This window comes from Diadema setosum, chromosome 21 (genome assembly GCF_964275005.1).
Source record: "Diadema setosum chromosome 21, eeDiaSeto1, whole genome shotgun sequence".
NCBI lineage: Eukaryota > Metazoa > Echinodermata > Echinoidea > Diadematoida > Diadematidae > Diadema > Diadema setosum.
Window position 1 is genome coordinate 26,971,911 of NC_092705.1, and position 72,089 is coordinate 27,043,999.

The 72,089-nt window shown below is 37.3% G+C and overlaps 4 protein-coding genes and 1 pseudogene across 4 annotated transcripts; 2 read left to right on the top strand and 3 right to left on the bottom strand.

Moving 5' to 3' along the window:
- Positions 1-9,071: 9,071 nt before the first annotated feature.
- LOC140244443 (kappa-type opioid receptor-like) lies at positions 9,072-12,216 on the top strand. The gene is made up of 3 exons (XM_072324083.1): positions 9,072-9,413; positions 10,946-11,081; positions 11,591-12,216. The coding sequence occupies exons 1-3, from the start codon at positions 9,072-9,074 to the stop codon at positions 12,214-12,216; spliced, it is 1,104 nt and encodes a 367-aa protein (XP_072180184.1).
- A 3,274-nt stretch (positions 12,217-15,490) lies between these two features.
- Positions 15,491-21,830, bottom strand: LOC140244754 (uncharacterized; annotated as a pseudogene).
- Positions 21,831-36,098: 14,268 nt separating this feature from the next.
- Positions 36,099-42,426, bottom strand: LOC140244308 (trafficking protein particle complex subunit 1-like). The gene is made up of 4 exons (XM_072323949.1): positions 42,302-42,426; positions 41,038-41,108; positions 39,800-39,938; positions 36,099-38,521 (listed from the first exon to the last, which is right to left on the bottom strand). The coding sequence occupies exons 1-4, from the start codon at positions 42,398-42,400 to the stop codon at positions 38,396-38,398; spliced, it is 435 nt and encodes a 144-aa protein (XP_072180050.1). The 5' UTR covers positions 42,401-42,426; the 3' UTR covers positions 36,099-38,395.
- Positions 42,427-53,159: 10,733 nt separating this feature from the next.
- Positions 53,160-54,047, bottom strand: LOC140244444 (solute carrier family 35 member G1-like). The gene has a single exon (XM_072324084.1). It carries the CDS (start codon positions 54,045-54,047, stop codon positions 53,160-53,162), a length of 888 nt encoding a protein of 295 aa, XP_072180185.1.
- A 5,956-nt stretch (positions 54,048-60,003) lies between these two features.
- On the top strand, positions 60,004-61,487 carry LOC140244949 (solute carrier family 35 member G1-like). Its single transcript, XM_072324557.1, has one exon. The coding sequence runs from the start codon at positions 60,378-60,380 to the stop codon at positions 61,485-61,487; it is 1,110 nt and encodes a 369-aa protein (XP_072180658.1). The 5' UTR covers positions 60,004-60,377.
- Positions 61,488-72,089: the final 10,602 nt, after the last annotated feature.

The window sequence follows — 72,089 nt, forward strand, 5'->3', positions numbered from 1 at the left end:
GTTGAACTCGTAATATTTTACTCTTTCTTATCAGACTAACTTATATCTGGACTGGACTTCCCCTTTAAAGGACGGTTAGATACCTGACCACAATCGAGATCCACGTAGAAATTTACATCTTGTGATCCAGAATGCTGTAAAATAGATTGGGACAACTAAAATAACATTGTTTATTGTAGTTATAATAACAACACAAAAAATAAATGGTGTAAGTTCTGATTCATCCAGGTAACGATCAATAAAGGTTCAACATTAAAACAATTCATCTGGACTTACTGTTTTTAGTTCCGAGGACGGTTTCACATCCGATCCTGGACGCTTCAGCAGCTCGTCTCACACACACACACACACACACACACACACACACACACACACACACACACAAAATAGAAACTTACAAGAAATATAATCTTGCAGGTAAATTTCTCCAGTTTCAGTTGGGGGTTACACGAATTCAAAGAAAATTAGTTCTGTAATAAAGGTATCAACAAAATTTTTATCACTTTTGGAGCATGAACAATTCTGTGGCGTCATTTTTTTTTTTTACATTTTTTTTAAACACATTTCTACTTGATAGAGATTTGCAAATGAGTTTTTGTGTTTTAAAAAGGAGTGATAAATCAACTGAGTCAAATGAAACGTAAGCAGGTTTCATGGTGATATTGATATTGTTTTGAGAGGGATTGTGGTCTCATTCTGCTTTCACCTTTTTAGAACTTTACGACCAACAACATCAATAACAGTTATATAATGTACGAGAAAATGAGATCACTTATATTCCGTGCACACTCAATCGATGTAGGTTAATTGTCTGCGGTCGAGCAATCAATTTTGCTTACCTAATTGTCTGAATGTCGTTAGATGCCCAAGGTGGAGACAATAAACTGGAGTCGGTAACTGAATACGGGAATTGAGAAGGAGAGGTTAGGAGAAGTCACGAGCAAACTCTGAGCTTGGCCCTATTTCAACTCTTCAACTCTGTGGCACAGTGGATAAGCCTCCCGACTCCAAATCGGAGGACCCGAGTTCGATTCCCGCCCATAAGTGCTTACGTCCTTGGACAAGATGCTTTTACCCACCATGTCCCTCTCGACCCAGGTGTATAAAGAGGTACCTGACAACACTAGGGTAATAATAATGGCAGGGCCCTCTGGTAGAGCAGTGGCAACACTAGAGAGGCTGCAATACCTTGGATTATCCTTTTAATTAACTGCATTTAAGAATCCGCGATATTTCCACCCACCTATGCACTAATAAAGTAAAATCACGCCATTAAAATGACAAAAAGTTCCCTCAATGGCGATGATGTTAGTACCTCATAGATTTAAAGTTGTTTTCAAGACGAACATATTGTTAAAGTCATCTTGTTGGTTGATAATTCAGCAAATGCAATCTAGCCCACTCGCCTCTTCCGTCAATTTTATGATAAGACTACAGTAAGTTTCTCCAAGTCATCTTGATTTCATGTAAAAATAAAAGGAATTTAAAGAAAATTTGGAAGACTTTATGGTGTGAATACTTATCAACACCACTGCTAATTTGAGTATACAATTACGACTGATATCACACAGGTCCATTAAAATATTGCGGTCTCATTAGGTCCGATTTTGGTGAAACCGCTATGTCATTCTGTTCGTCTGAATCTACATCTATTTTTTTTTTCAATTTTTCAATTCAATTCAATTCAATAGTTTATTTATTTCCATCATCAAAAAGAAAAAAAAGGAAAAAGTTGACATGATCCAAAGTGATACAATTTTTTTTTTAATTTCTCTTACACTCGTCTGATAAAGGTTTTTTTTTTTTTTTGAGATACAATATAAAGTGTATGACGAATGATGTCGTAAAAAAGAAACAATGCACTTTGCCATGGCAACAAAAATAGTAAATAATCACAATGATGGAAAACAGTGTTCCACTAAAAAAGCCAAGCTTGTAAGACGTGGAACACTGGAACAAAACAACAGCACCAATTTGTTATACCAATAAAACATATTCATTTTAAATTCTTCCATATACTGTTGTACATTTTACTCATTGATATAACGATGCTGATACTATGAACAATACACTAGGATTTTTAGAATGCAAACGTATAAACTATGTAACATATCCCATTTGTGGCACAGACACTATGGCGCCAGGTATGCCAGGAAAATTGAACGGAAAGGAAGATATGCAATCGGCCACAAAAAACATAACGACGACAACAACAACAATAACACAAAACACAGAAATAACAGAACTTGAGGAAATGCACTCAAACAGATACTGGACAACGAAGAACGAGGAAAAAGGAGCAGGGAAGAAAAGAGAAGGAAAAGGAGAAGGAAAAGGAGAGGGATGGAAAAGGTCTGTGGACACACTACAAAATCTCAAGGAAAAGTGAAACATAGTGGATTTTTTCATTGAACAGAATTAACTGGTATATTTAGAAAACAAATATTTTTTGAGTTTATACTTAAATGTAATTAACTTCACAGATTCTTTTAGATCATTATCTAAGCTATTCCAAAATCTGGGTCCGGTAGAAACAAATGTATTTTGAGTGTGTACAGTTCTCACTAAGGGAAGATGAAATTCTTTAGATTGTCTCGTGGGATAATTATGTACGTGGCTGTTACAGTGAAATAAAGAATAAAATATTTTGGGTAGATGGTTGCAGTTGTAATTAAACATAAATTGACCAAGTTGAAACAAATACAACAATATTTTCAGAATTTTGTGTTCAAGGAACAGCTTGTCAGTATGTGCACGGATATGAAGGTTAAAAACAATTCTGAGCGCCATCTTTTGCAGAAGAAAAAGTTTATCTAGCAATGCCGAATATGTATTCCCCCAAGCAAGAATTCCGTAATTCAAGTACGGCAATACCAAACTTGAATAAAGCGTAATCAGAGCCGAAGAAGGAAGATAATATTTCAATCTATTCATTACGCCTATGTTACGTGTAATTACATTACAAATATTATTTATGTGACACCTCCATGATAACTTATTATCAACACAAACACCTAAGAATTTAGTAGACGAAGCCTCTTCTAGGGGAGTAGTGTCAAATATAACATTATCTGGTAATCTATCTAAAGAATTACTGAAAAACATATACTTTGTCTTCTCAATATTCAGTGACAATTTATTTGCATAAATCCATTGTGAGACATTCTTCAATTCATAATTCACTGTACTAATTAAAGTATTAGGGTCAGGGTGGGAATAAAATAGATTGGAATCATCGGCGAATAATATGAAAGAGAGTTTATCTGAAGATCTATAAAAATCATTAATGTAAACTATAAATAACAGTGGGCCTAACAGACTTCCTTGCGGAACACCACATTCTATTTTTTCATAGAAGAATCAAAACTGTTCACATGTACATATTGATATCTGTCAGATAAATAACTCGTTAACCATTGCAAGGCTTTTCCGCGAATACCATAATGGGATAACTTAGAGAGAAGTATATCGTGATTAATCGTATCAAAAGCCTTGGAAAAGTCCAGAAAAATGCCTATTGTATGCGAAAATGTATCAAGTGCATGTGTAATCTTTTCCACAAAGGTAAGTAAAGCATGGGTGGTGTTGTGATTTTCTCTGAATCCAAATTGAAAATTCGTAGATATGTTACTCATATTAAAAAATTTTACAGTTCGGATATATACTATTCTTTCCAAAATTTTAGAAATTGAAGTTAATAACGATATTAGTCTGTAATTATTGACATCATTCTTCTCCCCTTTCTTATATATAGGTATAACTTTGGCAGTCTTCATCTGATTTGGTACAAGCCCAGTAATAAGTGATAAATTAATAATATATACTAAAAGATCTATTATTTGAAGAATTATATTTTTCAACAAATAATTATCGATTCCATCACAACCTGGGCTTTTCCCTTCTTTCAAATTATAAGTGATATCAATAACTTCTTCATTATACGTAGGGTCCAAAAATATAGTTTTAGGATTAGGTATATCTAAGAAATCATAAAACACTTTATTAGATGAAGGGATACTTTGTGATAAATTTTTCCCAATCGATGTAAAAAAAATCATTAAAAATTTCGGCCATGCCAGCAGGTACATTGCTTGAGGTATTACCCCATCGTACTTCTGAAATACTAGATACATCATTAGATGTATTCATAACATCTTTTATTGTTTTCCAAGTATTCTTAATATCATTTTTTATATTTCATTATCTGATTGACATAAAATTTTCTCTTTTGTAAACGCAATAAATTAGTAAGCGTGTTTTTATAAGTCACATATTTTTGTCTATTTTTATCCGTAGGGTTACTCCTGTATTTATAAAACAAATTATTTTCTCTATTAATCGATCTTAAAAGTGATTGGGTTATCCACGGGAGTCTTGGAGTTCTTTTGTAACTACTTTTCCTTGTACAAAACGGAATATGTTCATCAATTTTGGAAGTGATAGTTTTCATAAAATAATCATAACACAAATCAAGATCGGTATTGTTGTATACAAAAAACCAATCAATATCTTTTAAACTATATTGCAAATTTATAAGATTATTGGTCGTGATCTTACGACGTCTCTGATGATTATTTTGCCTAGGAGATAGCTTAATTGGCACTTGTGTAAATATAGGATAATGATCAGAGATGTCAGATAAAACAATACCAGACTCAGGAATTGGGAGAATATTACAAAAAAAATATTATCAATCAAAGTGGCAGATCGGTCAGTAACACGGGTCGGCTTAGAAATTAACGGTAATAAAGAAACAGACATTAAGGTTTCTACAAATTCTTGCGAAATATGTTGGGAGTTACATTTCATAAGATCAATGTTAAAATCACCCATTAAATATACATGTTTATTTTTGTAAAAATAGAGTTCTGCATTAAATTTTGTATATACAACAAAAAATCATTCGGATTCGATCCAGGGGGTCTGTAAATAACTCCAATCAATATGTTTTTCCCATTCGGGTTTACCATTTCAACAAAAAGAGATTCAACTACATCAGTCATGACATTCAGTTCTTCGTGGATAGAATATTCAAATTTGTTGGAGATGTATAAACCCATACCACCACCCATTCTTTCTTTTCTATTTCTGTACACGAAATCAAAGCCGGATATAGAAAATAAATGACTTATATTGGGAGTCAAACATGTTTCGGTCAGACCTATAACGGAACAGTTATTATCAGAGTTTTCTAAAAATAATCGCAACTTATCAAAAGTTTTACTTATGCTTCGTATATTCAAATGAGCAAACAAAAAATTATCATCATCACTATTCATAACATATTGTTTATACTGGTTTACAGTCAGATAAACACATGATGAACTTTGCACAGGATCTTGGGGATCAAAATTATATTCAAATTCTTGTGCCGAAGCATTAAGTTTGTTCGATATGTATGCTTCATATAAGGTGGAAGTTTTGTTTTCCTGCGCGGACGTAAAAGAGCGCCCAACTGTATCATAAAATTCATCATCGTTCACAGAGTTGAAAACAAATGTTGGATTAGCCATAAGTATAAAGAAAATCACACCGGAATCGACAAGAGTTCCACTTAGACCTAGACCTGGAGATTGTAGTTATGTGGGAATGTACAGACCTGGAAGAAGAGAAAGAGAAACGCATACACACAAACATGAAACACATACAGGAAACACACACATGAAACATAGACATGAGACACACACAAGACACGGGAAACAACAAGGACGCAGACAAGACATAGCCGATGATATCAAGTTGGGCACACACGTCCGTGGCCTGCGTCTGCTCTGCCAAGACAAAACGAGGCATAAGCAATAATATCAGCATGGATTATTATTTGTCAAAGCTAACTTGAACATGGTGTGGATTTGTGCATCTATCTTTAATACATGCACACATTTCAAGATCTGAGGCAGTGTCAGCCTATTGACAAGACTTCTTGGCTAGGTTTTCTTTTTAACATCTTAAACGAAAATTTAAAAAAATGGAACGAATTGACATTCGGCCGAAAGGTGCTGAGTTTCGTATGCTTGTCATAAGCTTATGACAGCTATCAGCTTAGCGACTTATTATTATCATTATTATTCGAAAAATTGTATAGCGCAGCTACTATAATTATAGATATACTATACTGCGCTTTGACGTAGCAGAGCTCCTAACATTGTTACTGATTAGACACACAAAAGAATAAATAACAAATTAATCAAAGGCTTCGGAAAATGGTAAGTCTTCAACAAAGATTTGAAGACAGCAAGTGATGGAGTCTTCCTCATTTTCTCTGGTATTTTTTTTTCCAAAGTTTTGGAGCAGCACAACTGAAGGCACAATCCCCCAAAGTTACTTTTGTTTTTAAGTGAGTTTGCTTTAGCATTCATTAGCGTTTAGATATGAAAGTGTTGACGTATAAAGCAAAGGGTTGACGTATATCAAAGCAAAGTGATTCAGCAGAAGTTCAGTGCATTGTTTTAAACTGGATGGAGTTGAAATGGGCTTGGTGGGTAAAGATATTACATCTTGAGTCAGAAGACACCATGATACAGGTATGCAACTCATACCTATAGCCCTAACTCGGTGATATAAAATAGAAATGTGACCGTCTTATAAAATCGATGACCTTAAAGGGTGTTCATCCGTGATTGGCTGCTAAAACAACTACAAAAATGCAGGGTCCTTTTTTATCTTTTTATCAAAGTTGTGCATAATTTAACCCTTTTTTTCGACAAGTTTGTTAATTTAGAGATCAGCGGTTGCGATCTCAGGAAATTTTTCATTTGTTTAGTGGGAGACAAATTGAAGAAATTTACACCTTAAATTTTTATTATTGCTGTCTTGTAAAACTGTCCTCGACAAATGGGCCTATGGGTGCTATTGCTGGTTGTTGTTGTTGTTGTTTTTTTTACCAGCTATAATGTTCTCTTGCTTTAGACTATTTCGTGATTGTTAACATTATATTTGTTAACGACGTTGTTGTTTGATATATATAAGATTCAATTTCATTTCATTTTTTATTTATCATAACATTCTGTTTTCTTCTTCTCCACATTGTTTGGGCTACCAACCACGCCCGTAATAAAAAGTCAGACACATTTAAAGTGTTATTGTACATGGCGATTTCTCCTGCTGGTTGATAGTCTCGTGTGGGATTGTAATTGATATTTTGGCTTAGATTACTTGGCTTTGCCGATGTTAACATCGCGTTGAAACAGTATCACTTTACTCTTCACTTATTACCAAGGTAATGGGGCTACAGCGTTCTGAGGTATGACTTCTATACACTGCGTTTGAAAAGAATGACTACTGTGTTTGTAATCTGAATTACTGTACACGATATTTATTTGAGTCTGAATTGTGGGCTCAGTTTGAGTGTAATAAAGCATTTGCTTACTCCTCCTCCTCCTCCTCCTCTTTCTTCTTCTTCTTTTTTTTTTTGTTTGTTGTTGAATCAAATTATACTATAGCTTTCATGAATACAAATTGATGCGTAACATTCATTAAAAAAAATCATAAATGAAGATCACAAACATGACAAATAACAATGAATTGCCCAAGAGTCATAAGCCCATTCTCATGTTCCATTCTACATCCTGCTTGGGGGTTCACATTCCCAGATAATCACAAAGTTGGCACAGCACTTCTTCTCACTTCTATTTTCCATCCCTTTCTGTCCCTTTCTAAATCCCATTTTCAGGGCAACTCTCAATACTATTCCAAACACCATTCCAACAACGCAATTACCAATACTATTCCAAATACCATTCCAAATATGCCACGTTCAGTCACAGCTTAAATACTGTCCTCACTATAACACCAGTAGTATGTTTCTCCAATGAAAATTCTGAATGGTGCATTCTCATATGCATCAGTTTCTGTCCCAACCTCAATGCAATTTTCAATCAGGCTTATTACCGTTTAGAATATATTGTCACTCCAAATGTATATCCCAATTCTAGTTTCATTCATGAACCTACATCAATCTCATTTCCATTCCAAATTCCTAAGTTCAGCCCCATTTCCGTTTAACTTACGGGCTAAAGAGTGTAGACCCTATAGAACAGTCGTTTTACACATTAAATAAACAGCATGAAATCTCAATCCAAAAAGTCAGATTACTCAAATCGCTAAAGAGAAACGTCATCATAAACGTCGTAGATGAATTCCAACATTTCAGATATAATTTGTTATCGCAAATCACCACATATACAAACACATATCTTTACATATTTATGTATGCATACAAACACACACACACACACAAACACAAACACATCTGCTCACACATTTATGTATACACACAAACACACATCCAAAAATTATCAATAATGAATAGCAGGAACCTTGTGTAATTTTTTCCCCTTCCCGGCTTTTGTTTTTGTTTTTATTTTTGTTTTTGTGTTTTTTTTGTGCAACGCTGAAGTGCTTATGTTTACCGAAAAATAAAGCGAAACTTGATCAGGGTCTTTTCAAATATGCCGGTACTTGACGTGTTGTAGACGAGGGAGAAGTGGGAAATTTGACAGTCCTTAACGGCAGGATTGGCCCAGCAGAATGTTCGCAGAAATATATCAAATCCGCAAGGAAGTGAAAAATATCAGTAGGCATTGTTGTTGTTTTTTAATGTTCCTGCACCTATATTGTTGTTTGTGTATGTTTAGTTTTGTTTTGTCTTTTGCAAGGATGTGTTCGTTCTTTTCAGACGTTTCAAGTTTTCTGGATATATCAAATACTCACACTTTTGAGGGTTGCAGGACAATGAGGATCTCCATGCCACGGCTCTTAGAATTGAAACTCGAAGATCAAAATCACGCGCCAACAGGCCACAGTCGAGCTGACAAATTATCTTGCTGATATTTTTTTTTATCTAGACAGTGAGTAGTTCAAGATCATGATATCATGTTGATTATTCATATTTCATCTGCATTTTTATTCATGACTCCAGACAGACTTAGGGAATTGCCTTACAATATCTGATGGTTGCCAGTGTCGCTTTCTTCATGTTGACGAAAAATTACGACTTTAGCTGAAAGAGAAGAAGGAAAGTAGAACAAACGAAAAGAAGAATGGCGGTGCCTTGCCATCATGCGTCAATGATGTATTGCCAAGGGCCGGAAGAGTGGCAGTCGACCGAAGCAAATGGCACAAATGACTCTCCCGTCGTCGGGGTCGACAACGCGGTCGCAAGAGATGTCACCGTAGTCGTCATCTCTTGTTTCATCATCCTCATCGGTCTTGCGGGTAACGCCCTGGTCGTCTACGCCATCGTCACCGTGAAGAGTATGCACACCGTCTGCAACGTTTTCGTGGCGAACCTAGCGATTCGCGACATCGTCTTCCTTGGCACTTTCGGGCTGATCTCGGTCATCGCACACGGAGTACACGGACTCCAGGGAGAGGAAGCTCAAAAGAATGTCGTTGCGGTTTACGCCTTAATGGTAATTACAGCAGTGAGCTTATGATTTATTGACCAACCAGTATATAGATTCCTCTATCATGATCATTATTCTGAAAATTGTTACTTTCATAATGATCGTGTCTATCATCACTTTGGTATAGGATTATCATTTTCAGAAAGAAGCATGAGATGTATGATATTAGACGGACGTTCCAATTCAATTCAATTTAATTCGATTTTATTGTACATCTGGAAATTTGCTTTGTTTGCATATAAATGCAATATAGAACACATCGCCACTTGCACGTAGAATGCATACATACAGAACGCAGTTATAACACATATATATGAAGGTGACTCTTTTCACAATTGTTAATTGATCCTTAGAGGGATGGTATATTAGTATTGACTGAGATGAAGATTCAGCTTTTAGCTTTTGTGAGACACTTAGAAACCACTTTACTACCAAATACTACAGGTGATTCCAAATAGTTATTTAAAGTATACGTGTACAATACTGACAATAGACTGTATGGTAACAAAATTAAGAGATATGTTGCTTTAACGTTATTCGGGAGTAAGAAATAAACAGTGATGTGAATGAATCATGGTAAACTGTATTGTGGAATTGGTATGCTTAAGGCTGACAATAAATAACAACTAGTTTGAATAGACGGCAGTTTCAATATTCTATGCTGTATGATGTTTATTCGGGCTTAGAGATGATGACGTAACGCTGATAATTCTTACGTTGCGATTAGTATTCTGCGTATGTTTTTGTAGAGTTTTCCTTGTGCCCTCAAAGTCATAAACCATTGGTGTGGTTATCGTTGTGCTGTCCCTCGAAATGGCGCCATTTCCGGCGTCAAGTCGTCTGCAACTTGGTTGCCTATTGTAATAGACCTTGCAATACTGCTGGCAACTATGCTGCACAGCGGGAAGTCAATTATACTTCGAGGTCGTGATCGGTAGAAAAGTTTGAGCGACGTCCGACCATGAAAATGCTACACTACTCGATCGCAAGTAATTGTTGAAGCATCTGTGTCTGAAATACTGGTTGGTATTTCAACCTAGCTCATACCTTGAAATCATAACAATATCACTTGGGTGAAAGTCGGACTCAGTAACAGTGCCGCCATGAAATTTCACTAATTTCGCATATTTAGTCATTATGAAATATTCATGGTATTTATCATAATACTGTCATGCTCGTAAAGTGTCCGGCACAATGTAGTTTAAAACGAAATGAGAACAATTAACAATTTTGACAATTTGAGTGGAAGTCTAATCAGGCAATGTCTTGACATACAACTCCTTGTATCTAAGGAGATTTTGTGGTAGATGATTATCTGGTCGTACCTGTAGACATAATTGTTCTCAATATCTCTCTTTCAATGGCATCGTTATCTCTCACAGGTAAATTCTCCTGCGATCATGGGGGACGATTCATGCTTACGATTTTGAAATTGCTCCATTCTGCCATTAATCACTTCTCCATCCATTGCGTTAAAACTGGTGTTTACAGTCGAGATGACGTTTAAAATCTTTCGTTCATATAATTATGTTTCCTAGGTAACGGTAATAGTGGGTGCGGCAACGATCACAGCCCTCGTGCAAAATCGCTATCGCTCCATCAGCCGACCGCTGAATTCGAAGGCACAAAAGAAGATAAAGCCCGCCCTCCTTATTGTAGTCTGCATATGGGTGGGTGAGTCAATTTGTGAAGAATTTCGACCTCAAAGTATTAATTTTATTTCAGAACATGTACTTGTATTTCCTTGTTTTTTAATCACATACCAAAGGAAATTTACTGTGTTCGATTTCGGCTGTAGAAATCCGGCTCTACCTATCTATATCCCTATCTATCTATCCATCAAATTAATATATTATATATATATCCATCAAATTAATATGTTATATTATATATATATATATATATATATATATATATATATATAATAAATCGATCTCTATCTATTTATATCCCTATCTTTCTATTTCCATCAAATTAATATATTATATTATATATATATGTATATGATAAATCGATCTCTATCTATTTATATCCCTATCTTTCTATTTCCATCAAATTAATATATATATACAGTATATAATACATATATATATATATATATATATATATATATGATAAATCGATCTCAATCTATTTATATCCCTATCTTTCTATTCATCTATCTATCTGTCTATCTATCTCAGTATCGCTTTTACTATGCATCGTGCATCCTGTTCTGAACACACCATCCGGAAAACTATCGTGGTTCATCGTCATCGTCGTCCTGTTCCTGGTGGCCTACGCTCTCCCGCTCATCGCCGTCATCGTGTGCTACGTCGCCATCTACTTGGCCGTGCGCCGCGGCCGACAAGTCAGCGGCGAGGGCGAACAAATCGCGCGATGGGATCTGAGGCGGAAACTGCGCATCTTGCGTATGGTGGCCTACGTATGCCTCTCGTGTTCGGTGGCCTGGGGATTCTGGTTCGGCATCAACATCTACGTCGCCTACGAGGTGGTGGCAGAGATGCCGCTCCATAAGATCGACGACTTCCTCTACGATTTCGCAGGCATCTTGGTGTGTGCGTCGAGCGCGATCAACCCGATCATCTACGGCGCCACGAACGCGAGTTTCAATCGCTGCTTCAAGAAGCTGCTCTGCGAGCGATTCGCGCCGCGCACTTTCTACCACACCGCCTCGTCGCCCGACGCGTTGGAAGAGCGGCGGGATAGCTTCTCCAGGAACGGTAGGAAAAGAATCAGGCTCAGCATGATCGAACTGGCCAACTCTGATCGACCAGACGATGGCCAGCGGTCTTCCATCATGATTTAGCATTTAAACAAAAATGATTATAATACTATCCCTCCCCCTCTTTTCTTTCTCTCTCTCTCCCTACGGTATATGACTTTTCTAGCTGCACTCTCCAGGTTCACAATTTTAATTTATTTTGCGTGCTTCACGTAGACATTGTTACGAGTCTTTCCATGTTACCAGAGTTATTATCAAATTTGTATACCTTGTAACCATTATGACGTACAGTACCACTCTTCTTATTTTCCTCTCATTTTTTTTTTCTTCCTTTCTCTCTTCTTCTCTCATATCCCTAACTATGAAATCTGTTGAACGTGCATAATACTTTTTCTTATAATGTTTCTGTATATAATTATGTGTAAGTTATATCTACTGGACGATCCAGTCAAGTTTTTCACAGCTTATGATGATCCACACAAAATATACATGATATATTCCATGTGCAAGCTATGTGCATATTTGTGTGTTATGTATGCATATGCATTTTTGTGAGTAAAATCAAATCAAATCAAATGAAAAAAAAATCATAACTCTCCATAGATCTGCAACAGATCGACAAAACCGGGCTGACATTCTAACAGTGCAGAACAACGTATTTGATTTAATTTCAGACAATATATCGGAAATTTGACAGAACTATAGCTGCTGATCTGAAATTTTGTTGTTGGCGCTATAGCTCGGTTAAGGTTCTGGTTTTTCGGTTAAGCCCAGCGAGACACGTGATAATGAAAGCTAGGCATTTCCGTTGTTACCTACAACTACCAGACCTATGACAGCTGAGCACCGGCACACAACGGCTGACTGAAGGTGCTGTCCCTGGTCAGACTGGTGTAAGTCGACTTTGTGTCTGTGTCTATCGTACAGTGGTCACATTAACAGCTAATACTACAGCGTGAGGTGTCTACAATTGCTATACACCGAAATTAGCTTCATTGCCAACTTATTGTACGCAACTTAGTTCTTATTGTTACTACATGTATTGGCAAGTGAAATCGATATTTGTTACTACATAATTATAGCAAGACAGTTATTTTATTTGTAAGAGACAAAGTCACAATGCATATTGAATAGATTAAGAAGGTATATACACTTATAGACATAATTTAAGTGCATACTATTAGGTATATACATAATATGTATAAATATATACATGTATGTATATACATGTGTATATATATATATATATATATATATATATATATATATATATATATATATATGTATATATATATATATGTATATATATATATATATCATTTGGCACATTGACGAAAGGGTGGTGTATGGATATGTTTGTCCTTTGATAGTGGACATGTAGAAATGTTGCAAAATAAGATCACAAGGATGGTTGATGAATATAAATATTGAGTTCTCTAAACACCCCCTCTAATTGTTGTTTGCCTGCGGCATTTCGATGTTTATAAGCATTACATTTACGATGGCGCTATCACCAGGAAGTCACACCTGGGTGATTGCTCATTGGTGCCTAAACATCAGTCGCCGATTACCCATCGTTTGAGAAAGACGACAGCCCGTCGTCGTCGAAATTGTCACAGGTATACAACTATTGGATGTGTGTAGAAAACTCGATGTTGTTTCCAAAATCTGCAATCAAAATTTAGTTCTGCTTTCACTGCGTCTTCATGAGTAGATAAGGAAAAAAATCCACTTGAAATCATATGAGCAATGCATAACGGCCGTGTAACGTTCTGCTTTTCTTTTTATTACAAAATCGTGTACATTTTAGGTTAGAGTACAGTAAATGTCATACCACCATGTTGTTATGAGTACAAAATACAATGTTCAAATAAGGTAAAATTTCACACAAGATGCTAGTAGCATTTACACAAGGTTAGTGTAGCAACAGTTAGATAAACTTCTCTCTTTTTTCACAGCAAATGCGTATGTGATGTACATGGACAAAAAGAAGCTATACGCTTTGATGATTTTAGCTAATACAAAAATATTTTGGGAGGTTAATATGAAAAGGATTTCGTTGCAAACATATCAGAAGGTCTATAATTGATTCTCAGCACAACGTGCATACTGTTGATTCAAAATACAGACAATGATTATAGTCTGTATAAACATCATCCGGTAACATTGATTAAGATTGATTAACTATTGTTTCATGATAAAGATGGCACACATAGGAACTATACGTATATGAATATTGGCTTGCCATTCACCTAATGGATCAATAATGGCTTTTACCTTGATATAATACAATTTGCAGCTTCTTTTTTTTTTAAATGTACATACTTTGCAGCATTCTCTTCATTAAATAACACAGGTGCAAATTCAATTTAGCAGATTTTTGATTTGTTTACGGTAATGTTTAGCCTGTTCCGGCCGCCTGTACACTTTTTTCTGCACCACTTCCGGGTAGGCAAATTTATTAATAATACCAGTTGATAGTGTCAAGAGAAAATGACTGTGGCTGTGTACGTCCTGTTTTAATAATGACGAATGATAATTTTTTTGATTTTCTTTCACTGTATGGAAAAACACTGTTCTCATTGCATAAATATCAACAGCATATTAGTCCCCGGCAAATGTTACATTTTCAACGCACTCTTTGAGTTTTGTGTGAGATGTGTCTTCGGTGCATGCCGTCAGTTGTTTTATTTTGTTTTGTTTTGCATCTTTCCTATTGCGATATGTTGCTTTTTTATTCATTGCAGACTCCCCCATTAGGGCATTACTTTTCCTGGGTGCACGAAATTTACAGATATAGTGCCAATACTTTCCGGATTGTTAAACTTTATTACGCACTTATTTTGGCTACAGTGTACTGAGTGCATAAGCGGATATCTAACGTACTGTAATTATCAACGATTACCAGAACAAGGCTTGAAACATCTATGAAGCGGAAATGCAACAATGACAACACTGTGTTTTCATACAAATCTTATAAAGGGAGAAAATGACTCCTTCTCGGGATAACTTTCTTTTTCGACACACATTCTTGTCTAACCCAACACAATACTTCTTTTCTAAAGAGTACAATTTTGCAATCTTGAAGTTTCCTTTCGGGTTTGTAGCTTCACATTATGAATGCATGAAACACGCAATGCAGTCGATTTAATCAAAAGAAGAGCCAATTGTCCTACAGCTACTCAATTGTTCGCGTTGTCTGCATTAAGAATCAAGAGATCGGAAAACGTCATATCATTCACGTGTCAGCAAGAGGCTCGCACCATTGTCCTTCTAGTGCTCCAATGTTCATTTGTCTTGTTTAATTTCTTCACGTTGGCGTTTCAGCGGCTCCGGGGGGTTGGGACAGGTTAAAACTTCACCGTCCCTTGTAGACGAGGAAGCCCGTAAACGTGCAGTAGTTGAAGTCATCGGAGTGCAGGCCGTAGAGGGGAGAGGGCCCGAGTCGCAGCCAGACTCGGTCCCCGATCTCCAAGTGTAGCACGAGGCTCTGGCTCTCCATGACGTTACGTTCGGAGGCATCCGTGCTGATGGCTGTGGCGTAGTTGTCATTCTTCATCAGCGCAACACCAATGAAGCGGCTGTCGTACGTCCGCAGTCTGTATACATCGAAGGATGGAAGACGTACAATGAAAAAAAAAATATCATCGTGAAAAACATATTTTGTTTTTATTTTCTTTCAAATAACTCTGTTATCACTGGTGTTAGCACTGATCCTCCACAGGATCCTGTCATTAATTCATTATTCGTTATCTTGTGTATTTATTTCTGAGTGTCCCATATCGTACCAGTTTTGCTTTTCAGTGGACCTCCCATTTCCATTCCCATCTTTATCTCATATGTACTATGCATATGTATATATATATATATATTATATTAAATTATATTGTTACTCATTATCACATGCATTTTGTTAATCTACGTTTTCGTAATTATTACATTGCTGATACATTGTTTATAATTTTCTGTTTATTCGATGGAAATGAAAATAAATTTGAACTTTGAACTTTGAACTATCCTTATCCCCTGGCATTGCCAGTAACTTGTTTGTTGTTGTTGCTGTTGCTGTTGTTGTTGTTGTTGTTGTTGTTGTTGTTGTTGTTGTTGTTGTTGTTGTTGTTGTATTACATCAACCCTCCACATATTTTTTGTTGTTAAAAGTTCAGCGTTTAACAATTAGTACTGAGATATCGTTATTGATTTATTACTTGATTAACCGTCAGATCGAGGAACCAATGACTCCGTAATGGCTATTAACATGTCGGCTTAGCTCATAGATTTGTAAACTTCGAATTGTTATCCTTCCATATTATCTTCATCGTCTTCTTCTTTTTTTTTTCTTCGTTTTCTTCCTCTCCTTCGATTTCTTCTTCTGTACCTTCTCCTTCATTTTCTCTCCTTCCTTCTACTCCTCCTCTTCCTCATCCTTCCCACTGATAAGTTTGTTTGTTTGTCTGTATTTGATTTGTTTATCACCTTGATAGCAAAAAGATATGGTGCAATTTTGATTTGACATGCTCCGCGTCTGACGCGGTAATGATATTTGCGCGCCTTTCCAATTTTACAAAATTTGTTCAAAAGTAAAAACTGCTTGATAGTGATAAAATGGTTTCAGTAACCCTGAGAAGTTTTGACATCATAGTAATTTTAGTTTGCTCGTGTGTAGTTGTGTTTGTTTGTTTGTTTGTTTGTTTGTTTTTATTGTAGCGCAGATCTATTAAATTGAAAATAAACAAGAAGACCAAAAGAAAAGAAAGACGTAATCTTGGTACTCACGTCACTGTGAAGAAGTAGTAGCCGGTGATTCCCGCGACGAACGTATTCGACGTTTCGTTCCAGTGATTGCCCTTGTTGACGAAGACGTAGTCGAACGCGATATGTTTGGCTGCGCTGGAGCCGTGCATCGACCTCCTGATGGCGACTGAGAAGACGGACTTGCGAGCACCTGATCGAAACATAGAAAGGTAATCGTTTTACAATTTATTATTTTTCCCCACTTCTAGCCAAAGCATCACAACAACAACTCCATGACGTGCCATTCTACTTCTAAATAGCACTCCCCAGCACCCGCCTCCATTTCAGAATCAAATATTTTGAACAACACAGCAAAGTTACTTGCTTTGTTTTGGGGCAAAATCGGGATCGCGATATCGATCATGTTGATAGAGACAAAGAGACAAAAAGACAAAGACAAGCAGAGACAAAGAGAGTAAATGTGGGGGGGGGTCATTATCTAACCAATGGAAGTGATTGTTCAGGCAAGTCAGGGTCTCGTCTAAGGGCTTATAATCTGGCGGGATTTTACGTTTTAGCAGTTTTGCAAACTTAATTTGATTCCTGGTAAAGTGCGCATTTTCTGCAATTTTGTATAGTTTTTACTATCCATATTAGGTTTCTTGTCTCCCCCCCCCCCCCCGTACCGCTACCAAAAGTGTGTGTGTGTGTGTGTGTGTGTGTGTGTGTAAGGGGTGGAGACCCTGCAAGCCCTCAAGTGGTGATCTATCACTTGGTCTACTCTCACTTCGTCTAATAGCCATTTCATTAGTCTCAACCCACATGGTCTAATCCTGTTCCGTCTACAACCAGTTCGTCTAATGACCAACTGCCACTCAGCCTCATTACCAGTTGGTCTAATTCCAGATGGCTATGTCCACTTTGTCTAATACCCACAGTTCGTTAGACAAAATGGGAAGAGGTCCAAGGAGACAAAACTGCAGTTAGACCATGTGGTCATTAGACGAAATTATAAGTAGCCAAACTGGGTATTAGACTAAGTGAGAAGTAGACCAAACGGGCATTAGACGAAATTGATAATAGACCAAGTGAGTTTAGCCGTAGTGGTGTTAAACGAACTAGGAAGTACATCATCTGATCGTAGACCAAGTAGCAATAAACCCCCTCAGGTATATCCCCCCCCCCCCCCCCTTTATTCAAGGTTCAGCAGAAAAGATATAGCAGGCAGGCATAAAATGCGATACTGTGATCAAAGGTATCACTCACTTGTCAAGGATCTATCTCCGTAAGCAGCGCCCTCAAGGATCTCCCGATCCCGATCGGAGATGACGTTCGTGGATCCCGCCAGGCGTGATGCCGTGTCCTGCTCCAGCTGAACTGCGGTCAGCGAGTCGACCAGCGCCTCGATGTGGACCAGCTTCTCACGACACTGTTTATAAAACAAAATTGTTATGGATACAATATGTATATTGGCACTTCATTGTTCTGCGTAAGAAGATTGAAATAAAGGAGAGTACCACAAGATGGCATGAACCGACCATACACCTTGTTTGAGAAGCTGGGATATTTGTGGTTATGATGGTCTTGTTTTAGTTTGAATAGTCCAATGTAACCTCCGTAACACCAACAAGAGTCGATGCGTTCAGATTGAAGCGTTTTTTTTTTTTTTTTTTTTTTTTTTTTAAGGATGTATTACGCTTTCGTCGGTAAATCGCGCAACGCATTATAGAGTCTCTGCAATCTAATTATTATTTTGACCTTTATTGATGCCCCCTTTTATTTTTATTTTTATTTTTATTTTTTTTTTATTTTATTTTTTTTTTTTTGGGGGGGGGGTCTGTACATAACCAGATCACTAAATGCTTGAGAAAAATATGCATCATAAATTTGTTCACATTTTTTAATGATTTTTTTCTGTACCCTGTTAAACCCAACCACTCCCCCCCCCTCCCCCCCCCAAAAAAAAAAAAATAATAAATCATCCAGATCATCTGTACTCATTGTCCAGCAGTGACATCCTTCTTTAACACTTGAGCTGAACACGGTCAGAGTTATGTGCCTTGCCATATTCTTTTACTACGTACACTTACTCACAACAGCAGCAGCACATGTTCTTTTTCATGCAACTGTTTTTTGACAAAATTATTTTGACGCAGCACAATGCCGTAGTATCTTTGAGTAATTTCCGCAGCACACTGTCGGGTATCTCGTCTAAAATTTGTTGAAAAGAATATCCTAGCTCTAAAGTCGGCTTAAGAAACTGAAAGTTTAATGTTTGTTGCATAACTTATTGTTTGCGTCATCAGGAATTATGAAATAGGCTCAATGTAAATGCAAATATGCAGGAAAAATATTACGGGACTATATTGCAGTTCTAAACATGAATGAAGATGGTAGGGGAGAATGGAAAAGGAAAGGGGGAGGGAGAGAGAGAGAGAGAGAGAGAGAGGCGGGGGGGGGGGGGGGGAGGGGGCAGAGAAACGTGCCGAAACTGTGTTAACTACCTCCGTAAGGGTGAAAATATCGTCAGACCCCCGGTGAGGCTGCGATCTGCCGTTCCGATGACGCCGTTATCCACACGGGTTTCCAGTCGATTGACCTGACGGCGTAGATCGGAGTTCACTTCCGATAGCTCGGTCAAGGCCCTGCCAAGTGTTTCCGGGTCAACTGTGTCATTAGCTGGCACTGTGATGGGGTTGGGGTTCAAGCCTGGAAGAGAAAAAGAAAGAGATCATATGAGAATGTGTCTTTGAATTTCACGTCTCTTTCACTCGCATGTATGATTGGTGCAAGGAAAATTTTCTTCATAACATTGGATAATTATCTTTGTTTAAGACAGAAATACGTGAACTATCCCGTTTTTCTATAGATGTTTCAAGGAAGAATATATTTTATTCATAATCACGACGACAAAAACATATTACAGATCTAATCATTTTCATGCAGCACTGGCGAATACGAAAGCAATAATTTTGTTACTGATTTTTCAGTATGTTTTTTTTACAGCTTTTATTTCACTTTTCTATGTTTCTATGTTTATGACATTATTGGTTGTGTATATAAGATTTTACAAATCATCCCAACAAAATAGATTAGCTGTTTAAAGATGATTATAATGATGATGATGATGATGATGATGATAATGATAATCATCATCATCCTCAAAATAATCATCAGCATCGTAATAATGATAATGATAATAATAATGACAATATAATAGACAGGAAGTTCTCAGCTGTGGTTCCCATACCAGCCAGGGTAGCCTTTCTGTTGCCTAGGAAGGCATTGAGAGTGTTAATTCGCTCCATCGCGTGCCGAGTGGGATCGAACGACTCCGGGGCCTCCACGAGGAGCGACCCGAAGAATCGCTCGAAGGTGCCCAACATTATCTGCAGTTCGTTGTTCTGTTCACGAAGAGCTCTGTTTGCTTCTGTCAGCTCGGCAATCTGCGTGTTGACCTGTTGCGTCAGTGTTGTTATCTGTCTAGAATTATCATTGAAAACAATCGTTGAAAAAAGAAGAGAAGTAAAGTTTCACAACACCACTGAAAATGCAGGCAATCAACAGGACAAAATTGTAGTGATACAGACGTCAGTTACTTTCAGATTGATTCACAGAGGGGAGAAAGCATGCATTGGTATTAACGCTCATGTAACGTTGCCTTAAAACTTGTCTATCTTTTTTTGGGTGCTGTTCGTTATTCCGAAGGTTCGTTATTCCGAAGGTTCTTTATCCGAAATACACAAATTCCCTATACCTAGAGGTTCGTTAATCCGAAAATGAAAAGGGGTTCGTTAATCCGAACATTTGTGGCGTTATTCCGAAGGTTCGTTATTCCGAAGGTTCGTTAATCCGAAAATGAAATAAGGTTCGCTATTCCGAAGGCTCGTTTATCCGAAAATGAAATAGGGTTCGTTATTCCGAAGTTTCTTAGGGTTCGTTATTCCGAAGTTTCTTAGGGTTCGTTATTCCGAAGCTTCGTTGATCCGAAATGAATCCGTAACGAACCTTCAGAATAACGAGCTTGTTTCATTTTCGGATTAACGAACCTTCGGAATAACGAACCTTATTTCATTTTCGGATTAATGAACCTTCGGAATAACAAACCTTATCACACTTTCGGATTAACGAACCTTCGGAATAACGAATCTTCGGAATAACGAACCTTCGGAATAACGAACTGTAACCTTTTTTTGTTTTTGACGGACTTGATCACCTCTATGAGTGAAATTTGGAATAAGGGTATGACCTTTTTTACAGGGAGAAAGAAAGAAAAATTCTCCCTTCTCCCCGATCGACCACTTTACCGGTCTTCGTCACTGCAGGGCAATGGCGTCAGGAAGTTGAGTTGTGCTATGTAGTGTTTCCTGTCTGTTGACACAATTCTTTCCTCTGTCTCACAGATTATTCGCTGGAATCAAAGCCAATTATCTTTGATATCACCTCATAGCATAATCAATTGCTCCTTTAAACGGATTTGAACTGTGTCCTTCTTGGATTAACATCATTCACTTTTATAAAAGCAAGAGAATATCAACAGAGGGGTGGAGGTTTTCTAATTCACTTTCACAAATATGAGAAAGTGTTATCTTAGATACGAAACTAAAAGCAATATCCTACTTTTTAAACAAACACGTGTAAACAAGGGAATGGGAGAAAATGTCCTACATGTATGTACGGCCGTGTCTTTCGTCTACACTGCTGAGGAATGTCTGATATTTGAGAGATGGAAATAAAGACTTATCACGCTACTGCTACGATGACAATGGGAGTACGAGATCAACTCACTCGGTCATCATACGATCCTTTCTCTCGGCAGTGGTAATCCTCGCCGTCATCATGTTGGTCATCTGTCGGTTCATCGTCCACGACCGCTCCAAATTTGTTACTCGAGCGTGCAGATTTGCTTCGACCGCCAGGGACAGAACCACGAGGAGGAAGGCGACGCCGCTCGTGCTCGACATCCTACTCGATGAGGTCGACAACAAGGTATAGCTGAGTTGGAAAAATTGGAAGGCAATGCAAAGAGATACACAATTATATTATAATTGATTCAGGTTAGACATTATGCGATTACTTGATCTGAAGTATCGTGATTATTATAGCTCTACCATCTGAGGTAATTAAAGACTTGATTGTCACTGAAACATCTTATCTCCACGAACTGCAAGAAATCTAACAATAGTCATGAGAACCTGTATTTGTTTGATCTTGTATCATGTCTCATGACGACAAAGAAACAAACAAACAATCACTGCAACACACACAACATAACAACTCTTACAGGCGTGCTCATTTTAATGAATTAAGATGGAGAATTAAGAACCCATTTCCTGTTTCTCATTTTCTAATCCTAGGGCACTGAAGGCACACAAAGTTTAAGGGTATTGTCGGCTTTGTTGTGTCATTATCCAGTGGGTATTCACAAGATGGATACAATGTGTTTGAGCACCGGTAACAAAGAGGATTTTTTTTCCCCAGGCCACACACGGGAAATCCTGCGTTGTCCGGATATTTCAATCGTGGCAGGAAATTAGGCAAAGGAACGAATAGGTTTAATCGATGGTTGTATCCTTGATAATAACCGAATGAAAGTACGGTTCAAAAGCCTGTGTAAACTATAGATCGGCGGGATGAGACTGTCTGAACATCGAGCTATTCGACACGTGTTGTAGCTATACGTTTATAGTCTGAAAAGGGAGAAACGCTTCCACAATTGGCGCACCTGCAGGGTGGCAGCAATCTGGCTTTTCCGGTTCTCGCTGTCGGTTTGTAATAATTACTTACATACATTTCTCCTATTTTTTTTTTTTTTTTTTGGGGGGGGGGGTTGTCAAGTCATCAAATAATGTCTTTTAAAATCAAACATATATCAAAAGATCTGATCTAGCTATAGAGGAAACTGCAAAACAATAAACGTTAAACGCACACAATCATATTATGTACATGATTTTGTGCAGTGTTCGACATAAACGGTAGCCCGCGGTGATCAGGGGCCATTAGAAATTGATGTTTGGCCACCAATTTTTTCTTTCAGTTGCCAAAATGTTTTTTTTTTTCTTTCTATCATTTCGGGCCACTATTTTTCTGACACAAAAATGTCAAATTTAAAAATTTTAGTTGCCCTAACAGGCCATCAGAGAAAAAAAAAAGTTAGTATCGAGCATCATATGTATGTGCATATGTATAATGTATATGTATATATATGTATATGCATATATAATGTATATGTATATATACATGTATATGTATATATAATGTATATGTATATGTATATGTATATGCATGTATATGTATATGTATATGCATATGTATATGTATATGCATGTTTATGTATATGTATATGTATATGTATATGTACATGTATATGTATATATGCATATACACATAATATCGAAAAGGAGAAAGGGGGTCATAAAGACTATTAAATTTTGAAGAAATAGGGTGGGTTAGAGCTTGACTGTTATTGGTTATATGATTTAGGCAATACGCATAACTGCTCTTCTGACGTTAAAAGCTCAGTCTCGTTCACCACAAAGAAACCAAAAGAATCCCTTTTATTTGTATAGTGTAGCAGACATCCGGTTTGAGGTGGTCACGTGACAATGACGTAGTAACAGTGGGGATTCCATACAATCACAAAAAGCAGCACAAATTCACCTGTTTCCCCATTCGCACGCATTACGACATACTCTTACCACATCCCAGTTCATTGCTTGTAACAAGTACATCGAATATGGTATAATGGTTGAATGATTATCGTGGGATCTTCCAACCAAAGGTTTCGTGTCGCATGTGACCTGTTAAAGGGGAAATCCAGTCCAAATATAAGTTAATCTGATAAGAAAGAGTAAAATATTACGAGTTCAACAGTGACAGTTTCATTGAAATCGGGTGAAAAATAAGGAAGTTATGACATTTTGAAGTTTCACTCATTTTTCAGGGAACAGTTCTTGAATGGTCAATATGAATATTCAAATTGCAAAGTGAGCATGTCATCCCCTCACAACTTGCCAAATAGTTTGTGGGTAAAAAAAAAAATGAAATTTTCATTTTTCATCAAACGCAATTATGCTCGACGCTCAAATCCTGGTACACCCAACTGATCACTCTTCTGAAGTTATTCAACCAGGAATACCATCATATTTCAGATTTCAGTGACAGAAACATTGATTTTTCGTCATTTTTGTGTACACGATCAATGGAAAAGTGTGAGGGTATGACATGGGTAGCTCTTTCATTTGCATATTCGTATCCACTGTACAAGAACTGTTTTGCAGAAATTAGCAAAACTGCAAAATGTCGTAACTTCCTTATTTTTCATCAGATTTCAGTCAAAATTTTACCGTTTAACTCGTATGATTTTACTCTTTTTCTTATCAGACTATTTATATTTGGACTGGATTTCCCCTTTAAAATCTACCTACAGTACACAGCCCTGTCGCTGTACTATTAAAGTCACGACAGGCCGTGCTTGACAAGGCGTCTGGTTGTCGGGCTAGTAAAATCCATCAGCAGAGGGTTCTAGGACAGTGCAGTGGGAATTGCTACATTGTGGGCTACTTGTACCTCTGGAAATGCCGATTACTTGTCACGTAACGTGCTAATAATGAAACTGTAATAGTTTAGTTTGGTCCTATACCAAGGTTCCTGCTGTCGGGATCTCGGTCCACCCACAGAGGTGGGTATACAAGGGCCATTCCCACAACAATGTTTAGAGCTGGACGTTTTCGTAGTGTCCAGGAATTATGTCCAGTTCTAGGCCCCTACATAGTTGTGTTATTTCCAATATTACAGCATTAAATAATAGCCGTTCAAATTTGACACTGTCAAAATAATGTAAAATACAGGTATGTCATGCATTATATTTTTTGCCGCGATAATGGCTTTAGTTATTATTTAGAAACAATGATGTCTAGAGTCAAATAATTATCGCTGTAAAGAGAAGACATCGACTGTCAAATGTAAAATAAAATCAGTCATTCCTCTGAAAAAAAGGAGAGGAACTGATACCAATGCCCATCACAAACCTTACATTAAGTACACGCATGGTATAAGAGCGCTAACTTATGAACTTCGCTTTCAACACAAGATGGCATAATTACAAGGTAGCTGAAGAATGAAAAAAAGTATGGAAACTAAAGTATGAAGTCATTTAAACGATATGCTCCATAAACTCTATCGGTTCTTTCTCTTTTCACTTTTCTCTACTACCTTTATTCATAATTTGAATTACCTGCTAATGGGCGATGCATGCACGGTGGCACATCTATTGTATGTGGAGTGGTAATTCGATAAATCCAATGGATACTATATTATTATGTACAAACTTACTGGTAAAATCGTATGCAGTTCCCTGGCTGGACCTGCCTTTGCCTTGCTTCGAGATGTTAGCGATCTTCAACAACAGGCCGTTCTTCAGGGAGTCAAACTATCACTGGTCTGTCCTCTGGTCTACACTCAGAAGCGAATGAGATCGATTGTGATTTTGAGCCCGGCGGCAACGCGCGAAATACAGACTGTCGACTGATGGGCAAAGAGGTTTTGAGCACCCATCAAATCACGGCGATAACTCCTAAATTTTATGCGGGTAGTTAACTTAAGATCTCCTCAAACAAGCAGCTTGTCTGCTGAAGGTACGGGCGTAAAACATCCGACTTGTTTGCCTGATGAGGGGAAGATTCTCGATATTTTAAGCGTTTTGCGAGGTTGAGGTTGTTTTGGCCACAAACAAACAGGTTGTCAACTATTGTCGAACAGGTGGTCTTATTAGCTGGTCTAGCTCACTGGGAGGCCTCCTATTGGTCAACGCGAGACCGGATTCGTCTGACGTCATCAAGACACCGTTTCGACGACATTACCGTCCCTATAGTTAGTATAATGAGCATTTCCTGTGTACCGTAACTGCACACTGATAATTCGTACAATAAATCCATCCATGTATAGGAAAAACAACTAAAAACAAAAACAACCTGACTTTGATGTTTACAATTTTTACCCACACTCCATGATCATTAGTTGACACACCTAATTGGATAAATCAATCGAATGAACAATAAACTACTGGTAGTATACTGCATAGTGCATGGTCAGCGGGTGCCGTCATTTCGGCGGAAAGAGTGATTCTGACGTCATCTCTCGGGAGGAGCTGCATGGTTACGTCATAACTGATAGTGAAGGTGAAGCATTACATAAGCTGAAATGAACGCGTGATACCCCTAGATTTTTCATTTCTGTCATATCGTTGTTTTAGACTATGACTCACCCTTCACATTCTGTTTTTGGGTTACAGTATTTTGGTTCCAGCAAGACGAATAGAATCTGTGTAATCTTGAATGACGCCATGTCCATCCGGCAAATAACAACAACAACAACGAACAAACAAACAAAACAAAGCAAAACATAGCAAAATAAGCCAGGGTAAAAGACAAACGAGCAAAAGATCAATCAGCAAGAAACATAATATAGTGATGATTGCAACAATGATCCTTCCTGAGGAGTTCGATCGTGCTGCGGGCACTGCGACGTTGCTACAAACTCGACTTGCGTTTAAGTGTTGCGTTTAAGTCGCGTACGATTTTGAGGGATTTGTGTTAGATTTTCGAGTTGTTAGCATATGTTTCGCAGGACAAGCTTTGCTATAACGGTCTTAACATAGTATTACAATATTGTTATTGTAGTCCCCTTATTAAACTTAGATGTCAAGCTGTTATAAACATTTTCTTAGACGTTTCCAGGGGTGGAATGATCACTATATAAATGGTTATGGGTAAGCTACGTACGCTACTGTGAGATCCAATTTTCCTTTCTGATCCGACCCTTAAGGGCTTAATTGTATAGTTTTGGTTGAGACCTAACTTCAGGTTTCTAAGAAACATTTTTTTTTTTTTTTTGGTGGGATATGAGAAACCTCTTATGAAATGTGAAAGAGGATGTAACTCCAAAGGAATTCAGTGTTGATTGAATGAAAATTGGTTTTGAAATGGCTGAGATATCTAAAATAGAGCAAATTAATTAAAAAGTGGGACCCACTTTTTTATTATGATTGCTATGTTTTACGTTGTTTTTGGATATCTCGGCCATTCCATAACCAATTTTCACCAAATAAACTTTAAATCCCTCGTAAAACGGTATATATGCTCTGTTTTATTTTATAAGTAGGCATAGTGTCTTGATATCTCACAAAAAGTTAAAAACCCAAACCTCATCTCCACCAATACCATACCATCCCTTTATTATATGACTTGTGTTGTCTGAATACTAAAAGTATCCAAACATTACAACTTTTCTCCTTTTTCACAATGTTGTGATCTTTGTTATTAAAATAAAGAATACAGCTGATGTCAGGATTTCTATAGTCTCTCTTCGCTTACTGCCAGAGTGAATGACAGTTTTAACTCGGAATTAATAACACAGCCGTTCCGTTTCCGTGGAGATTTATTTCATTTCTTCTTTTGTTGTTTTTGTTGTTAGTGTGTTGACTTCTGTGGTGAATGCTAGTGGATAATATACAACCTTTATAGATGTCAACATTGATGATACCACTCTTTATCCTGCACATTACATCATTCACTACATTTACAGATGCTTAGAATTCCCCTGTTAGGGTTTTGTTTAATTTGGACAACAGCTCATATTGTTTTGACACGTACGTATAGACCTAGTGGTGTGATTAACATTGAATACGTGACGAGATACGGAAGTCGCTCTTTTCCAGGTGTTTGCTGGATTAGTTACACCCAACTATACTGTTATAGATCCTCAAACCCTGGCAGCAGAATTTTGGATACAACCGCATAAAAGTTTTGCCAAAATGACACGAAATGGAAGTTGGGGAACAAGCACAATCTCACGTGCATGGCTCACGGGATATATTCGAGGGTCAAAGTCAAATGTAACGACATTGAGACAATCACTCCCTTCAAGCCGTGTATAGCAATGTTGCTGTATGCTTACAATAAAATGTATACCGAACAGATGATGTTACGACCATTGTCACTGACTTTTGGGTGCTGTCGAAATCAATAATCGGTAAGAATGAATCTTTTTGAAAATGAATGCTGTCGAAATCGATGACTATTTATTTCTAATAAAGCAAATTGTGAGAGTGACCGGATGCGCCATATCATGCATACATACTTAATTGTTTCTACAAGCATAGACCGTTCAGCGAGAGGCTTATGAGCAGGAGGATATTTTGTTCATCATGCTCTTGACAACACAATTTCCAAAACTGTCTTGCTCTTTCGAGTGTTCGTTCGTCCCCTTAAATATTATGGACCTAATCATACAGAAAGCATGTCAGAAAGTTTGACGATCTTTCACATTGAGCAATTACAGTATGGGATTATGTTGATGTTTATAATTAATTTCGGTTTGTGGTTTGCTTCATCCGCTATAAGCACCCTTGAGACTACCACCTGATCATGCTATTTGACAGGTTGATGTTGGCAATTACAGTTTAAACTTCCTCTGACAGTGACATCAATTTTGGCACCAGCAAGGTAAAGCTTTGGAGTCGACATTACACTCCCGATAGTTTCGAATGTTCTCGAACAAAATTATCTAGTGGAGAAGTAAGCAAAACATAATTATTAGACATACATTTTATAGGTGATGTTCCTTATTCAGAACGTTCGTTAATTCGAAATGAAATGAGGTTGGTAATTCCGAAACGCCCAAAGTCCGTATACCTAGATGTTTGTAAAGCTGAAAATAATATTAAAAAAAAAAAAAAAAAAAAGGTTAGTTCATCCAAACATTCTTTTGTGGAGTTATTGCTATGATTCGTTGCTGGGAAGGTTCGTTATTCCAAAGTTTCGTCAATCCGGAAGGTTCGTTAATCCGAAATGAAATAAGCCCAAGGTTCGTTAGTTCAAACATGAAATAAGGTTCGTAACTCCAATAGTTAGTTAATCCGAACACGAAATAAGGTTTCATATTCCGGGAGATCGTTGGTCAGAATTAAAATAGTTCTTTTTTACGGAGGTATATTAATCTGAAAACGAAAATTAGGTTCATTTATCCGAAATGGATAAAAAAAGGCTTACTGAGGAACCTCATTCCTTTTTCGGATTAACGAACCTTCGAAATAGCGAACCTTGTTTCACTTTTAGCAATTACAAACCTTCGCACTAACAAACTTTCGGAATAATGAGTCACAACCATTATTCATTAAAATACACAACTTAAGTTTTCCCTCTGTCGATCGAACAACATCTTCAAATGCCATTTACAGTGCATACTTCGAATAGCAAAGTCCATCTTAAAAGAAACTGTTAAGGACAATCAGTGGATGAGCATGGAAAATAAAGCTGTTTATTCTCAGAAAAAATAACTACTGCTTACTTTGTATACTTCAGAAAAGCAAAACAAAACAAAACCCCACCCATTAAACATATCAGCGAAATGTAATATCATCAAATCATGATTTTCAATTGATGATGAATGATGGAGTTTTGTTTTTGTCTGTATTAAAAAAAAAGAAGGGCCGTTATAAAACAGCAGATCTATACTTCTAAAATTGAACAGCTTTATTTTCCTTGCACGTCCACTAATGTCTTCAATCAGTTTCTTTCATGATAAATCATGGTATATCTTATATTTCAAGGTCGTGCCTGACAGTAATATCTCCAAGAAAAAACCCACAAAAACCAAGACTGTTGGATCTTTGCCGTGTGATTTCGGAGGAGACTTTCTGAGCAAACTATGAATATATCGAACCCATACAAAATGACTATATTTTCTATCTGCCCCCTATCATTGCCGTGACAAGAAGACGAAATCATACAATTTAAACATCGAACGATGATTCCCACGTGTTGTCAATTATATGATGGGTACAAGCTGTTCTTCTGGAAAACTAGTAAGAATCTGTCTATGTACAACGATGTAAAGTTGAACTTTCCCCCCCCCCCCCTCCCCCCCCCCCCCGCAACAAGGCTTTGAATTCTGCCTTCTGATAATAAACATACAGGAGTCATGATCGCTTCGCCGGCTTAAAGGGATGGTAAAGTTTTGGTTGAGATGGGGATTCAGATATTGACTTTTGGGGGAGATAATTTGAAGCCACTTATAATTATGATATATCAAAGAGCATACAATTCTAAGAAGAATGAAATGATTATTTGATTAAGATTAGTTTTGAAATAGCTGAGATTTAAAACAAGTAAAACAAAGGGGTTGTAATAACAGGTGGGACCCACTTTTTATTAGGAACTCTTTGCTTTTGGGTATCTCCGCGATTTCGAAACCGATTTTCATCAAATGAACCTTTAATTCCTTTTAGAATTGTATGCTCTTTAATGTTTCATATCAGTGATTTCTAATAAAGTATATCACAAAAAGTCAAAACCTTAATCCCGATCTCAACCAAAACTATAAAATCCATTTAAACAATAAGATATTTCATCCCAATTCTGACATCTCATCAAAATACTTTGAGTACAGTGCGGTGACTCAAAAAAAAATCGCTTGTGTTGCTATTCTATATCTTCCAATTAAAGTGCAAACCCACTGCATGTTCAAGTATAAATGTCATCATTCATACTTTATTTACGGAATGGAATGATACAAGCTTCGCCAAACTAAATAAGAAGAGTAGTTGAAATTTAAAGAGTCGCCACGTTTTAACTGAATAACAGCCATGGAGATGGAAAAGGCAATGACGTAATAGCTTCACAATCTCCCATTGGCATGATTGGTGCGTGCAACTGATAACGTCTTTCCCCGTATGAGATAGTTATTATTGCTTTGTTATCGTTGCTAGGTTATTTATTACGACATGACAATACTTGGATGCGAAGGATATATCGGTATGACTATTGTTCCTATTGATTGCATAATATCATGAAATTCTGTGTTCATCTATTACACCTCAAATGGTGACGTCATCACGTCTGCAAAACTGACTATGTAATTGTCACTTTATTAAGCACTGTTTAGTCCTGACTTTCTTGTTTTCGGTCGGTTTTTTTGTTTGTTTGTTGTTGTTTTTTTAAACCTTCAACATTGTGGTCGTCTGGTTTCAACCTAATCATGACAAGCCAACTTGAACACGGTGTACAATGGTGTACTTTAATAAAAACACCCAGTGAGATGTTGCATGTCGAAGGTCAGGGAAGAGAAATAAACCATAGAAACGTAAAATTTGTTTTCCCACGCTGTATTTGTCCCCTAGAACTACAGTGAAAATCTGCTCTGAATAGTCGGAGGTCAAGTGTCAAGACCTATTTGACCTATACGTGGATTTTGTATTATTGTTTTAATTTTCGTTTACGTCTGTGTGTTGTTGACCTTACTCAATCGTATAGTTTAGGTTTCAGACTCCAGACTTTAATCATGGAATATACGGTGAAAAAATGTGTAGCATTTTCTTTGTTGCATTATTTCATTTCTGTAATCTATTATTTCTATTTCTTCACTTTTGGTATTATTCTGTTCAAACAACAATAAAAAAAAAAAAACTTTCATTAGCTTTACCCTAAAGTGCGACGAGCCTAAAAGGTATGTGATTCGTATTGTTCATTCAAAGCAACATAATCAAACGTGGGATCTGTAAATGAATTGTGTATAAGAGAAACGAGCAGGGTGTAACCCTATGACACATTACATGTCTTCCCTTACTAAAGACCGGTGTGGAAAAAAGCGAGCTATAGTGTTCCCTTCTAATGCCCCCACCCCCGAAAATGGCATGATGGGGACATAAAAAATACGTCACTTAATGTTTAAGCAGCGATTATAACAGCAAAGACAAAAACATTACACGAGAAGAGAGAAAAAGAAGGACGAAAAAGAAATAAACATGGTGGTCGTTATTCGAGGATAGGCCTATATCATTTTTATGAATTTATCGCAATCAAGATTCAGTAAAAGAAAAAAAAAATCAGTCATTTCAATCACCCGAATATGTGCATTTTTATCTTTGCTGCAAAAGTATTTGATTCGAGCTGAGGGTCACTACTTAACAATCATAACAGCAATGATAATAATAATAATAATAATAATAATAATAATAATAATAATAATAATTATAACAATAATAATAATAATAATAATAATAGTTATAATAATAATAACAATGATAGTAATAATCATGATAAAAATAATAATGATAATATCAATATGATACTCAGCATCATCGTTATCATCTTCATAATATTTCATCTATTTATTAGCCTGTTTGGTGCATTTATTGTTTTGGAGGGTTTTATTTGTTTTGTTTTGTTTCTTTATGGCCGTGGCATTATCCTCACTATCCTATCTTTACCCGAGCGCTATAAGGGGTCAAAGGTGGGAGGGGGTGGGGCGGGGGACAAAACATTTTTGTCCAAGGAAATGATGGGATTCTTTGAAAGGATTACATATTTACGACCCCTAGTTATGGGGTTTATCCACAATACCACAGTGCTCGAACAATCGTCTGGAAGATAAATAACTATCTAGCAACTACAGGTATCTGAGGTTGATTTGTTTTATCTTGCTCCATTTTATTTTTGTTTTGTTTTGCTCTTTTCCGGATCCGCAACAGGACAGCTTTGAAAGCAGTCTTGTTTATTCCTGATCCGGGTGTTCTAAACCTGCGCCTGACGCCCCTCCACGAGGGAACATACGGATGTTATTCTCTGGTTCGCCTATGTATGTTTCTGTGTGGATCAAATATAGATACAATCAATGTACAGCAAATACATGACAACATTTCATGTTCACTCATGATGTTTCCACATAATGACGAATGCACGGCGAGTAGATATCCCACTGGCCGTTTTGCAAAAATGGTCTATATTTTTTTACTCTTGAATGAAGGTCTGAAAGGCGTATTATTTGATTTCTTTTCTCTTGTTTACGATGAAATGCCTTCAGAGAAAACAGCGGCAGTCTTTCGCCTGTAGTTGACAGAACAAATCAACTTGGTTCTATGACGCAGTTAAAAGAGCAACTCTCATTAACCTTGTCGCGGTTCAACATACAATGTATAGTTCATGTGTGGCAAAGATTTAACCACGTGATGTCCTTCTAGAAAATGTGTCAGGCAAACGGTCTCAAACTATGACGTCAATTGTCGGTTTCCAAATTCAACAACGTATAAAACATAAAACTTTTCGGTATAATTTCGGAATGTAGGCTCTGACTTCTCCCGGCCTGTACTTTATTTTTGTTTTGGATAGATAGCACGACAAGATGGCGTTAGGTGCTTAAAGGGTGTGTACAGTTCTGGTCGAGGTGAGGATTTAGCTTTTAACTTTTTGTGGGATATTAAAAAACCACTCTATGAAATGTCAAAGAGCATGCAATTCTAAGGGGCATCAAAAGTTTATTTGATGAAAATCGGTTTTGAAATGGCTGAGATATCCAAAAACAAGGTGAAACAAAGAGATCCTAATAAAAGGCGTGGCCTGTAGTCTTTTATTATTATCACTTTTTTGGATATCTCAGCCATTTGAAAACCGATTTTTATCAAATAAACGTTAAATCCTTCTTAGAATTACATGCTCTTTCATATTTCACAAGAGGTTTCTCATTATTTCACCTAGGAATGTAAAAAACATAAATCCCCACCTCAACCAGTAGTGTACAGCCCCTTTAAAGGGCAAGTCCACACTATGCTAGAGTATATTTTTCAACTTAAATAAACTCTGAAGAACAAAACGATGGATGCTCTATGGAAACCTGATAAGTAATTGGAACGGTATGTAAATTTGAAATTTGAATTAAATAATTAAAAATTGTCCTTAATTGTTTTCATGAATAAATTATTTTCATCGCAACCATACACCATGAAAGATATAGAAGCCGTAATGGTGTCACCAGCATTTCTAAAATGTATTATATGTATGTATATAATATATATATATATATATATATATATATATATATATATATATATATATATATATTATGAATACACATTTTCTTGGTTTGTACGCAAGAAGAAAAAATCTACAAAATAATGCTTCGTGGGAATCAGCTTTGAAATCGGAAAGTTATGTAAATTTGAAATTTATTTGAAGTCTATTTCGGCCATATATCATGGGGGGAGGGGCGTAATATGCCTAACAATACAGTGTACATGTAGTTTAATGTGCACTGACATAACAATCCGCCTGAATGATTGAATCAGCAATTGAATAATTTTTTCTTCTTTATTTTGGAAGCCCTCGCCCCCACCCCCATCCCCTTTATGGCCGCCACAAGTTCTACAGTGACTTGCTTGCCAACTTTGTTGATGGCGCTAGATCGAATGTGTAAAGGGTAGTACATGGAGTGTAATACCAGTACAGCTGTTATACGCGTCTGCAATGTAGCTATAATCATCCCTTTGTCGTACGAAGATGATAAACAAAGGAAGAGGGTACTGCGCCATGGAATGATAAATGGCCAATATCATTATTGACTATGATATTGGTTTGGAGATGGGAAAAGGGAGCATAGGGACATACATCAGACAGATTTGTTGTATTTTTTTTTAATAAAGTGTAGGTCCCATACTTATTAGAATCGCTCTGTTTTGGATATCTCAGCCATGTCAAAACCAATTTTCATCAAATAAACGTTGAATTCCTCATGGAATTACATGTTCTTTCATACCTCATAAGAGGTTTCTCATTATCTCACCAAAATATGTTAAAAACCTGAAATTAGGTCTCAAACAAAACTATACGATCCCTTTAATCAATGTAAAGTATATGGGATACACACTTGTATATGTTATATGATCATGTATATACACACACATACACTGTGCAATCTATTATAGGTTGTCAGAATTTGTAGCTTTGATGATACAGTTGTATTTGTTGTTGTAATCATGTCATTGTCGGTAAAGAAAAAAAGTTCCTTTTTTTTGTCTGTTTGTTTGTTTGTTAGTTGGTTTTTTTTTTACATGGTGTACTTCAGAACATCTGCAACCGTACACATTTAAACATAAAAATGCCCACATGTGCATCCATTATGAATACTAGGTTGAGGAGTGTTGATAAGCAATTGAAGAGAACAGATAAAAGAAAGTGAACCTTGCTTATAAACGCAATGTTTTGAAAACCTAATTACAGTGTATGCACATGTGTACTAGTAATCCGATAGAACTTTTCATAATGCTTCCCTGTCATTTTAGTTGCAATATATGATCCCTTTAAAGACAGACATATGAAGAGTTTGTTTGCAAAAACCGATAAGTCCATTTTTGAAGATTTTGAAGTACAATCTCTGTCATAAAGTACAAAATAATACCTTTTAAATGATATATTGGTCACTACATATAAAGGTACATTTTTTAAGTTATGGTCAAACGAAGCATAAATTTTCTTATTATTCTCTTTATTTTTCTTGACCTTTAATCGCAAATATCTCCATTTGGCAAATATGGACTTATTGGTTTTTGCGAACAAACTCTTCATATCTTTAGTGTGGTATACTTCTCTATTTCTGTTCTCTTTTGATGGCTTTTCAACTCTCCTTAATCCAGCATTCATAATAATCATTCAATGCGCGCATACGTGGGCATTTTAATGTTTAAATGTGTGCAGGTGTAGATGTTGAGAAGTACGCATTTCAATGTTTAAATGTGTGCAGGTGTAGATGTTCAGAAGTACACCTCTCCTCACAGCATAATTTCACTGAAATAATTCACCATGCAGTCTCTTGTTTTTTCTTCTTCTTTTTTTACACCCTAAAATCTGAGTAACCAACTTCATCTTATAAACACCATGTTTTGAAAACCGAATTATCGTTGTTATTGAAGTTGTAATATGATCCCTTTACATCACCACTGTGTGCTCATACTTTCCCCCTCATACAAGTGCTGCAAAGATTAATAAGGAAAAACTTGTGATGACAAGAGTAGCAATAATGACAACAAAAGTACAGTGCACTCCCGTTATAACGAAATTCTGGTTACAACAAAGTAAATATTCAGGCCGCAATATTATGCACTCTTTGTATTTTTATTGTTTATTTGTTTAGTTTTAACAAAATTTCGATATAACAAAAGAAAATTGCCAGTCCCGAGGACTTCGTTAGAACGGGAGTCTACTGTAGTAGCAATAGTTGTAGCAGCAGCAGTAATAATACTGATAATGATACTGATGATGGTTGTAGCAGTAGAAGTAGTAGTAGTAGTAAAACTACACTTTTCGTAAAATGATCATTATCGTCAATGTAATCAATCAATACTACTATGACCTTGAATATTAGAGCAAGTAGTCAGTGAAAATGTAACAGTCAACTTCACTTCATTTATTTCATTTAGACCTTTAATAATTTGAAGATGGATATGGGAATCATAGATCATTTGACTGACAAAAATAAAACATTCAGAAACACAATGACGTGATATGGACTGGTTTGAGTGGGCATCAATAACATTATGGATACTTCATATATAATCCCATTTTATCATACAACAGGTACACTATGAATGATATTTTGTAAACAAAGGCTTGTTTATGCACAATGCAGCATTAGCAGATTCATCACTAAGATGATTAATCAATTTCATAAAACTGAAAGGACTATCTTACAAAGAGAATTGTTATGCTGCTTTGTGCATCAAATGTGGACACTAATTTACATTTTCAACATAATCAGCAGGTACCAAAATGTACTATGATATTAAGTAAGTCCACTGGTTAATGATTCTGGTTCATGGGTCTGCTGAAACTCCCCAAAGGAATGTACTGTTGGTATCAAACATAAACAAAATCTCCACTTTGACACTTTCCAAGCAGGGGCATGTGTACTACACATTACCCTCTGAAAGTGGTTCCACTTTGGATTTACATTTGATCACACACTTTACTCCTACAGTACAAACATACAGGTTTCTGCTCCTTCTAATATCCATCAAAGCCATTTGGAATACAATGTACTTCTAAAGCACTTCTGTAGGAGTTGAAGTTAATTGTTCGTCTAAATCACAGGACCTTTTACCTGATGACATCCTTAAGACATCCAGTTCACCTGCTTCAAATTGTACAAGCTTCGTGGGCAGCATGGAAATTGACCATCTCTGGAATACACATACTACTAGTACTACTCTCGAGACGGCAACTTGCTCTAAACAAGTTTAACCTGTTGAGGATGGACTGATTTTGCTACAACACACATTTCCCATAGGCACCTGCCCGAGTATACTCGGGACTCATCCTCGATGGATTAAGAGTGTCATTGGCATCTTACAAATCAAATCTGCTGATCCAATGGTTGAGAAAATATTTCTGTTTTTGTTTTTGAAGAAAGGCTTTGAGAAAATGATTTTCATGAGATATCTATATCATTACAGTTGTCACATATCACACACATTCTAGTCTTATCAACACCAAACTGTTTCTCCTTCATTCCAGAGACATCCTTCTCAGGAATAAAATTGCTGCGAACAAAACATTAAAAAAAAATTACAGTATATTACTGTCATCATTCATTCTATGTCAAGTGTTATTCTTCCTCCCTTGTACTGTGAGCTTCTTTATTTAATGGAACTTTCCCTCTTTAAGAAACCACTTTTATTTCTATGATTATTATTATTCAATTAGAGTTTCAAAAAAAATTCCTAATTTACAACAAATGCTAAAACATGAAGCAGCACACTTGTGCGTAAACATTCAATATTTTCACTGTTGTTAATAACTCTCCTGTAAACTAAAGTATTAGGGGAACAATATCAAATGCATGTACATGTCAAAATTTCACTGTGTTTCCTGTTTTTTAGTGTGTTTTTTTTTAAAGGAAATATCACAACACAATATGAAGGTGTAGGTTGAGTTTTTGGATAAGGAAGAAAAAGTGGTACCACATTGAATTAATCACCAACAAGTTATTACATACAATAACAGGGGCGGATCCAGGAATTCTGTGAGGGGGGGGGGGGCACAACTAATATTTCTGGTGCCACTTCTGGGTTTCATTTCATTTTTTTCTTTTTATTTCTTTTGTTTTTAACGATAGATAAAGGGGGCGTGCCCCCCTTTGGATCCGCCACTGCAATAACATATTAAAATGCAAAAAAGCATGACGTCACACTTCAGTAAAGAAAACACAGTTAACTCCATTGATGATATTCATCAGAATTTATGAAGCACCGAAGACCAGGGCAAAATTCAGCATCTCATCTACTACACTGTACCTTAAACATTGGTACTTAGCTCCCAGACAGACAAAAGCAAAGTACTTGTGGAACAGCAGCTTGGAAAGGCTTTTACCACTGGGAGGCTATCAAAGGTGAGGGGCATCTGTCCACTGTAATACAAATGTCAGGAGCATTTCAGGAGAGCATATTCTTCACAGGTTTTGCCCTCTAGTTCTCTCTCTGGTCTCTTGGGGGTGGTCGAGGTTCACATGACAGCAACACTCCCCCCCCCCCCCACAACACAAATTTCCATCAAACTTGGGGCAGCCCCTCCTTCGAAGCACGGGTCGAGAGTGCCACCACTCCGCTTCAGTCTCACAGTCTCACATAGTGTCAAAGTATTGCACTTGGATTTGTTTCCCAGGACAGGTAGGGACGTCGAGACACACACACACACACATGCAATCCTCATTCCTCTGTGGTGAATGCCGGGAGGCCTCGAATGTAGGAATCGAGCTTTGTCTTGAAGAGCATACTCTCCACTGGTTTGTTCAGAGGGCACAGGGGATTCCGTACAACGAGGTCAACGTAAATCTGCAAAGAGAAAGATGTAACCAAAGACAGAGTGAATATATAGATACATAGACATGTGTTTCTCCATTTACTACACAGTAGCTGCACATGAGGTGTGCATAGATAACAGTGCATATTTGTCAGGAGGCCAGAACTACATGTAGGACATACATTTCAACATTATCTTCTGATTGTCGCAGATGATTGACAAACTGCCCTCCACTGACTTATGTACCCGGTAAGTGTTGAATGAATCACTATATAGTAGTAACCGTGATTTTGTACCCATAATTTTTTTTTCTAATATTGTATATGGGCATACTGTATAAGCTGTTATTTTCACGTACAGATATTTTCACGAATGAGGAGGTCATGGACATTTTTGCGAAATGTTGTTTTGGAAAACTGACACGAAGCTGTTGTAAGTGCACTATTACACCAGCGCATGGGTGACATTTTCACGTGTTGTTAAATTCGTGGTCCAACATTGATTTGCAACATTCACGAAAATTAAAGCCTCACGAAAATAACACCTTATACAGTACATACCCCGGCTGGATTCGAACCAAGGACCCGAAATCCAATCAATAATACAGGTGTGTAATAAATTGATAATTTGAGTCTTTTCATTGTTTACCGAATTTGTCACTGGACATCTTTAAGTGTGGGAAAAATAGACAAAATACATACATGTATACTGTAAGGTCCATCCCTTTATAACAATACCCTCATCATAATGATCTCTGCAAAATATGTCACTGAGAAATTGTTGGAAAAGATATGTATGAGCGGCATACGACCAGCGATTACATTACATTCATGCATAAGCTGGCACTTTTGAGACCGAAATGACAATTTTAATTATGTTCATTCTAAGACATCATCTAGAGCTGCAAAAACTTACAGAGTACAAAGAAAATGATTGCATATGCGTACACTAGCGTTTCCTTTAAAATCAAAGTCTGTTTTACAATTGCCCATTATTAATATTGTCCACTAGGGTTATTTTTATTTTCATGACAACATGACAACAAGATAATCTTCTTCTTCTCCTCTTTCTTATTATCATTAGTAGTAGTAGTAACATGATCATCTACTAGTACTACTATTGAATAGCACAGGTAATTCTCAATTTACTGTTGAACTACAATTTAACACTAATCAATCTCCTTTTGATAATCATTGCACTTACTAGCCCAAGCCTTGCACAACTCTTCATTTTAGAAAACTGGTGACAATGATGAGCACTAAGTGAAAATGAAGTTGATATTTTGTTTTTTACCATCTCATAACTCTTACCCCACTGTACAGGTGTTGGAGAACCTCCCTCATTGGTCCAACATTCAGACTTGTATTGAGGATGAACTTCAACCCGCTGGGTGTCTCGAAGAAGTGCAGCTTGTAAGAATTGGTACAGTAATTCAGGAAACCATCTTTGCTGTGAGATTTGCAGTGGTCAAGGCTCAGACTTGCATGATTTTGTGCACAAATGAAATATCAAAATGCACTTGAAAGTACAGAAACACACTTACCCCTGAAGATCATTTTAAAATGAAATCCAGCAATATTAACACTCAAACTTTTTATGAAGATTTGAGCAAAATATGATGAATAAAAAATATACATATGAATTCACAAGATATCATACATAGGTGAGAGATGGCAGATATTTATAAAATTTAGAAGATTACAGGCTATGTCATTCATAAAAGGTGAAGTGAATTTGTTCCTCATGGAGATACTGGAAAAAACTGTATTACACATCACAATGACATGTGAAAGGGAGGGTAGGGAGGAAGGAGGTTTACAGTCCAATATTCATAATCCTGGCAACTATACAGTCCAGTAACTTTCATGTCAGTGACAATCATAACTTAGGGGGTGTTGCAAGAAAGTTGCAATTAATTGCAGCTCGACCATCTTAAAACACCCCCTTAGTGTTGTAAATTTGTTACCAGCCAAAATAAACCAACAAAATTCTATCTTTTACATCTCTTGGATCTCATCAAATAATAATAATAATGATAATAATGTATACTTTTATAGCGCAACAGTCCATCAAAAGATGCTCATGGCGCTTTTAGTCTTAAGGTTAGGAGAAGAAAGAAAGAAAGAAAGAAAGAAAGAAGAGAGAGGGAGAGAGAAAAGGAATTTTGTGACATCTTCACTTTTGTTTTGTTTCCTACAACATGTTAAACAGATATGTTTTTAGGGATGATTTAAATGATTCCACAGAGGATGACTGGCGAACAGTGACAGGGATATCTTTCCAAACTTTTGGTCCAATGTGGGAGAAAGAACGAGTTCCCCATGAATGCTTAACCTTAGGTATCTGAAATGAAAAGGAAGTAGAGGATCGAAGTCTGCGAGGAGGGTTATAACAATATAAAGAATTCTGGAGATACTCGGGTGCAGTTGAGTGAACTACAAAGTGAACTACAAATGAACTCATGATAATATCTACTTGTAAACTTAGTTGTATATATGTATACCATATATAACCGTATATGAGGAGTACTGGGTATTTGAAAGGATACAAATCTGTTGGAGATATCCTCGTCACAAAGGACTTGATAGAAAACACCAGGCCATACATCAGCTTAAACTCCTGTGAGAGAAAAAGAGTCTTAATTTACAACACAAGCTACATGTAATCGTATACTTGCATCATGGATTGCTATTAACTTACCTAAAACACATCTGCATCATTCATGAGAAAGGCGAACAAACATTCATGCCCAACATCAATATGGAAAAAGAATGTTTTTCTTTTAATGGAAAAAATAAAATCCATCCCTCAAAACAATGCAAAACATTGTTGTTGTTGGTTTTTTTTTGTCATCTATTTAGGGACTCAAACAAATATAACTCACAATGTACTAGTATACTGTATTATACTCAGAGATCAAGAACACTGTCATTTGGGGGCGGAGGCATTCCATAGATGTATCAAAATTAGACAGGAGACTTTAATGTTCAGTGTGCTTTGTTTAGAAAAAAAAAATTGAAGTCAAATCATGAGGAACTATATTGAGAGACTTCAACAGAAAGAATGAAAAGCCTTTATATCAATATGTACAGCAATATATCATAAGACAGAACATGTTCAATGTTTTTGGTGTAAAATTTAGTGACTATAGCCCATTCACCCTTGTTCATCATTACTTCTGAGTAAAAAAAAAAAAAATGCTTATGTTCCAAAATTAAATTTCTTTTCAGGATTTTAATCTTTCTTACTTTTTAGAATGGAAAATTTACTGGCATCTCTTTTTTCTTTTTCTTTTTTTTCCCCCTTTTTTTCAGGCCAAAAGAAATCTTCAGGCAAAACATCATATCATTTGATCTGCATACGTGTGGATGTAATCAAACATTACAGTTTTGTGAAACACGTATATGAAAGAGTGAATTTTTGTACTGTTTGGCAGGTCTGGTGTGGTGTGTGTATAGTGCCATTCAGAATAAATACAGAATAAACATAGTGCAGCTAAAAAAACAGTGTCAGTTCCCCTTCTAGATTAGAGCTGGAGTTTCTGTACCTCCAGCTTTCTTACAATTTTATATAATGGAGTCAAAAGGGGCCTGAGCTTTTGACTCCATTTTACTCCATTGGCTCGCCGCTATCAGATGAGCAGTTTTCAGCAGCTTTTTTTGCTACACTTAATTTTATATAATGTCCAATTTCATTGACATTTCTACCATTTTGCTTGCTTGATTTTACTTTGGTTTATTAAAGTCAACTTATGCAAGAAGGAATTGCACATAAATGCTGAAAGATTTTACAGGGAAAAAATGTGGTGTTACCTCTTCTTTGGGCATCCCTGCTTCTTTGTTCCTCACCCACTCTTGGTAGAAAAGACAGGTTCCAAACCGATCAAAGATGTACAGATTGTAGATAGTCATGACTGAAATATTTCTGCAATTGATGCTTTCTCAGCACCTGTGTCAAATATCAAAATAAAATGCATGAGAATGTAAATGCAGCCGTGTTCTTCCTTTTCTGTTCGTAGCACTGTATTATGATTTCATGGAGCTGCTACACACCTATTCTTTTCCTTGCACAACGTACATCGTCCTGTGAAAGACTATGAAACCCAATGACAGGACTTGAATTTTTTTACTCAAGGTGCAGTCTTCACAGTGTATAAAAATTACTATGCATACCGGTATTAAATTGTACAGCCCCCAAAACCCCATGAGTCCAGTCATGTCAAATGTACGCATAGTGTATGTTACATCATCAAAAGTAGAAATCTACTACCACTTGGTAAACTTACCTAGAAATGCTACGTGTAAATGGGCAAAATCATGAAGTTGGCCCCACGGCAGTGCGCGTGCAGATTCAGCCTTTGTTGTACTAATAGCCCAACCAGACGCTGTGCTTCGCACAGCGTCAGACAGACGGAGCCTCGCCATCGAAGTGGGGAACCACAACACAACTATAAAACTTATATCAATTTATACATTACTTATAGACATTTTGTACATTACTCTCATTAAGTGCATGCTTATATTACAGAAGGTACATACATGTAAGTCCACAGAGAGCCCTCACGATAAGTACATGGAACAAAAAAATGGCACTTTCTAGCACAATCCCCCACCGTCAGGGTTCATCGTTGCAGAATTCAAAATGGCGCATTGACCACTCAGCAAATTATGGGTCCGCGAGCGTGGCCGGAAGTGCAGTGATCCTAGCGATCTATTGCGTGCATGCGCTCTTTGGTAGCAGCACGGTCGACAGCGTGACCTTTAAAAGTGCATTCAGATCGCGTGAACTGCCGATTATCAGATGTACTGTTTGCACATGCTGCTTAAATCTTCATTTTCGGTAAGTTGTGAAATGTGTATGTCAATATCGATAACATAGATATGTAGTGTCATTAATGAAAATTATATTCAATGAGTTTGAGGTGACAAAAAATGATGTCAAGTATCAAAACTCAAAAGCAATTGTAAAGCGATCGCTGAGCTCTCTTTGTGTTGTGGGCCGTGCCAGTACAGCCCTGTCGCTATTTATACAGCGACTGGGCTGTGTATAGCCATAGGCCTGCATGTAGTTATATTATAATACATCAAGACATGTCATGATCAGGACAGATCATGCAGATATGCAGATACAGTATATAGAACTGAAGAAGTTCTGCAAGAATCTTCAAGGTTGAAGGAAGCAGACTACTGTCACTGACAAGAAGAAGAACTAATTTTATCATGCTAAATAAAAGTACAAACTAAATTACAACTCCCTCTACCAGCTACAGCTGATTAAGTTATATAGCGAGATCAAATCAAACTCCTGACATTGGTTTCATCCAGTACAGCTAGAGTGTGTATGTACAACTGTAGATATAATTATGGCTTTATGCTATTCAATCTATTGAAACCTGGCCCTGTCCAATGACACACAAACGCAAAAGTTGGTGCATGGGACTACACTTTAATGCTTTCCTCCCCTATAGTATTTCTACTACTGTTGATAGGCCTACCTACTAGACATTTTCTATGACCTCATAGCAGCTAGTATTCATATATCACTCAGAATAACCATTCGGTATAGAAACTGAGTTTGCATGAACATAAAGAATATTGCATACTTACGTACGAATTGAAGTTTTTATTTCTGAAGACTGATCATGGAAATCCGTCTCACAAGAGGGCAATTGCCGAGTGTAGTAGGCGTACGAGTGAGTGAGAGCTTGAGTGTATTAGTAGGCGGTGGTCCGGTACCGCGCGCGCGGCGCAGCTAGGTGCTTCGCACAGCGATTTGGTCAGGCTAGTGGACGTGGGGACGTGCAAAGAGTGTAGGTATTATGTATGGCTATGGACTGTGTGATCGGTGTGGGTAATGCTGACGAGGTACCGAGGTGTGTGATGGGGTTGGAGAATTTTCATTTTCATTCAAAGTTTTCTATTGATATTTTTCTTTAATATAAAACACATAGGCATTATAAATTCCAATACAAACACATCATGCCACAATATCATGGTATTATCATATGGAATTTACTATCATTTCGTCGCATGTAGTACAAACATGTGTAATTGTCATGTACTACATTCAAACCTGTCTATAGCGGTCACCTCCGGGGACCACGCCCCAGGGAGGACAGTGAAAAGTGACTGTTGTGGACAAATGGCCGCTATAGACAGGGTCTTACATGGTTTTTTCTTAAGGGGGAATTGTTTTTAGCGCCCGTATGCGGCAGGTGGCCGCTTAGGCAGGTTTGACTGTATTTTGTTTGGGAAATGATAAAAGCGAATGAAAGGCTATAAGTTTGTGGCATTAACTATGATTATTTGTGTAGATATTATATATGGAGTTGTGCTCTCTGTTTGACCCGTTTAATACCATGCATTAGGTCCTAATCATTTATCATCAAGTTCTGCACGTGAAAGTACACTGTAGGCCTATTCATTTCACCATTGTTATACTGAAAGAATTATTGTGACAACGCTCAATATGTTCCTTTTTGAATATCTATTGAGCATCGTATCCATAAAAGAGGAGTGATGGTGTTGCATTTAATAGATTACATGACTTTTGTCACCTATTTCACCATGGATGATAGCTAGCTCTAGATCTGCGAAGCGAACGCTAAAACGACGCTCTGAAGCAAAAAAAAAAAAATAAAATAAAATAAATAAAAAAATAGAAAAATAAGATGTGTTCTGCACATGCGCGAGAAAACTGTTGTCCAATCCGGGAGGAGGCGTTGTCCTACTGTTCGCGTCGCAGATGAAAAGATTGCTATTGATAAAAAATGACCAAGATGAGCGTCTGTGAATGTTCTCAGTCATCCAGGTAAAGTATCACATGAACTATATTGGTAAATCACAAGATGAGCGTCATTTCAATTACTATAAACATATTTCTATCAGCACTGCAGTGGCATCTTAAGCACCCCCCCCCCCCCTTCATTGGTATTCTCGTCTTACAACAAAAGGAAAGTACAGTAACACACACATTATTTTGCAGTCAGAGTAAAAATAGTTAAATTGTAAAAAGCAACTCCCCCCCCCCCAACAAAAATTCCTTGTTACCATGGTTACGGGCCTACATTGTCGATAATATTGATGTGACATATTGATGCATTGGTGTATAAATGCATCAATATGTCACATTCACCAGTTATAGCATGTACAATAAATAGGAACTCCAGTGCGGTTGAAAGCTAGTCTGAAAACGATGGGGTAAATAATGTTAGCACAACAATGTACATGTGATCAGAATTGGATGAAAGTAAGGAAGTTATGAAATTTTGAAGATTCGCAGATTTTTCGGGAAATTGTTCTTAAACAGTCCATACAAATAATATTATGCAGATAGAGAAGTGATGATATCATCCCCTCATGACCTGCCAAGTAGTTTGTACATAAAATAAATTGTTTATAAATTCGTGTTTGGGTGATGAAAGTAAGGGAATATATCAGCGTGGATCCTGTTTCACAATAGTATTTACTTATTTTGGGCTCCTTCGTGGCGAGATGATGACTACTGTAATAATTATTTATCATTATCTTAATAAGCTAACTTTTTATAAGCTCCCTTGTGGAGACATCTATTATGAGCTCCCTCGTGGAGACATTTATTGTGATCTCCCTCGTGAAGACATCTATTATGTTCTCCCTCGTGGAGACATCATATTAGCACAACATTGTATATGTAATGATAATATTGGATTTGTTTATAATTCATTATGGTTTGATTTGATGTCATCATTGTCTGGGGCAAATCATTTTTAAATATAGAGTCCCATTTATTTGGTGTTATTTGGTGTTTGATAAACATCCCAGTCTCAAATCCTGATATCTCTAAATGATCATTTCATTCTGAAGTTATTCAGCCAGAAATAACAGAATGTTGATTTTACTCGTTAATAACAGAAATAGTGAATTTTCACCATTTTCGTTTGTAGGGTGCCTATACCCAGCACGATTAATGGAAAATTGTGATGTGATGACATCATCAGCTCACTCATTTGCATATTCGTGTCAACTTTACGAAAACTATTCTGCTGAAGTTATAAAGCAAAACTTCATAATGGCATAAATTCCCTAATTTGCATCAAATTCTTATAAAACTTTCACCGTTGTACTTGTAAGACTACTCAGTATTCGTTCTTGTCAGTCTAAAATAATTGGACTGGGAACCTTGTCAGGATTGCGCAAATCTTTTGTTGTTAAACAGCGCCATCATCGGTCCTGGTCACTCAACATTGTTTTCAACATGCTTGACATACGACAAGGACAAGTTCCACGATATAGAAAGTGCATGTTATTCATACTCATATTCATAAAGAGAAGAGTATAGGGGGATTACACAATCGAGAATTTTAATAGCGTTTCTTCCCAGGCTGACAGCAGCCTTGCATATTTTATTAGAAATAATGAGAAAATATGAGGCAAAATAGGTGATACATTAACGTGAAAAGAGTAAACGGCATGACGAAACATGATTTTCTTAAAAACACGCAAGTTGATGGGTGATGGATGTATATCGTTACACTGAAAATATCAATTAAATGTATATTTTATTTCATGGTTTTGATTTATGCCGAAGTCCTAAGAACTGCGTCCAATTCAGTCAAGATCTCGATATGAATTGAAGCTGGTCATGTTTGGGTATGATTTGATTTGATCTGATTTGATTTGATTTATTGGTTCCTGCATTATATCGGTGCACATGCAGATACATACACAAACATTGTTGGTGCCATACATAATATTATACATAAACATTGTTAGTTGGTAACAAAGTAACTTTCTTCATTGCCTTTACAATGTATATACAACAAAATATATCAGCGATGTAATGAATAACACGGAAGGGCTACAGCTTAAGCATCGCTTGATTTGCATGCAGCCCTCGTATACACATAGGAAAATAGGAGGGAGGGATGACTTGCATAGAGATAGGGTAGAAGAAAGGAGAAAGGAAGGGAGAGGTCTGTCTGCTTTCACTAAAGGTTTATACAAATTTAGATCACCTGGATCACTGATCAGTAAATCATGGCAAAGTATTTTCTCACCGAGGTACACTTGAACAGTTACAAGTCATGGTCGGAAATATATCATTAAGTAATGATTAAGAACGACGATATTTCCACTAGGGAATTTCATTTATACTGTACAATACAATTACAATGACATTATGAGATCACTGATATCCCAGAGAGAAGCATTGTCTTTACAGCTTTCTTAAAAGAGTACTTAAATTCGTATTTCAGAAGGAAGAGAGTTCCAAATATCGGGTCCAGTGTGTCTGATAGATTTCATTGATTCAGAGCCATCACCGTTTAAGGATTTTGTAAATGAAATTTATCATATTGTCTAGTAGGATAAGAATGTATGTCCTTGTTTAACTGAAATAATGAGAAAAAAGAAGATGGCAACTGACCATGTATAAGCGAAACATAAAGAGTGAATTAAAAAAAAAAGAAAGAATTAATGTCGTTTACATTGAATGTTTTTAATTCTATGAACAAAGGATCTGAATGGTTCTGATAACCTGAATTGGTGCATCTTGTACGTATAGCTCTCTTTTGTAGAAGCAATATACTGCCAATGAGATTTTTTGAAGTTGCCCAAGTAATGTTAAAATATGAGATGTACGATACTAGTAATATCAACGAGTTATAAAGCATAACTAAAATATTCTTTAGGACATTAAACTTATGAAGTATACCAACGTTACTAGACACTTTATCAGAGATGTATTTGCACATGAGCGTTCCATTTCATATTTTCATTTATATATACATTCCAAGAAATTTGACACTTTCTTCTATACCATGCACCATAATACTTAAACGGTGCATTTCATTTTCATGCCTTTTATTATGAAAATGAATGAAATTTGTCTTTTTTAAGATGAGTGATAATCTGTTGCTCTTAAGCCATGCAGATAATTTCGGCAATTCAGTATTAAGAGTTCTTAGTAGCGACTGAAAATCAGAATTGTAACAAAATACATGTGTCATCGGCAAACAGAATATATTGCAGTAACTTATAGATGAATTTGTAATATTATTCATATACACTAGAAATAGTAGCGGTCCCAATATGGATCCTTATTGTGGGACGCCACAATGTATAGGTAAAGCTTCAGAGATTACAGATTCATAGTATACGTATTGCTTTCTACTTGATAAGTATTCTTCAAACCATTCCAGTGGAATGCCACGAATTCCATAACAATGTAATTTGCGTAAAAGGATAGTGTGGTCAAGACTGTCGAATGCCTTACTTAGGCCCATGAACACACCGATGACATGTTTTTGTTCAGCTAAGGCAGTCGACACTCTGTCGTACAATATGGGCTAGTGCCATATTCTGTAGAATGAAAATTCCTGAAACCATATTGGTCTTGGTTCAGTATATCATTTTGTATCAAAAAAATCATACAGTCTGTTATAAACAAACCTTTCTATGACTTTAGAAAGACTAGGAAGGAAAGAGGTAGGACGGTAATTCGAGACAAGAGAGGGTGAGTCATCTTTTGTGTATATTGGAATAACTTTTGCAATTGCATGATTATGATAATAATTATGATTATGGCTACCAAGCAAACTGCTGATGGTATAGATGACGCACCGTTTCAATTGATGCTCTCTGTAAACGGTTATACATCATCACTGGTTTTCTTTACTTTTAAAGTTCTGAGAAACAACAAGCAGTATGAACAGGGATGCGGTATATGGCTAAATGAAATGTCTATAATATTATGGTTCCCTGACTTATATGCTCTATAAAGTCAGGAAACTACGCATTGACAAGAATCATATCAGAAGTGACTATGAATGCACACACACACAAAAAAAAAAAAAAATCCCCATTGTCCCATCAGATAATAATTTGTGTGTGACGGGACATAAGAACCATACTACGATATTTTAGTCATTTTCAAATAAACATGTTCAAATCTTGGAGTTCATTACAATTTTATACAACAACTCAATCTCAATATGACTTTGTGATAACGTGTTACAAAAATATCTTACTAGTATATTATACACCTGGGCCCCGTCTTATAAAGACTTGTGATTGATTCAAATTAATCACAACTTTATGATTGAATGCAAATCCATCTTATAAAAAGTTATGATAGAAATTAAGACAGAGAACTGCAATCAATCAATCACAGGTTGCGATTGATTGCAGCTTTCAAGAGATTTGTGATTGATTGATTTCTATCACAAGTTAGTTTTTATAAGACAGAGCCCAGTTATGTTAATGCAAAATGCCTCAGCATAATCATAAAGAGTGAGCTATGCATATAATTCAGTTCAATTCAGTACACTTAATCTATGTCATTTTTCTTTTCGAAAGAACACAACATAATAAAAAATGCAAATTTCACGAGAAGCTCATTTTTGCGAAAGCCAATTGCGCGCGATTCTAAACAATGCATTTGATGCCAGTGGCAATTCGCGGAAGTTTCTTGCTTCGGGAAAGACCGTCGGCTCCAACTCACGAAAATTTCATGTAGCGAAAATAACATCGTATTTGTGTATCTGAGGAACTAAAGTAACGAAAAAGAGGTTCACATTTGTTGTACTTTTTTTTTAATTTTTCATGGAACTAGAAAACATGAACCCAATCTTGAATTCCATGATCAACAAATATGTAATGAAATATGATATTTGTGATTGAAAGCCGAATAAAAAAAATGATAATAATGACAAAGATTTTGAGTATAAGAGTTGACTGTACATGCACAGTAGTTAAGTGGCTATGAGTCAGGTATGACGTCAACTTCTTGCGGTGTCCCCCAGGGTTCTCTTCTTGGCCCACTTTTATTCATCCTGTACATCAACGATCTCCAAAATTCGTCACAGATTCTTTCTTTTATTTGTTTCGCTGATGATACAAATCTATTTCTGTCTCACCGCAATCCCAATACCCTTGTAAGTATAATGAATAATGAATTGAAGTCTGTTCAGTCCTGGATTTACGCTAACAAGTTATCATTAAATGTTGATAAAACACATTATATGTTATTTAGCAATTCCTTGCAAGTTATTCCTGATGATGTTAAGATTAATGATATTAACCTAACCCGATTAGATTGTACAAAGATTTTAGGACTTTACATCGATAGTGACCTGTCCTGGAAAACTCACTTTAATTTTTTAAGCAAAATTTTGTCACGAAATACAGGAATCCTAAACAAACTGAAACATTTTTTGCCCAACCATATTTTGCAGATTGTATATTCAACCATGATTTCCCCATATCTTAATTATGGAATTCTTGCGTGGGGTAACGCATCTAAATACTTACTGGATTCACTTTTTCTTCTTCAAAAGCGAGCGATCAGAATTATTAACCATGCTGGGTATTTATCTCACACTAACGCTTTATTTCAGAAAAATAAGATTTTAAAACTGATAGATTTGTTTGGTTATAATTTAGGTATTTTTATGTATAAATTTTCCTCAAAAGATCTTCCTGGTGTCTTTTTACAGATGTTCATAAGAAACAATTCTGTCCACCACTATCCAACTCGCCAGAGTGACGCTTATCACCTTCCACGAACTCGAACAGTTTTCGCTAAAAACACAATTATGTATACAGGTCCTAAATATTGGAATGATCTCCCAACAGAGGTTAAAAGCTGTCTGTCATTATCATCTTTTAAGCGTAAACTCAGACAGCATGTATTGAATAGCTACAACACACAAGTGCACTAAAATTCCTTTTTATTATGCTGATGGCTGCTCTATTATACTACTCGGTTGTTGCCATGTGAACAGACTCATGCATATACAGTTAAACTCGCCTAAGTCGACGTCGCATATGTCGAATAATCGCGTAAGTCGATGATTTTAAAAAGTCCCGATTTTTCCCCATTGACTTACGTGTATTAATTCACTCACAAGTCGAATTTTGTAAGTCGAATACTCGCCTAAGTCGATGAAATTCCAAGAACACTTTCACGGAAAAACCATTGAATTCACTGTGCCTAAGTCGAATAAGATTTTATTGTGTAATAAATCACTGTCATTTATTATTCATTATTTAGTACTCAATCATTATTTTGTTTGTCAGATGAGTTTGAGGTGACAAAAAAAAATGATCTAAAATCAAAATTCAAAGCGATATCATGGGATCGTTGAACTCTCTTCGTGTTTTGAGGTCCGCTGGTACAGCCCTGTCAGCTGTCGCGCTACGTATGTACAGCGTTCGTACAGTACACATGCGTTCATTTACATGTACAGTATTGAGCTTGTATAGTGTAGCTTGGCATTTGCAGCGCTGTGCAGTGGAGTGGTATAATGGATGAAGCTGCTGAGTTTTCAAAGCGGAAAGTAGGGGGAAAGTTACGGGCACGGGTAAATCAGAATTGCACCTCTACACGCATTTCGAGCCACGGTATGGTAAACTGGAATCAATCACTGCTCAAATATCGTTCATATTCACTTCCCCAAGGTTTAACGAGGGTGTAAAGTAATCGGACTTGTGCCAATACTAATGCACTGTCCATGCAAAGTTAGCCGCGGCCCTGCCGGGCGACCCGTGCTGCGGCACACCGCTCCAGCTCTCGGCTCCAGAGTAGACAACATACATGTACATTATACATACATGTATGTACGTGTGGTGAAACTGTAAGTCGATTTTTTTTCGACTTACGCACAAGTCGAAAATCGCCTAAGTCGATGTGTTTTGCTCAGTCCCGAGAAGATCGACTTATGCAAGTTTAACTGTACATTTTAGTTGCATGCTCTCTCAAATTCCTTCCCATCGGTGTTTTTCCTTCCACTTCTAGTAAGACCTTGGTCGTGTCGCATAGTTTCCCCTCCTTTCTTTCTTTCCTTTCTTTTATGCATCATTGCAGCTGGCTGGTATATCACATAAGGGAATTGCAATTGACTCATGTTCTCCATTTTTCAAATCTTTCCCCGTGTCTATGGAAGCCGGAATGTTTAAACCCTAAAATTATATAGTACTTAAGTATTCACGTCATTATCACTCCCATGTCAAAATTGCTTTTAGAGCAACTACTATAGTGTGCAGCATGTGGTTACTTGTTCTCATTTTATCTCACACATAAATACATGTGAGAAGAATCTTCTGAGCCTCGAGTAATAGTCATTCTCTTTTATTTATCCTTACTTTTGGTCTTAATTGTACCCGTGCTCCTCATCCTGTTCCCCTTACTAGGCTTTTGTTGGGACCTACACTCAACAAGCATTGCTTTTTAGTAGGTTCCATCGTATTTCTCTTCGCATCCTTTACTTTGATTGAAAATGACACATCGACCGTTATGTATTACTTTTGTATTCCTATTTCGTCATGTATATATCCAAGCTGGACATTCTGTATTATATTTTGTTACATACCATGTATTTTCCATCGAGAAATACGAAAATAAATTGAAATTGAAATTGAATTGAAATTGAAATTAAGGCAAACGTCAAATATAAATGTATGTTGCAACATAACGTCTATAATTGGCAGTAAAATTCATTTCATATCAATCTGTCAATCTTCAGACAGATTACACAGTGTATGCTTTTTCATTTTCCATTTATCGTACCATTCTAAAGTAATCCTGTGTTCGAGTGGAGATGCGCCACCAGGGCTACAGGAGAAACCATTTACAGTCAGATTCTTATTTGAAAGCAAGGCATTTCCTTACAAGGGAAATTCCCGTCTGATGTTACGTCGTTCTGCTTTCCATATTGGTACCGCGGCTGTCTTGATTCTTTTTCTTGCTGAAGTATGACGTCAGTGTAATGGCAATTGAACTACCCACAATGCAAAGCGCGCCGAAGATGGTCATCCAGTTTACTTCGACCGTAGAGACAGCGAGCTCCAGAAAGAAGGTGAAGAAGACGTCAGCTGAGAGGAGAACGGAGACGTATGCGGCATTCTCCGTTTCCAGGGCGAGGATTAAGAAGACCATTGAGAAATACCCCGTGAAGACAATCCCGAGAATGAACAGACGTACGGCCCCACATTTTGGGATGGACCAACCTCCGAGAAGGGTTGTCATCAGGGCGCTTCCGATCCCTCCAACGGAGCCCATGATGAACACTACGAGTTGCGGGTGGATGCTGCCCTTCCCAAGCACTCGCTGCAGTACCACGCACATCGCCATCAGCGCCGCTGCCGACAGCGCCATCAGCGACCCCGCGATAGAGATGCCTCTGTCATCAGCTCCCAAGAGAGCGTCGCCGAAGATCGCGCTCGGTTGCGTCACGAGTACGACGCCGACGACAGTGATGCAAGACAAGATGGCGACGAACCTCGTACATCGCTCCTGGAGACAGAGGCAAGCGAAGACGCCGGTGAAGAGGGGTGAGCTGTGTAATAGGGACTTCGCCGTGGACACCTCAAGCCACTGGAATGCGTAGAAGATGAAGTAAGTGGCAACTAGGCCCAAGAGGGAACGGAAGACTATAACGGCCCAGGTCTGCCGGGACAGACGGAAGGACACTCGATGGAAAAGGAGACACGGTGCAGCGAAGAGAGCAAATGCAGCGAAGCGAAAAAAGACCAACTGGGTAGCCGTCACACTCCCATAACTGGCGACTAATTTAATCATGATCCCATTAACAGAATTCAAGAGGACGTTGATAATCGCATACCCTGTTCCCCTCTGTCTGTAGATGAAGAAAACAAGACTGTTACATCTAGATGTCCGCAGATTTGATATTTTGTAGGAATATGACATATTTTCCACCCGAAAATATACTCACTGTTCAGGTTCCAATATACCACGTGAAGGCATATACAAAATGGCAGGGTATGCTGTTGGATAAATTTCCAAAACGTCTCGAAGTTTAAGCTCAGAGACCAAAGATCAATGAGTGTAAATTTTCTTCCGGAAGAGTCCAAATCAAGCAAAGTGTGGAGTGGCAAAATGGATAATCCAAAGATGATCCTTGTGGCTCGCATGAGTGTTGAACACTAACTCTTGAAATGATTGGACCGTGCAAGCATTGGATGCTTGCACATAGTGAACTTGTAGGTATAGACCTGGCGAAGAGGAGTGAAATAGTGACTTTTGGTCCCAGTCAGACAACACTCAAAGAAATCTGCCTGCTATGGAAAACCTTGAAAATTCGGATGCTCTATTTTTCTCTATCTCGGTCTCTCAGAAAGTCTCGTATGCCCTTAGACAGATGAATGAAAGGAAACTTGCAATCTTTTCCCTTTCCTGATAAAGGTCGATAAAATAAAGCGAAACAGTTTCAAAATGCCGGAAGTGTTCGTGACTTTCTTTCGTTGTTTTTTTTTTTTTTTTCTCATCGTATTATCTGCTTTCATGGTTTCAGCTGGACTTGTTTGTTAAAACGTGCTTGCCATTATCGGCGCCAACATAATAGATAAATACCAAAATCGATTGGTGACGTAATGATCTCCTCCAAATGCACACGAAGCTGACCCTAACATCACTGTTTTGCGAAAGTTTGTGAACCCCTTTCCCTCTTATTCTGTTCTGTTCTACTATAGAGAAGTAATCTTTAAATAGTATCGACATTTCACTACAATTCAGATAGAGACAACAGGACGAAATAGGACCATGGAATATGTATGCGGAGCCTAGTGCATTATAGTGGATATTATTTCTAATTCATCATACCACATTCCACTTTTCATATACATAAACTTTCACATTCCGTAGATTTGAAGAGACAGATACAGCACAAAATGATAAAATGAAACGGAACAAAATACATAAGGACATATAGGCCTATAAAGTGTTATGATTATGAAGAACTTCCTAAAAGCAGAGTGCATATAAGGCTCTTTGTAGTATAAATGATTTTGATACTTGCTTATAAGGCTTACAAAACAATTTGGTTAAACAAATTTGGTCACCCTTGCGAGATTTCATTGTGAGTACACACAGATAGCATAATTAGTATGTTTACATCTTTATATCTTTATATTCTCATAGCGAGCTTCCAAATTATTACAGCTAATATTCTATGATGTCGAGAATGTGGCCTTGTAAAATAAATATGATAAGCTCTGGCTTGAGCTTATGACCTATTGAAGTGAACTAATACCATGAAGACTAGTAAACGCATAAGTGGCCTTTACACGCAAATGACTCTTAACATGTTGGTCTTTTAAAACTTACATTGTATTCTGAACATGGGAAGTCAAGATCTATCATTACAATCATAATGTGCTGTGTTTAATGTTGTGCTGTATAATCTAATAGCAGACAATAGATTTTGATCCAACAGTAAGGGAAAGAGGAAAAGGGGGAAAAGATCAACGATCAATAAATCACCATTTTATGATGAGCTCAAGGTTGAGATTTTTTCATATTATCCTGAAGACATCCTGACAGACATCCTGACACATGGCACGTGAGACCACTCTCCATTTCGTGCCAACGATGATTAAAGGGAAGTTTCCTCAAATAAACAAAAAATTATAAAAAGAATCCCGCAAGAGGATTTTTTTCTATCATAATGAAAGATTATAGCAACTTAGTCACCTCTTTGAGGAAGCAGGGGAAAAATAATAATACTACCCTTAACATACGTCAATAGCATGCATGCACGTCAAAGGAATGTGTACTAAAGTTAAAGGGGATATTGTAGAATCCTCTTGTGATTTTGTTTAGATCTCTGCTCTGCAAAGACTTGTCGTCATAAACTGTTGCCTTCTTCTCATCCAGCGATGGTGGCACAAACTCTCTAGAAATGCATAATTTTTTCACGGATTGTCCGAATTTCGTCAAACTCTATACGGATGTGTTCTTCTGACATTGCTGTATGCACTCAAGCCACAAGTATTTTTGGGGAAACTTCTCCTTTAATTACTGACAAGAAATGAGTTATAGCGTTTAACATTGGTTCACCTCTCTTCCTTCCTTATAGTGAAGTAAGTGAAAGGAAGGAAGAGAGGTGAACCAATGTTAAACGCTATAACTCATTTCTTGTCAGTAATTAAAGGAGAAGTTTCCCCAAAAATACTTGTGGCTTGAGTGCATACAGCAATGTCAGAAGAACACATCCGTATAGAGTTTGACGAAATTCAGACAATCCGTGAAAAAATTATGCATTTCTAGAGAGTTTGTGCCACCATCGCTGGATGAGAAGAAGGCAACAGTTTATGACGACAAGTCTTTGCAGAGCAGCGATCTAAACAAAATCACAAGAGGATTCTACAATATCCCCTTTAACTTTAGTACACATTCCTTTGACGTGCATGCATGCTATTGACGTATGTTAAGGGTAGTATTATTATTTTTCCCCTGCTTCCTCAAAGAGGTGACTAAGTTGCTATAATCTTTCATTATGATAGAAAAAAATCCTCTTGCGGGATTCTTTTTATAATTTTCTGTTTATTTGAGGAAACTTCCCTTTAATCATCGTTGGCACGAAATGGAGAGTGGTCTCACGTGCCATGTGTCAGGATGTCTGTCAGGATGTCTGTCAGGATGTCTTCAGGATAATTATGTTCAGTAACAGAGAATGAGAGAGGGGGCAGAGGAGAAATATAAGGTGAGAGAAGAGAGCGAATGAGAGCGAGGAATCTACCCAACAACACGCTTAACTTTAAATTCTGAGATTTCAAGAGCACTCAACATATATATGTATTTTTTTATAAATTGGCAATTAGTTTCACCGCCTCCATGTTTTAAATGCTTTGTTGATCATGGAATTCAAGATTGGGTTCCTGTTTTCCAGTTCAACGAAAAATGAAAAAAAAAACTGCAGCAAATCTGAACCTCTTTTTGTTTATACTATAGATAATGCTCCCTATATACTGTGTTACTTTCGTGGCATGAAGCTTTCGCGAATGGGAGCCTTAATCTTCTTTATCTTTCTCTATCCATTCACTATATTTTCCTTGTCATCACTTTTCTTTTCTGCCGTTACTATGAGTATGAATATAAAGTAATATGAAAACATTCATTAATGTAATCACAATAATTTAGGGAAGTTCGCATAATTTTTTCTATTTTTCTTTACGTAGTATAACCAACTTTCTGTTGATCTATCTCTCTCCGCCATATTTGCACGTTTTCACCTCAGAGTCTGGAACAGAGACCATGCGTTTGTGTACCAGTAAATCAAACTATATTCAGACGAATTCCAATATTTACACGCCTGACCCTTGTCATTTGACAAATTATTCATAAAATGTGTTCTGGTGCACGAGCCGATTAGTCTTTGCTGGCGCTTGCTGTACCGGTATAATCACCAAAGTAAGGGTACGTTTGAAAGGACATAAATACATGTATGTATAAATCGTGTTTTTTATTGTGTGCCGATGGTGTACACTACAGAACTTTCCAACGTGTCTGCGCAAGAGCTGTATAGAACAGAAAAAAAAAAACACAACGAAAAAGTCGAAAATGGTTCCCTAAACACACACACAAAAAAGGCCTTGACTTCCCTCGGGTTCAGCCCAGAGATTCTTCCCATCGAAGAAGTGTAGCCTTGGCTTTAACCCTTGACCCCAACCACGAGCGCAACCTCTGACACCCCGAGTCCCCCCCCCCCCCCCACACACACACACCAATCCCCATGATTAGAAATCAGTCCCTTGGGTGACAAACACTCCGTATACAGCACCCCCACATCGGGTTGGTGAATCCGTACAATTCACTAGTATATTTTTAAAGGACAAGTTCACCTTCATAGACATGTGGGTTGAGTGAATGGAGCAATATTAGTAGAACACACGTCATCAGTGAAAGTTTGAGGAAAATCGGACAATTCGTTCAAAAGTTATGAATTTTTGAAGTTTCTGCTTAGTCACGGCTGGATGAGAAGACTACTATAGCTTGTGATGTCACATGTGTACAACGATATAAAGAAAGAATAAAGAAAATTCGACATATTTCCATTTTTCTCGCATAACAAAAGAACACTCGACTTCTCTCTTTCAGAAGGCAGGGGGAATAATATTACCCTTAACATATATTATGTCAGTAACAAGTCGAAGAAATGTGCACTTTATTCAAAAAGTAAAGTTTTGTGAAATTCTCTTTTTATTTTCCTTAAAAAAATATTGTTGTACGCATGTGACATCACACACTGCAGTAGTCTTCTCATCCAGCAGTGACTGCGCAGATACTTTAAAAATTCATAACTTTTGAACGGATTGTCCGATTTTCCCCAAACTTTCACTGATGTGTTCTACTAATATTGTTGCCTTCACTCAATCCACATGTATATGAAGGCCGACTTGTCCTTTAAAGACACGAAACAGTTAAACAAGAAGAGGAGCGGGAATGATGATTTGTGGTCAAATTATGTGCCATAAAAATCGACTATTACTGAGCACGGTCATCTTGTGTATCTTGTAGACCAATGGATTACTCAAGCTTGATGATAACTGAATTTTGATGATGCATAAGACAATACCAGCGCATGACATTCTACAAGTCAATTTCCGCCTATGTATAGACCTATTCTATTCAATTTCGCTTTTCTAACTATAGCTTTATCACACTGCCTGCGAATCCAATGCCTATAAATTACAGTATGTCGAAGATTATAATCGTGTCAAGACTTATGCACGCGTCTTTTTCCCATTTTTACAGGAATGTATTTTCTAAATCTTTCCGAGATCAACTGAGTACCTGAGAATCTTAGAATAGTCGTCTCTTATTATATTATTTGGCAGAAAATGCAGCCCAAAATATTACATGAGCTCTTATGTAGAATGATTCCACGTAGCGGTAGGTTAGTGAAGCAACCTTCTTTGTTAATTTGTAATATTCTGCTGTTTACATGTAGATATCATTGTCTGTGTATCTTTTCATTTTACTCATTTTTTTATTATCATATACACTATATTATCTTGTATACCTTTGTGTCATTATGTGTAATCTACAAGAATTGTATTCACTGGTTTGTCATATTGTTATTTATATTCTTTGTCTGTATAATACTCTCATACCCCGAGAGGGGGTCAAAAGAGTCAATAAAATTCACTAATTCAATGATGAGCTCTATTGATGTAAAATGATTCCATGATGACGAACTACTATACTTGCGAATTGAGGTGCTACATCTTAGCAGAGTAGAGGCAATGAGTTATTGTGTTTGAAAAAAAAAAATGTGAGGGCAAGGCTATCACTCTGCTCAGAGAGAATTGGCATCGCATATATACAGTACTATAATATAGGAGTTCGCTTTCAGTTTCCATACCTGCGGTGTTTCCGTGTGTGTGCGTTGTGCATGATGATACTGTACATTTTGTATGCGACAAGCAGCTATTGCCGGTACAGTGTGTCTTCGGTGTATGACGAGAGCGTACAGTGAATGATGCGTGTGGAGAGGTGTATATTATGCCCAGTGTGTGCTTGTGTAGGTACATCAGGGGTTGGTGTATTTGCACGCAGCGGATGGATCACTCGAGCACGGACGGACGGACCGCGATGTCTCAGTCAAAATTTCCCAGCAGGCTGCGACGACGTTGCCATTCGTTGTTGCTGCTGGCATCTTATTTCCAGGAGGTCAGATTTACAGCTAGCGCAATTTGATTTCACACGAACGAGCTTCTTTACGACGTACGAAAGAACCATAAATGGATAAACACAAGCTCTTTTCTCTCATTTCTTCACATTTCTGTGCATCATTCCTTATAAGATCGTGCGTGAAAGTTTGCAGTGGAGCATTCGTGGGTGATGGAGGGCGGGTAAACAGATGGCATGGGACAACCTCAAAACAGGCGGCAGTCCGTGCGCATATAGGGGAATGGACGCCACTCACTGTTTTGTTGACTGTATATTCGTGAATTTGACGGGTAACTGGATCTTGATGTTTACTCATCGATGACCATGCATGCAAAAGGCTGTCATGAGTCGTGTGTTTGAGACGACAACTGAATGGTGATATTCTACGTTTTATCTCTGTATTGCGTGCGTGAGAAAGTATAGAGAGGTGCGGTGAAGATGGCGTTGAGAGGCTCGCAGACATCGATCACGCGTGGATGGGAGAAGGAAAGTCCAGGAGAGGTGACTCCTCTCAGTCATACAGACGATAACCATCCCGATTCTCTGGATGATGATGGAGCGATGAATTCCAGGAGGACAGTTCAGGTAATGGCTGATAAGCAATCTCAGAGGCGCTTTGTCTCAACTTTGCTTCGAAACAGGGGTCTTATTTTAGCCGTGATATCAGTCTTTCTGATGTCTTTCCTCTCGCTGGTGTCCAAGCTCCTCGCTAGAGGCATCCCTGTCAACCAACTCGTCTTCGTCTACAGCTTGGCCATGGCCGTGTTCTCCGCACCCATAGTCATCTGGCAGAGGTTGTCTTTCAGGAGTCTGTCGAGGAAAACGTGGCTATTTCTCGTCCTTCGCTCTGTCGCCGGCAACTTCGCCACGATCTGCTTCTTTCAGGCGATCCATCTGCTCGACATCTCGACGGCCAAATCTATCATGTACAGCTCGCCTCTCTTCACGGGCATCTTCGCGCGTATGTGTCTGAAGGAACGTTGTTCTATCATCAGAGCCGTCTGCTCATGCATCACCGTCTTCGGTGTCGTGCTCGTCGTCCAGCCGTCTGCCATTTTTGCCAAGATCTTCGGGTCGATCGACGACAGCACGGAGAACTCACCTGTGGGGATAGTGTTCGCCATACTCAATGCCATCAGCGTGGCTGTGGTTTACATTTCTCTGCGTGTTCTTGGACGACTGGAGACGAATTCGCAGACGGTGCTCTTCGTGTACGGGGCGATAAGCGGGCTGATCAGCGTTGCCGTGACAACGGCGTTTGATGAATGGACGCTGCCAAGATGCGGATCCGATCGTCTGCTCCTGCTTGCCTTCATGGCCATGGCTTACCTGGAAATGATGACGCTGGTCCTGGCCTTGCAAACCGTGAACGCTGCCTCTGTTGCCGTCATTCGTGCCACCGATGTCTTCATCATCTTCGTCATCGACATCGCGATTTTGCACGTGATACCAAATTATCTCACTATCATCGGAGCCCTATGTGTTGTCGGCAGTTCACTGACTATCTCAGTGCTAGCTTATTTAAACACCAGATCTGCGCGGGATTAGTGTAACATTCTATATTTCTATGGTAATTTTCTTCTATGGCTCCATGGTAATAACTATTGCTACTGATATCATAAACAACACCTTCGTTTTTCTCTCAATGTTATACTCTTGTCTATATATTATGCTTGTTGCGTGAAGAAACGTCCGTTCCCAGGTGTGGAAACCTGAGAATGGCTCCTGCACCCATGTTAAACTCTCGTTTTAGAGAGCAATATGTGTCTGTTCATCTATAATATCAAAATTTTAAGGCAGAATATGATAGCGTTTTGAATCTTCATCGACAGTGATCAGATATTTATCATTTTAGGCCTATGATGATGTAATATGCATGCTGTAGCCTGACTGCATAGAGGCGTATACCTGGTACTTCAATGGATTGTAGAAACTTTCTATACGTCGGTGAATGAAAAGCCATTTTAACAGTATTTTCTCATATACTTAGTATAATATCATGCTTGCTAAAATGAAGGACATAATATCATAATTGTTATCATGAGAGAGAATAATGCATAGCAACTTTAAGATGTCATAATTTCAAAAAGCAATATTGCCTTAGAAATATAATATACTATACAATTATTACAATGTATCCTCTACTGAAAACCGTCCTAGTTTTGACCAAAGTTTGCAACAATAACAACAACAAAGAGCAGATAAGTATCAAAACGCAAATGTCAAATCCACGTTTGATATACTACCCAATGATATGAATAGGACCAAAAGAAAGCTGAAAATGTGGGGGGGGGACTTTATTTGAAAATTCAATTCCGGTCGAAACCTGAAAGCTTCAGAAATTGCTTTACACCTGTCCAGCGGTCCGCACGCAGTTAGAATAGATTACGAAACACATAACTCGTTAAACCATAAACGCAAATAGAACTGACAGCCAATGTCAATATCTTGTCACAATACAATATTTAGTCAATTTCTCCATTGGAGACGGTGTGTACGTTCATATTGTAGTTTTACTGGTCCAGAAGGATCAAGCATTGTACCGTGTGTGTTGTATGAAAGGACTCACACCTGGAATCGACTTCCCAGATGAAACCTGTTATGACCTTTTTCTATGACGTTAACCAAAAAGAAACAAAATAAACAAATATCAAGAAAACAAAAGATTAATGCCAGCTCCACTCAGAAGATCAACAATAATTCTGCTATTAAAACTATACAATACAATGTAGTTCTGCGTCTACGCCAAAGTACATCTACAGGAAAGCATGTCCGCGTGTATTTTGTTGAGGTTACTCAAGTCACCTGTCCTTCTTGTTCTCTACTTTTGATAAGGAAAAGTTACGGGGCTCAAGTATGAAATGATGGTTAGTATTAATACACTCAGTATAAGTGGTGTTCGTACTTCGAATAGTACGATGAGCGTATAGTGAAGAGGAGAAACTGTGCCAAATTATATTGGGTATCCCATGGTATCGATTGTGGCGTGCATATTCATGGTGCTCGAGTTTTGAGCCATCCCATTGCCTAACCGTTTGCAATATGTCATCAGAACTGTTGTTAGCAATGTCTGTCGTAAGTTTTGAGCAAAGAGATAGAGAGCTATAGCCCCTTTGTGGCTTTATAGGATTATATTAAATGGGTTAGTCAAATACCGGTTAATGATTGGCTAAACACAGTCACGTGATGGAGGAACATTGCTTATGTTCGCCCATGGGAGAACATTTTTGTAATGTTCTCCCATGGGAGAACCTTTTCACGTAAATGACAGAAGGACCCGCGCACAGTGAATTTGGCTCTGCGCGAGCGATCGAGTGCGTTATGCTGGTGGTTGACGTTGACGTATTTGACGTATTTGAATAACCCATATAATATAACAGATGATGACTTTTGTTGTCGGGAACATGTACCAAACGTTCCACCCTCAGGATTTGAAATGCTATTTCGGGAGGCTATAAGTCCCTCGACTTCGTCTTGGGACTTATAACCTCCCTCAATAGCATTTCAAACCCTTCGGGTGGCACATTCGGTATGTTCCTAGCTCCCCCGCCAGTCATCATCTATATAATATTCCACACGTGCTCGTCCCGATGGCGATAAAGGCGAATCAAGTGGTAAATGCGCAACCCTTCATATAGCAAAATGTGGGAAGGTCTCAAACGATTATACGTAATTATACTGTGCTGTATATGGTACTATGAAAAGCAGGGACGGTGCGAACAATGTAATAGCCTCCGTATTATCACTCTTTGCGTATCAAGTGGGAGGGCATTTGTGTGTGTTGTTCCTGCTTCCCGTTGGGCCTTTATTGATTCTTCGTCTTAAGGTGTATAAGATCTGCATACCTAGTGTAGGCTGATTGAGCAATAAGCTTAGTTCATTGCTGATTAGCTGCTGTACTAGTTCAGCTGAGAAATCCAGGAGAAAACAATTGTTATCTTCAAAAAAAAAAAAAAAAAAGAAGATGAAAAACAAACCATGTTCGTAAAGGTCCTGTGGAGAGCTCAAAGCCCTCGTTGTTCCACTCTTCGCCTCGCCTTTAGTCTCGAATAAGACGAGTGTGCTAGAATTCTAACAGATCATGAGATTATAGTTTCCCAAAGCGCACAGGGTTGAGGGAAATATTATCACGTGGCGTGGGTATAATTGGTTCCACAAGGGACTGTGAAGCGTCATATTGCAACGACAGAAAATACAATATCATTATAGTAAATGTCATGTTACGGTCGACGTGGATAGGCCCGATAGTAGCCATTCATATTCTGGAATTAACCTGACGTGACGTCACTACTCGCAATACAAAACTATTTCGATCATCGCTGCATCGGTCACGTGATTGCATTATGACCAATCACCGACAAGCTAATATGTATTCACGCAAACTATGCATTAAAGGACAAGTTCACCTTCACAGACATGTGGGTTCAATGAATGCAGCAATACTAGTAGAATACATCAGTGAGAGTTTGAGGAAAATTAGACAATCCGTTCAAAAGTTATGAATTTTTTAATTTTCTGCTCAGTCACGGCTGGATGAAAAGACTACTTTAGCTTGTGATGTCACACGTGTGTACAACGTTATAAAGAAAGTACAATTAAGTAAATTCAACATATTTCCATTTTTCTTGCATAACAAAAGAATACTCGACTTCTCTCTTTCAGAAGGCAGGGGGAATAATATTGCCCTTAACATACGTCAGTAACAAGTCGAAGAAAATCATGTGCACTTTATTCAAAAGGTAAAGTTTTTGTGAAATTCTCTTTTTATTTTCATTATATCGTTGTACGCATGTGGCATCATGCACTGTAGTAGTCTTCTCATCCAGCATTGACTGTACAGATACTTAAAAAACTCATAACTTTTGAATGGCTTGTCCGATTTTCCTCAAACTTTCACTAATGTGTTCTACTAATATTGCTGCATTCTCTCAATCTTTATGTATATGAAGGTGGACTTGTCCTTTAATGATAAACGGATAATTGCCTTTTTAGAGGTGTTATCGAGTACTTCCATCGCCGAGCGAAGGGGTTATATTTTCCTGTAAAGATTACTTCCAGAAGTGCTCAGCGCTGAAAGAAATTATTGTACTGTCTGGAGGGGAAAAACTCCCAAGGAACTGTCGCGTGTTACATTACAACGATAGACAAAGCGATATAATTTTGTAGAATGATGTACATTAATGATACACGTCCTTTCATTCTAGCCCCGTCGGCAGCAGTCAAATTCTGGGATTATCTCATTTGACGTGACGTCACTCCTCGCAATATAATGCTTATGATTCTCGCTGCATATTTCATGGATTGTGATTGCATTATGACCAATCACGATCAGTATAATAATTTATGTAGACCATTTGATTTAATAGAGGGGTCGGCATCATTCGTCCGTTTGGCGCTCTGCTGATTTGTCGTGATTTTCGCTCGAAAAACAGGGTAGCAAGATTCGGTAATTCAAATTACGGCGTAAATAAAACAATTTGGGCGGATGTCCAGATGCCCTCTCGATGCATTTATGGATCTTTTAATGACTTTTCTCGCTTATCGACCCCCTGATTGCTCCTTCAAATTCAATTTCAAATTTCAAATTCAAATGAATTTATTAAGAATTTTCTGCATCGAATGTATATATATATATTACAAATTAAATACAGTAATTTATTTTTGTTTACAAGACAATAAAACATACAGTGTGTACATCCGAGTATAAAATTGAGATACAGGATGTATATACGTGTACAGACTAAAAAAAAGAATAAGAGAACACGTCAATTGGGAACCATTCAGGATAAAGTGAATCATAATGATCTGACTAAATTATGGCACATGTATTGGGAGTGTGAATTGCAGAAGACTGTTGTCAAATAAGCATATAGCTTGAAGATACGACAGCCTTGAAAGAGAAGGGAAAAAAGAATATGGGCAAACATACATCTTGTATACTTATCGAAAAGAATAGAAAAAAGCAAGAAAAGAATGACATACTGGCATTACATTGCAACAACAAAAAATTGTATAGACACTATACAGTATATTAAGAGAATGAGGTGAGTGAGGTGAGTGCTGGTGCAAGTGGAAGAGCCCAGCAGGCGCTCGATACTAGGTGCCTTTTTAAGATAGGAAAACTTAAATATATTTATTGAATAGTTTGATGTAAGGAGATGGGGGGGGGGGTATCAAAACATCAAAAATAATCTATTTAGTTTTTCGTTGTTACAAAGGTCAGATATCAGCTAATTCCCATAATCTGATATAATGTACTTTTTCATGTTTGCTTTAAAAGAAAAACAAACATGAAGCAAAGTTAAAGTTCCTTCAATCACAATTAGAGAGAGAGGGACACAAGATCGCGAAGTTGATACATGTACCATGCCACCCACTCGTGCTTTGTTTCTCCCGCCTCATCCTCTTATCTTATTCCGCCCATAGCCCTATCCAGTATAGTGCGCATTGTTTCTCCTCGTACTATCCTTGCGATATTTGTCGTTGCTACCCGCTATAATCTCCTACGATCTACCCTTATTTCTTCTCGTATGACTGCTGCATGTCCGTCTCATAATTTTAGAACTTCGCCTGCAAAATGGTAAACCGTTGTCTCCAACGTTTATAATGGTACCTCTTTTCCATGCAAAACACAACGATGAAGTGCTGACGAACATTGATACGATACGAATATAATAATTTATGGAAAGAAAGCACGAGTGCAAATGTATCGTACCGCAAGTGTCTGTACATTCATGCAATGGTGAAAATGTTCAACAATTGTTCATTATTATCAAATACATGTACACAGTAGATAATCTATGACTTAGTACTCGGGCAATGACGTGAACGCCAACCAAAGAGTATCAAGTGTGTTATGCTTACTGATTACGTGCTTACATTCTTGCCGACGCGCATTAAAAATGGCAGAATGGAGAGGGATGTGTAGCACGTCACCAAATTAATGTAAATTTATCGCAGGTAAGACGACAATGGCGATCTTTCTTTCTTTTTAAGGTGTGAGAACTAGAGCTGTTGTATCGGGTCTCGAAGCGTCGATTTCCTTTAGATCACCACCAAAATTGCTTGTAATAAAGCACAGTTGTATTCTAATATACGTTCTGTTTTGATGAATCAATAAATCATGCATGTTGTATGGTAAATATTAAGTATTGTTGTCTTTGGTGTCCATTGTGTAATTGTTTGATTGTATCTACGCTCAGCAAAAAAAAAAAAAAGAAAGTAAACACTTTTTCGAGGTCATATTTTTCAAAGAAGATTTTTATGAAAATCAATGTATAATACACCATATTAAAGGTGATTTAATTGGCTATTATGCTAATATGTTAATTAAGAAGAAAACTTTATGCATGAGTGAGCACATTCGTTTTTGTCCTCCAATGCACAAAATTAAATATTGCAAAAATTGATATGTTCTCTTTCATTTGCAAATGCTCTTCACGATAACACTGACAACAAAAGACCAGTTTAACACAATGAGAGACATGAATGAAATAGGAAAAATAAGTTTTTGTTCTCTTTATCTCTTTATAACCTCTAAGAAAAACAAAGTGGGAAACTAAGGGGAAAAATAAGAATTTTCTGCCGAGTCAAACTTCAAATGACATAGGGAAAAATAAGCATAAAGATGATTAAATGAGCAGAATGTCTTTATCTATTTCTTTTAACCTAGTGATTTAAGAATCCATGTGACAATTCCAAGAACCAAACATTATTTACAATTTCCTAATTTGAAAAAAAAAGCTCAAATCTCTACTATTTTTGTTAATTATTACTTCTTCTCTTATTTCATTTAAATTTAGATTTGACATAAGATGCTTTATTTTCCTCCATTATTTTTGGCCTTCATTGATCTTTCGGGCTTTAAAGATATCATAGAGATGAAAGGCTTATTTTTGCAACTTAATTCATGTTTCTTTTTGTGTGAAATTTGTTGTTTGTTCTTATTGTTCCATGGAAGAGCACATACACTGTCATGAATGACAACTTGTTTAGTTTTGCCATTTTTACTTTTGTGCCCTGGAAGAGAAAAACAAGTGTGTTCACTCATGCGTAAAAATTTCCCTTTTTGTTGATCTACCAGGTTGATAGCCAAATAAATTACCTTGAATATGGTATATAATACATTAGCTTTCAGCCAAATATTCTATTAGAAATCTTAACTTGAAAATGCGTTTACTTTCTTTTTTTGCTGAGTATATTATTAATAATTCATCTACGAGGGGCCAAAGTATTGGAACTCACTTCCCAACGACATACAGTAACAGCACAAACTTTGAATTCTTTTAAGAACAAATTAAAATTCTTTTTATTGAAATCTTATGATATATAACAACCAAATTAGGTTCTGTTTTATTGTCTCAATCAAGTCATCTTTTTTACAAGTATTAAGATATCACACAGAAATCATCTTTTAAAGATAATAATCTGTCTAACATAAGTTTTCCTCAGATATTTCTTTTATTGTACCAGACAACAGTGAGTCTATTCTCTTTTTCTTTTTTATATCCGTTCCTATGCATTCATACTGGTATATGCACCCATCAAACCAGGGAGCGTTTTATCGTTTTATCATTGCATTTACATCATGAAGTACAGTATGCTTGTGTCCACGATGGCGTGTGTTGTACCATAGTCTCATTTCCCTTTTTTTTTCTTCTTTTTCCTTTTTTTTTCCTTCCTAAGTTAATTTCATGTCAGTTGACATTGGTTTCTTTGATTTTGTGTACGTACAATGTATTTTCCGAGGGTCCCATATACCCTACAAGCTTTGCCTTTTAGTGGGACCCTCCATTTCCAATCTAATCTTTGTATTATGTATATTTATATACCTTAGAAAGAAATTTCTGTTGTTACTCATGACCACTTGTATACGTTTTCTTTGAAATTGTTACAAATATCTTCTGTAAAATGTATTGTATATAATTTTCCCTGTTTATTCAATGGAAATGGAAATAAACTTGAATGGAATTGAATTGAATAAACAAATGCGGTTTGCTCCTTGGTATGCTGATGCACTCTAAAGACTCGATTGTGTAAGTCGAATGTCAGTGTCAATTCTCTGTCATTCCATGTGTGATAGATTAAATAATGATGATAATAATAAAGTCTTATTTACCAAGGGTAGCCTCTTCATGTAGTGTTGACACTGCTTTACCAGAGGACCCCGCCATCATTATTACCCTAGCGTTGACAGGTACCCGTTTAAATACACCTGGGTCGAGAGGGACATGATGGGTAAAAACACACAAGGTGGAGTTAAAAAGACACGATTAAACACTTTATAAAAACGTCTTTCATAGTACATAGCAAAAGTTCTGTTAAACACCATTGTTTCTCTGTACAGAGCTTCTCACATTACTCATAATCAGCAACTGTAAGTGGCAATAAACATGAACATGAAAGTTGATACACGTATATCGATTCGGGGGACTTTCGTGATGTTGCGCTTTATGGTTTTGGAGCACTGTAATAAGGTGGATTTCAAAGAGACGTTATAAGCCATGTTATGATTTATCTATTATAACTTTTTATCTTGATCATGTTGTTATCGTCATCTTGTACACATCAAACACAATTGTATATCAACATGAGTATATACTTATTTAAGAAATAGACACAACTTCGTGTGTGATATACGAACAAACATTATCATCGTTATCTTAACAGGGGCGGACCCAGGAATTCCGTAAAAGGGGTGCCTTTACAAAATTAAAGGGGGTGCATGCCCCCCCCCCTTGATCCCCCATTTTTTCGTTTTATTTCTTTTGTTTTAGCAAAAATTAAAGGGGGCGCGCGCCCGGTGAGCCCACGCCTGGATCAGCCACTGCTTAAGATTGTTACAGGTGGAGGAAACCGTTATCGATAAGAATGCAGTTTACTTGACTTGGATAACGGTCTCTGAGCAATGGATAGCGGTGTCTTATTATTCTTCCTTTAAAGGGACACAGCACTTTGAATGGACAACGTGAACTGCGAGTATTTTCAATATCATTTAGCCGAGGAGGGCAACACAGAGAAATGAAACAAGACAGAAACGAAACTAGGCGACGAAGGGATACCTGAAAAGGGAAAGGCTGAGAGAAGAGAAGGGATAGTGACAGTGTGGAGCTTTGACAAGAAAAGAAGACTGACTTTATCTATGAATCTTGAATATTATTTACTATTGAAAGTAAGAAACAAAAGTGTCTTGGTGAGGCCAAGAAGGATATAGATAAGACAATCTATTTGTGTCGTAACTATAGGGATTTGATACTCAAAGAAACATCCATAATGTCGTCACCATTATAGATATCCGATGCTTTAAGGAGCATACATTAGATTATGTTATCGCCTTAAAGCTTCGATGCCGGAAGGGTCATAATTACATTGATATAAATTATTATCACTTTAATATAGAGATTCGATGCTCCACAAGGACCATGCATACATAATGTACCCGCCATAGAGGTTCGATGCCGGACAATTGCCGGAAGGGCCATCCATATTGATATGCTATCACCATAATTATACAGACTCGGCGCTCGAAGAACCATCGATGTTATGACCACAGAGATCCGATGACCGAAGGACCATCCATTGTGTTATCACCATAGAGATCCGATTACGGAAGAATCATCCATTATTACATCACCATAGAGATTCGGTGCTCGGATGACCATCCATCACAGCATACATACACCACTCTTATATGATACACAGTATAACATCCTCACTTATTTCTCGCAAGAAACAGATTGTGGGAAAGTCTCTACAATTGAAGAGTTTGTTTGCAAAACCCGATAAGTCCATATTTGCTAAATGGAGATATTTGCGATTAAAGGTTGAGAAAAATAAAGAGAATAATAAGAAAATTTTTGCTTCTTTTGACCATAACTTCAAAAATATACCTTTATATGTAGTGACCAATATATCATTTAAAAGGTATTATTTTGTACTTTATGACAGAGACCGTACTTCAAAATCTTCAAAAATGGACTTATCGGTTTTTGCGAGCAAACTCTTCAATTATTCCTTGAGGGAAAGTATTTGGATACACGTTCTGTAGAAAGCTATATCATAGCAGAGCACCGGTCCTCGCACAGCAAGCATGGACACCGTGTAATATCGTTTTCTTTTTTTTTTCTTTTAAATTCACATGCCGTGCATTAAAAACCAGTGAACAATGTAATGATGATCATGTTGATATACAAAGTTCAGCCACAGATAGATATCCTTTAAGATTGCGACAATGGATAATAGTCGAAGATATAACAGGAATGTTTTCTCCAGGGAACTTTCCACATCGAAATAAGAGCATGTGACACTGCTCCTCCACTATGCATGACGAATTATTTGCTTATAATGCAACTTTAATGGTATCAGATGAACTTTTAGTGAAAACAAATATCATTTTTTTTCCTTTTCATTAAAAACATTCCTTTTAGGACTCTATGGACTTTTCTTATAATCCTCTTTCATTCTCCTTAATTCAAATGTTTACTGTATACATTACCGTCAGATGCTCTTCAGGAATACAGGAAGATGCTACAGGACGCCAAAGGGAAGCACAAAGGCATGAGCATGTTTAAAGATCTTACAGACTTGAGAAGAGCCCAGGAGGCGTTCATGAAGGTGAAGACTCCCGACAGAAAAATCAGTCATGCTTGTGTGGACAATGAATGATCGGGTCAACATCTCAAAAGTGATCCTCTCAAAAAGAATGAAACCTCGACTGTAAACAGGGCGGATACAGGAATTCCGTTAAGGGATTGGATTAGGGGCGCCTTTACAAAATTAAAGGGGGGAGGGCGTATGCCCCTCCCACCCTCATTTTCTCATTTGTTTCGTTTTATTTCTTTTATTTTAGCAAATGAAATGCATTGTGTATAAAGGGGACGCGCAATGGCTCCGTCTTGATCCGCCACTATAAAGAGATCTGATATAACAAAATACCTGGTATATAACAAACTAATTTCTGCGGTCCCAATGAATTTATTTCCTTCGTTTTGTATTGCTTATTGACTATATGTAATAAAGTATCTGATATGAAGAATAAATCGTCTTGGTCCCAAGGATCTCGTTATACCGAGTTTCCACTGTAGTTCATCACTTACAGGTGTATATTGAGCAATGTGATTTTTAATAATTATGTGGTGTAATGTTTAAGAA

Excerpts from the sequence above, each read along its gene's own strand:
- LOC140244949 (XM_072324557.1), top strand. The coding sequence starts at position 60,378 with ATGGCGTTGAGAGGCTCGCAGACATCGATCACGCGTGGATGGGAGAAG.
- LOC140244308 (XM_072323949.1), bottom strand. The coding sequence starts at position 42,400 with ATGACTATCTACAATCTGTACATCTTTGATCGGTTTGGAACCTGTCTT. Across the intron at positions 41,109-42,301 it reads CAGGGATGCCCAAAGAAGAG|GAGTTTAAGCTGATGTATGG; the intron begins GTAACACCACAT and ends TTTCTCTCACAG. Across the intron at positions 39,939-41,037 it reads AGGATATCTCCAACAGATTT|CAAAGATGGTTTCCTGAATT; the intron begins GTATCCTTTCAA and ends CAAATCTCACAG.
- LOC140244444 (XM_072324084.1), bottom strand. The coding sequence starts at position 54,047 with ATGATTAAATTAGTCGCCAGTTATGGGAGTGTGACGGCTACCCAGTTG.
- LOC140244443 (XM_072324083.1), top strand. The coding sequence starts at position 9,072 with ATGTATTGCCAAGGGCCGGAAGAGTGGCAGTCGACCGAAGCAAATGGC. Across the intron at positions 9,414-10,945 it reads TTGCGGTTTACGCCTTAATG|GTAACGGTAATAGTGGGTGC; the intron begins GTAATTACAGCA and ends TATGTTTCCTAG. Across the intron at positions 11,082-11,590 it reads TGTAGTCTGCATATGGGTGG|TATCGCTTTTACTATGCATC; the intron begins GTGAGTCAATTT and ends TATCTATCTCAG.